This window comes from Protomyctophum bolini (assembly GCF_963924005.1).
Source record: "Protomyctophum bolini genome assembly, chromosome: 19".
Classification (NCBI taxonomy): Eukaryota; Metazoa; Chordata; class Actinopteri; order Myctophiformes; family Myctophidae; genus Protomyctophum; species Protomyctophum bolini.
The window spans coordinates 24,641,897-24,702,844 of NC_137880.1; the positions used below are offsets into that span (position 1 = coordinate 24,641,897).

General features: G+C 43.4%; 2 protein-coding genes across 3 annotated transcripts; both read left to right on the forward strand.

Annotated features, from left to right (window-relative positions):
• The first annotated feature begins 26,756 nt into the window (after window positions 1-26,756).
• fermt1 (FERM domain containing kindlin 1) lies at window positions 26,757-47,830 on the forward strand. Of its 2 annotated transcripts, XM_080790332.1 has the most exons (17): window positions 26,796-26,821; window positions 28,160-28,193; window positions 32,594-32,748; window positions 33,799-33,896; window positions 34,938-35,073; window positions 35,532-35,666; window positions 37,321-37,507; window positions 38,187-38,289; window positions 38,621-38,728; window positions 41,140-41,271; window positions 41,471-41,520; window positions 42,323-42,447; window positions 43,239-43,345; window positions 44,053-44,277; window positions 44,437-44,561; window positions 44,938-45,079; window positions 46,761-47,830. In XM_080790332.1, the coding sequence occupies exons 3-17, from the start codon at window positions 32,598-32,600 to the stop codon at window positions 46,932-46,934; spliced, it is 1,998 nt and encodes a 665-aa protein (XP_080646458.1). In that variant the 5' UTR covers window positions 26,796-26,821; window positions 28,160-28,193; window positions 32,594-32,597; the 3' UTR covers window positions 46,935-47,830. The 2 variants fall into 2 exon arrangements, with proteins under 2 accessions (XP_080646457.1, XP_080646458.1); XM_080790331.1 differs by lacking the exon at window positions 28,160-28,193 and having other exon boundaries at window positions 26,757-26,821.
• A 556-nt stretch (window positions 47,831-48,386) lies between these two features.
• trmt6 (tRNA methyltransferase 6 non-catalytic subunit) lies at window positions 48,387-58,060 on the forward strand. Its single transcript, XM_080790634.1, has 12 exons — window positions 48,387-48,678; window positions 49,762-49,889; window positions 50,570-50,679; window positions 51,118-51,209; window positions 51,557-51,640; window positions 51,869-51,993; window positions 52,890-53,060; window positions 53,343-53,491; window positions 54,777-54,862; window positions 56,438-56,540; window positions 57,182-57,268; window positions 57,467-58,060. Exons 1-12 carry the CDS (start codon window positions 48,575-48,577, stop codon window positions 57,617-57,619), a joined length of 1,392 nt encoding a protein of 463 aa, XP_080646760.1. The 5' UTR covers window positions 48,387-48,574; the 3' UTR covers window positions 57,620-58,060.
• The last annotated feature ends 2,888 nt before the right edge of the window (window positions 58,061-60,948 follow it).

Genomic DNA, 60,948 nt, shown 5'->3' on the forward strand with positions numbered 1-60,948 from the left:
CGAGAGAGAGGGGGGGTGGATAGAGAGAAAGAGAGAGATGGAGGTTCTGACTTCAGGAATCAGGTTAGTGTCAGACAATTCCTTAGGGACCACTCCTAAAACTCTCACTAAGAGCAAGGGGTCAAGGGTCAAAGCAATAAGGGCCTATTATCTCTGCCATTACTGACTGACTTCCAGGCTCATCACGTCAACATGGGTTAGTGGCTCAGAGTGTGGTCAGCCAGTGGCTGGGACTGAGAAGAATATTATGGCTATGTTCCAAAATACAGTTGTGTGCTGCTACTCGTGTGCTATTTTAGAGTACACAGAATATAAAGTGATCTATTCTATAGCATCCACTTTCAGATGTCAGGCTAAACATTTTGTCCTTTCTTGTGTGCGCGCACACTGTCTGTTTGTGTGTGACTTTTTGAGTTCTATGTTAGTGATTTAGTAATAAAAGCAGAACTGTGAGATATGCTTTCTTGGCAGGATGCTCTTCACCTGCTACACAGACCTCTGCAAAGTCGCTCTCCGCAAACTGATTTCCCCCCTCGTTCTCCCCCGAACATCTGGCAAATCAGTTAAAGGTGTGCTGTGCACTCTTTGTTTACGCGCAAACACACAACAGAGCGGCCGCACAAACTGATGAACATAACACTGGCATTAGCGTGGCAGGGCTCTTTTCGCTCTGCTCTGCGTACTGCGAAACCACACCAAACGGCTTGTGCAACTCCAAACAACCAAAATCATAAGGCCTATAAAATCAGATTTCCAGATTTCTGGCTGGCCGCAGATTTTGGAAAGTATGCGGCCGGCACGCCGTGCACCCCCTGATTTATACTTGGTTTGAGTGCCGTGTCGTGCACTTAAAATAGCAAATCTACAAGATCAGCTATTTTCAGGGCGCGACAGCGGCGCGCAACTAAGCATAAATCACCCTTGAGATGGAGCAAAGTGCTCCATCGCCATGGGAGATTCTGGGCCGGGCTCGTGCCAGGGCGGGACACCAAAACGACAGGACGAAGGGAGGGACGTGGGGAGGGGCGACAGGGACGGCGGCCACTTTGGAGTTCTTTTTTTCCCTTCTTCTTGTTACAGTTCTTCACCCCCCCCTTCATGAGCCGCACACACTAATTTTAGAGGTAGTGCACATGGGTGTTTTTTTTCTTCTTCTTCCTTCTTTCTGTTTTCCGAGAACAGCCAGCGAGATGACGTCCAGCATAGCTGAAGCTGTGGCATCTGTGCTGCAGCTCTGAACACATCAAACGCACCCCACGTCCACACAGATTCAGGAGCAGAGCAAATATGGAGATTACTTTTCCAGAATGACTGTAGTGATGATTGTACTTTCATATATACAGTCTCATTCCACTGTGTGTAGTGTATGCACAAACCCATTTTAGTGTGTGTGTGTGTGTGTGTGACTGTGTGTGTGTGTGTGTGTGTGTGTGTGCGCGCAACTGTGTCTCAATCTTGCTTATAGTGTTTCAGTACAAAATGCAGAGCGACAGTGCTTGTAGAGGAAATGACAGTTGCATTACTAAAAGCTAACACTAAGTTGTTCCTGAACTATGCTCTGCTACTGTCATTAGTGTTAGAGCTAATCATCCGTGCAATCACAGTGAGGCTGGCCTGGAGTGACATGCTGGAATTATTACCTCTGGCTGGGACTCGCTGGCAGAGAGAGGGAGGAGCCCACATAACAGCCTTAAGAGTCAAGGCAATATAGTGTAATAGCTGGGCTACGGTGTACTGTCAGCAGCTACCCCTCCAACTGATTTATACTTTGTCGTATTATGGTCGAGTGCTGACCATAGCTGATGCACGAGATCACAATGTGTTGCAGATGCGATGCGCCGTGAGCTTGTAGATCTTGTCATTTCCGGCCCGGTGACCCCGTCGTACGATGATGGATAAATCAGCCTTTATGGTCGTCTCGAGAACAAGGCAATGAAACCGTAGAGGATGGACGCCGGAGCCTGCGCCAGACAGACGATGGCCGGGCACATCGTTACACCGGAACGCTTCATCTCTCGTCCAGGGGACTGTGAATCACACACACCTATCCTGTCATCGACGGGGGGGTATGTGGGGGGTCATGTGTGACTCTTTCCTTCCCTCCTTGGTCCCATATTCCCTCTCTGTCTTTCTGGTAAAGAACTACGTGATTCTCAGATAGAGAAAGAGTCTGTGAGTGTGTGAGTGTGAGAGTGAGAGTGTGCGTGTGTGTGCGTGTGTGTGCGCGTGTGTGTGTGTGTGTGTGTGTGTGTGTGTGTGTGTGTGTGTGTGTGTGTGTGTGTGTGTGTGTGCGTGCGTGCGTGCATTGGAAGAGTGTTTTAGAATATGGTAAAACGGTTACTGACACAGGGAAGTAATTTATAAGCAAATGAAGAACCTTGTGGTGGGTGACACTACAGCTAGTTGTCTGATAAAGCCAATGTGATGTGAATTAAGGGCTTCGGAAAGGGGCTGTGTGCACCGTGCGCTTCCTTCCTCCTTTCACCTCAAGGTGAAAATAACCTGCATTTGCTAAATTATACACTATGGCTAGGCTATGGGTTTAAGGATGTGTACCTTTGCCGGTTTGTGGACCAGCACGTTTCCACACAGAAAAGGACACAGGAAGCCAAGTCCATATGGACCACATATGGGCTTCCATGAAACACAGGCTTGGGGAGGGAGGATGGATTCGCCTCCAGACAACTGTTCTGAGGTCAGCGCTGTGTTTTCTCCTGTGATGGTTACAGTTAAGAGTTCGCTGGGGGAAGGGTTATGAACTCATCTGATCCTGGAACCGCGCAAGCTGCAGCATCGGGGGAGGGAGGTGGGGGCGTGTCCCTTTGAAAGGAGGGTTAGCGTGTGGTTAACGGGGAGCGTCCTCCATCTTTGTAGCAGGAAGTGAAGAGATCAATCACGGGAGAAGTACATGACACTCGCCAGCATGCCTGGTAGATAAATGTCAATCTGAGACACAGTAAATCTCACCATTACCACATATAAACTTCAAATCGGGGGATGTACCAATAAAACACAAAGCGCTGGGCTCGGATCTTATCGTTTGGTCTGATGATGATAGCTGCTATAGTGGACAAAGCTTTTTACACGCCGCGGTTGGTATAATCTCAGTCTCCGCATAGAATCTTCGACTCCCTGACTATTTGTAATCACAAACTTTGTCCTAACACAAACATTAAATACCATTGATAATGAATGGCCAGTTTTACGTCATTGTCCCAACACAAACATGAAATGCCATTGACATTGAATGGCCAGTTTGGAGTGTTTGTGTACTAAACACAAACATTGAAGACAAAGGTGAAGACGCAAATTCTATTTGGCCAGAATGATCATACAAAGTACCCAAAAGAAAGTAAAAAAACAAACTAAACTAAACTAAAACTAAAACAATACAACAAAGCCCACAGAGCTCATTCCATGTGTGCCTGGACTGTGTGAGGAAGTGAAGACATTGTGATTTGATGAGCATGTGTGGCTTCTTTCATCTGTGTCCAACCAGTAGGTGGCAACAACCCATCTTCTATAGAGCGCCGCAGTCCCGCCCCCTCTCAGAAAACGAGTGGCCCAGGAAATGAAACCCCAATGCATTCTCCCATCGGCACTTCTAATATAATTTATTTAAAGACGGTTACGCCGCGGACAAAGCCAATTCGGATCGTGACAAATCATGACAATGAACACAATGTTTTGGGCCGATCAAATAATTTATAAGACGAAAAACAAAACAAATAGTGTTGTCTCCTGACTTTCTTTTCTTCTTTCTAATGATTTGATCGGCCCAAAACATTGTGTTCATTGTCATGATTTGTCACGATTTGTCTACTACTGTACAGTGACAACAACCCATCTCCTATACTGTCTACTACTGTACAGTGGCAACAACCCATCTCCTATACTGTCTTACTACTGTACAGTGACAACAACCCATCTCTTATACTGTCTACTACTGTACAGTGACAACAACCCATCTCCTATACTGTCTACTACTGTACAGTGGCAACAACCCATCTCCTATACTGTCTACTACTGTACGGTGGCAACAACCCATCTCCTATACTGTCTACTACTGTACAGTGACAACAACCCATCTCCTATACTGTCTTACTACTGTACAGTGACAACAACCCATCTCCTATACTGTCTACTACTGTATGGTGACAACAACCCATCTCCTATACTGTCTACTACTGTACAGTGACAACAACCCATCTCCTATACTGTCTACTACTGTACAGTGACAACAACCCATCTCCTATACTGTCTACTACTGTACAGTGACAACAACCCATCTCCTATACTGTCTTACTACTGTACAGTGACAACAACCCATCTCCTATACTGTCTACTACTGTACAGTGACAACAACCCATCTCCTATACTGTCTTACTACTGTACAGTGACAACAACCCATCTCCTATACTGTCTACTACTGTACAGTGACAACAACCCATCTCCTATACTGTCTACTACTGTACAGTGACAACAACCCATCTCCTATACTGTCTACTACTGTACAGTGACAACAACCCATCTCCTATACTGTCTACTACTGTACAGTGACAACAACCCATCTCCTATACTGTCTACTACTGTACAGTGACAACAACCCATCTCCTATACTGTCTTACTACTGTACAGTGACAACAACCCATCTCCTATACTGTCTTACTACTGTACAGTGACAACAACCCATCTCCTATACTGTCTACTACTGTACAGTGACAACAACCCATCTCCTATACTGTCTACTACTGTACAGTGACAACAACCCATCTCCTATACTGTCTACTACTGTACAGTGACAACAACCCATCTCCTATACTGTCTTACTACTGTACAGTGACAACAACCCATCTCCTATACTGTCTACTACTGTACAGTGGCAACAACCCATCTCCTATACTGTCTACTACTGTACAGTGACAACAACCCATCTCCTATACTGTCTACTACTGTACAGTGACAACAACCCATCTCCTATACTGTCTTACTACTGTACAGTGACAACAACCCATCTCCTATACTGTCTACTACTGTACAGTGGCAACAACCCATCTCCTATACTGTCTACTACTGTACAGTGACAACAACCCATCTCCTATACTGTCTACTACTGTACAGTGACAACAACCCATCTCCTATACTGTCTACTACTGTACAGTGACAACAACCCATCTCCTATACTGTCTACTACTGTATGGTGGCAACAACCCATCTCCTATACTGTCTACTACTGTACAGTGGCAACAACCCATCTCCTATACTGTCTACTACTGTACAGTGACAACAACCCATCTCCTATACTGTCTACTACTGTACAGTGGCAACAACCCATCTCCTATACTGTCTACTACTGTACAGTGACAACAACCCATCTCCTATACTGTCTACTACTGTACAGTGACAACAACCCATCTCCTATACTGTCTACTACTGTATGGTGGCAACAACCCATCTCCTATACTGTCTTACTACTGTACAGTGACAACAACCCATCTCCTATACTGTCTACTACTGTACAGTGACAACAACCCATCTCCTATACTGTCTACTACTGTACAGTGTCAACAACCCATCTCCTATACTGTCTACTACTGTACAGTGGCAACAACCCATCTCCTATACTGTCTTACTACTGTACAGTGACAACAACCCATCTCCTATACTGTCTACTACTGTATGGTGTCAACAACCCATCTCCTATACTGTCTACTACTGTACAGTGACAACAACCCATCTCCTATACTGTCTACTACTGTACAGTGACAACAACCCATCTCCTATAGTTGTCTACTACTGTACAGTGACAACAACCCATCTCCTATACTGTCTACTACTGTACGCTGGCGGGAAATGTACTCAAATGTTTTACCTAAGCAAAAGTATCAATACTGCAATATAGAAATACTCCGTTACAAGTAAATGTCCAGAATTCAAAGTGCACTTGAAAGTACAAAAGTATGTACTTAAAGCACCAAATGTACTTAAAGCACCAAAAGTAAAAATGTACTCATTGTGCAGAATATCCCATGTCCAGTTTTCAAATGTATTAAAAACATTTGGAAATCTACAGGCTCACAATTCGTCGCATTGGAAGCTTGTAGATCGGCTATTTTCAAATGGCCGAAATGTATATATGGCTGAAGTGGTTACTGCATGTTTTGTAATAATAATTTGTAATAACAATCAAAATCTACAAAGTAACTATAGTAACTAAAGTGTTCAAATAAATGTAGTGGAGTAAAAGTACAACATTTGCCTCTGAGATGTAGTGGAGTAGAAGTAAAAGTAGGCTACGGGAAATTGGAAATACGTAAGTAAAGTAAAAATACCTCAAAATTGTACTTAAGTACAGTACTTAAGTAAATGTACTTACTTTCCACCACTGCTTACTACTGTGCCACACATAGCCTCTAACTCACCCACCCACCCTCTCTCTCTCCCCCCCTCTCTCTCTCTCTCTCCTGACAAGTGTCAGCCACAGACAAGGCCAAGATAGTGAAGGATTCTCAAATTGATAGCTAGGTATCATGTATCATTTCTTTCAAGCTTGAAGGCGGCTCACTGTGCTGGAGGTATTTCTGTATGATCACATTCCAAAAGCTGCTCACCCCGGGACGACAGAGCGAACGGCAACTCAGATATCATTGTCATGGAGCTGTGAAGTGCCAGTTTAGGCACCTTGAGAGGCTGCAGGCCTGGAACGCCAGTCGACCAAAAGCATCAGTTGATCCCCGGCTATGAAAGGAGACCTGTTCTGCCGTTTTGGGAGCCTCGGTTGGTGGTCTATGAGAACAAGCTGCTGCTGAACCCTTTTGTGCTTATAGCAGATTACCAGGAGGCTCCTTCCAGATGCAGGGCGGTATAGAGGCGACCTGGGTTCTATTTCCACCGGGTGCATGGGACAGATCTGCTCCCCACACTTTTCTCATCAAGCGTAATAAGCCTCATATAAGCCACAGGGTCGCCGCGGTCAAGGATACGTGCACCTACCTACCCCAGCCGTCCATTTGTCTGTCCATGTTTCGATATATCCATTCGTCCGTTCGTTTAACTGTTCATTGGTGCATTTGTCCTTCCATTCATCCATCCGTCTGTCCATGTAACCATCCAGTCTGTGGGTATAGTTTCTCCTCCCGGCCTCCTCAATCTTTCATTACGATGGTGTTATTGTCGCACCCCTCAGTGCTGGAGGCAGGCCAGAGGATTCCGATGTTTAATGTGAACTTATTTCAGCTGCACACTCTCAACACTCTGTGACCGCTTGCAGGCTCAAGCCTGAATAGAAGGTCAGGAAAATGCTCTACGTATTTACTCTAACTGCAGCTGATTGCTATCTTGTTGGTCAGACGTTGCCTCACACACCTATACAGAACGTGTTACTGGATCTTACTGCTAGATGTGTGCATTATACAGATACAAAATCACACAATTCACAAAAGGTACCAACGAGTTAAATAGAAAGGAAAAAAAATATTAAGTGCTTTGCAAGTAAAAGCACTTGAGCAGAGGTACTCTGGGAAAATAAATCTCCAGTACCAGTCACCTCTCTTGAGGCCAGGCGTCATCGACCTGAGTGTGGAGGGAGATGAGTGGAGCCTGTTTATGTAAAGAGCAGGTCCCCAAAACCTGAGGCCCCTGGCCAGCTCAATTCTGAGGTGTAACTCACACTCCCTCACCCCACGCTCTCCCACAGCCTGTCAGTGGCATGGCAAAGACTGCCTCACTCCAGCTTCCTGTGACTCACTTCCTGTCCCGGCCCTGCACCTGCACTCCCCTGGGTGATGTCATGGCAGGTTTTCCTCTTGGAGTCGCGCTACCGAGCATACTCCCCGCTGTCTGGCATATTATGTGTGTGCGTGGTTGTGCGTGGTTGTGTGTGTGTGTGCGTGCGTGTGCATGTGCGTTTTCTGTGTGCATCCATCAGTGTGCCTGGCTCCGACATCAATCAGCAGACCCGGGGTGAATACGGCCCTTCATGGCTTCAGTGATGACCTCTTCCATGAGGCAAACAGAGGAGAGAAGCACATTAAAATGACAGCAGAGGAAGAGAGGAGCAGTACTAGACAGAACATGGAAGCAGTCCCAAAGCTGGATTATCGTGAACCCGCCTCTCTTTCTCTCCTTCCCTCCTACCCTCCCAAAGACACCAGTGTCTTCGTCCATTCCATTTTCATATCTGCGCAATCAATTACATCATTTTAGGAAGCGTGCTGCGAATTCAGACCGACCTTCACCTGTTGCAAACTTGACCTCTGCATGAAGGGGGAATCCGCAACGCAATGAGGACAGAGAGACAAGACAACCTCTAAATGCCCCCGATATCTGTAGGAATAATTATATTAGGCTATTCTACCAGCGGTGACCGCAGTGAAAATGATAGATTGCGGGGAACGCACCACTTGGACGGGCCTGTGAGCAAATGGAAATATCGTATGAGAACCGGTGCATACTTTTTTCCCTTATCCTGGACCGTACGAGGTAATGTTGTTTTTCTTCTGAACAGACCTTTTTTTTCTTCTTCTTTTTGCACATTTCTTTTTCAATCCTTCAAATTGGCCGAGTGGTTCGTGAGCTGGCAGGAAATGCCTCATGGCTCCCGTCAGCAGAGGAGAAACCCGTTTGGGGTCAAGGGTCATGGGAGGAAGGCAGCGGGCATGTATCAATATTCATTTCCTTTTCTGGTACGTTCGCAGACCTCTCGCTTCGTCGCACTGTTTCTCCCCACATCTCTTTCACCACGTTCCGCGTCATTACTTCTCGCTTTCGCCGCCTGTTGACAGCGTTACCGGCTCTAATGGTGTTCTGTGGGAAAAGTTAGCGCTGTCTCCTACCTACGTTTTGTGTCTGCCACAATATATTTGTGTGTTTTTGGGTCTACGAGTGAATGAGTATACTTGTGTTATATATTCATGTTTCTTTTTTTGAGTATGTGAGTGGTGACTGGTGAGTGAGTGAGTGAGTGGGTGAGGATCTGTGTGTTTGTGGGTTAGCTTCTGAGAGCTAGCATAGTCCAGATGCCAGTGGGAAGAGGAAGATTTCTAGCTGTATTTTCCCCGTCTTCCCCATCAACTGCACTCCTGGTAACTGTTCTAAGTATAACGTATCCCATCCCAGTATCCCAAAGGAGTCCACTGCAAGACAGTTTGATGCATGCACTATTGGGATCCATTGAGATAATCACTTTGGACCGGTGAAATAGGCGTTAAAGCGATCGCAGAAACCCCATTTCCCCCCATTAGAACAAGCTGCATTTAGAGGCCCCAGAGTTTACCAACATTCAGGGATTGACTTTGGACTGCATCTCGGCGCTGTCACTGTGCAAACAGCGGGCGTTTTGTTGACTGGGACATAAAATAGTGCTGTTGGGTTTTGGGTTTCCAGAGCGGGATCAGGGCTACAGTATATTGAGTCCATGTGGGGAGTGCGTTTTTAATCTGAGCCTTACCCACAGTCCTTCCTGTTTCTAATTTGGCGCTGCAGCGGTTTTGTCCCTAGGCCAAAAGCCTCTCTTCCACAGAGTGTCTATTTCCTCTGAAGTGAATAGTAGCAGGTGTGCTGGCCCAAGATCCCTTGGTGAAGTCTGCTTATGAATGGCCCACATCTCCCTCTCTCTCTCTTTTTCTTTCTCTCCCGTCTTTGTTTTCGTTTGTTTTTTTCCTCCCTTTCATTCTCCTCTTTCGTTCTCTCGTAAATTCTTTCAGTCTTTTCCACATACCTTTCTTTCTTTGTTTGCTGTTATGTCTTCACTGTTCTGCGGTCACTTCTGTTCTGCACACACCCACCCCCACCCCTCCCCATTTTCTTTCATTCCACCTTTTCGTTCTCGTTTGCCTCCTTTCGAGATCAAGATGGAGTTGTTTGATAAGTCGTAAATCAGTCGCTCACTCTGATGAAAACAATAAAAACCAATGGGGAGAACAAGGGCAGCACGGCCACACATCGACGCCCGCCAGACATCAGACGCGCTAAATCACTTTGACAGTAAAGATGTCAAAACATCCGAATTAGGTTCAGAATTAGGTTCACTGGAAATGCCTTTGTTGTGGCCGGATGTACTAAAACACCTTCCTGTGCACGGCCCCTCTTCAGCAGAAGATTATGCCTGATTTACGCTTGGATGTACATCGGGTTGAGCATAGCTTGTAGATGTTCTATTTTGATGTGCAACACCGACGCATGACGAAGTACAAATTAGGTCTTACAGCACTGAAATTAGTCAATAAACTACATCCATTAGAATAGTAATAGTAATAAGTAATAGAAAGAGCGATACAGAGCAAGATAGAGAAGTGAGAAATGTACAGTATATGAGCATACTGTATGTGTGTGAGTGTGTGCACAGCACACGCATCCAACAGCATTGAGGGAGAGGCTGTATTGGTTTGTCTGTGTGCATGTGTGTGTGTGTGTGTGTGTGTGTGTGTGTGTGTGTGTGTGTGTATGTGTGTGTGCGCACGCGCACGCATGCATGCATGAGTGCGTGCGTGTGTGAATCAATCTTCCACACTTTGTCATCTGGTCCCGCCTGATCACTGAGAACTCATCCACTCAGTGAGCGGAGGAGACATGTTGTCAGGCTCCTTCAAGGAGGCACCACGATTGGAATTAACCCCCGGTGACCTTCACTGCTCCTCCACCTCCTGCTTAAAACACGCTGCTTAATGAGTTGGGCTTGTAAGGGTGCAGGGCGCCTGGCAGAGGCAATAAATCCTATCAAGGCGCAGTCATATTTCCCCTTATCTCCGAGAGAAAACTAAAGGGAAAAGAAACCATTGCCGGGTGTGAATGATTTGTGAGTTAACACTGGATTGCGATACTGTTGGCAAGGCAATAAGGAAACTGGGTCCTGACCGAGGGGTTATTTAGCTGGAGCACTTACACACATGAACTTTTAACGATGTTTGTGTTTATTCAATTTTGCCTCTGCGCTGTTTGCCAAAGTAGGATTTGGTGTAAAGGTCACGATGAGTGAGTCGCACACTCGATCCCAGAGGTTCCCAGAAGTTTCAAGCCAAGCCAGACTTGCTGCATAACGCACACTTTGTAGCTGATGATGACTAATAATATGATTGAAAGCGATTAGCATTTTGCAGTCCATTCCTCCGCCATAAAGAAGTGCAGAAAAACAAAATATTCTCCCCTTTTGACCTTCCATGTTACCCCCCCCCAACACTTCAGCACACTTGTCTGTGGAATAGGAAATGCCCTTTGACCGCCCCTTGGCAACAATAGAAGCTCTCCAGCCTGTGTTCGGGCTCTGTACTCCCTTCTGGTTCCTTGCCAAAGACAACCGCGGGCATTTACGCGTCCAGCCGTGGTGTTTCCGGCATCTGCACACGCTCGATGTTTACACAGGATGTTCAAACTCGATGCAGATTAAACAAATCCAATTTGGATAGCTGAGTTCAATCGCCTCCTTTATTTCAACATTAGGAGCATGAAGCTGGGGCCCAGATCACCGCTCCCCTTTCCAAAAGGACTGGGTGAGGGGTTCAGGATGTGTGTATGGGGAGGGTGGTTGGGGGAAGGGGGGGGGTGCGGCGATCTGTGCACCAATAATTCCAGAAAGTATTTTGAGAGCGTTTATATGTGGATGGATGTCATCCGCTCGCTCCCACCGGCTTGCATGTGGTTAGATTTACTCAGTGTGGTGGTGGCGTGTTTTTTTTGTTCAAACATCTCTCCCAGCTCTCCCTGGCAGAGCATTGTGGGTCTTCGAAGGGCTCATGGGTAGTTTGGCATTAGCTCTGTTCCCACACTTATGGTGCAAACAGAGTCCTGGCTTTGTGCTCACATGCCCTGACCAGGCACACACGTAGCACGATTGAATCTAATGAACATATAATTTTGTGTGGGCCTTTTTTTTCCTTTTCTTTTTTTTTGCATCCCACATCAGATAATCACTGATTACTTAAACTCAGGAAATACAGTATAGGTCAGACGTCAAGCGTGCCAAGTTCACATTCTCATAAGGGAGAGTCGAAAGCTTCCACGTTAGAGATCTGCAAAATCGCTGGCCCAGGCCCTCATACGGTCCTCTGTATGAGGCGAGTTTCAGCTCTTGTGGTCTCAGACTTCGGGATGGGAAATGCCACAGAAGGCCGGACGGCCTCTGACATTTTCACAACTACAAAAGGACCTTCTTTGTGTTCAACAGGATTTTTAATTGCTGCTCACTCCAAATAAAGCTCAGAGCTTGGCCCGGCTGGCTGCGTCCTCACCTGGGCCCTCTCTTGTCTGCCATGGGAGGGGCACTGACCTTCCCTGGCATCTGTTTGGCCGGCGTCCGGCCGCCCATCTGCTCCTGGCAATGCACTCTTCCAACTTCTCGGAAGCGAGCAAACGAGCTCCATTGGCTAGCTGTCCACCTAATTGTATCACATTCTCAGGGCTTTGTCCTGGGGTTCCCTCACCAGCAAAAGGTTGCAAAAATCTCATCCGCCACATCAGAGGGGCCCTATTAACCCCTGACCCCTGGTTGGTGTGTGTGGACAGGGTCGCTCCTCACACCCAACGCTGGGCCCATTAACACGTCGCCCTGCGGCAAAAAAAACTATTTTGACGGGCTGTAATTGGCGCTAAGTGACGGCCGACAAAGGCCCCCTCTGTGCTGCCTGGCCGACCGGTTGGTACTCTCCGAGTTTCATACATGACATTTCCTCTCCGAGTCCGACGTGAGAGAAGAGGACCTGGGGAAGCCCCTGCCATCATCGCCACTTCCTTCATCCCTCTGTCTCCTAGCCCCTCCTCATCTTGCTGTTTGCCCGGTGCTCCTTTGAAAACATGAGATAATGAGGTTCGAGTAGGGAGAGCAGGCCAGAGCAGAATCGCACGGTTCAGGCTGATTAAGCCATCGGCAGACCGGTCCTTTCAGAGCCGGCCTAATTAGTTTATGTTAGCTGGAGAAGGTCAGAGGGCGTGTTAGGCTGAGGCCTTTCTCTGTAAGTGCCACAATGGTGTGATGATCTGCGGATGCAGGTGCTGGAATCGGCCCTTTAAAGTTGCAGATTCACGTCGGGTATTGGCTGTACGGTTGAGTTGCGAACAGGCACAGAGACAATGGTCTCTTTTAGTTTTGATTGAATGGCATTTTCAAAACAGTGCCCAGCCATTGAGTTGGCTCTCAAAGTTCATTAGTCATGAACTTAAATGCTATTACACTCTCAAAATAGACAGGGGAGGCCCTCAAAACTGTATGTGGAGGGGCTGTCATAATATGATCAGTCAGACAGAATATTCTGACAGCTAGAGACCATGGGGAGTTATGTTGGTCACCTTGGCCAGTGTTATAGTACTGGTAATCCACAGTCTGCCTAGTGAAGTTCAAACCTCTCAGGATGACTCAGTATGTTATATAGCCAGCACTCCTACCTTCAGCCTTATCACAACTTTATGTCCCTACTTTAACGTGTCTCTATTCACATTTATGGCAGATACAAATCCCTTTAATGATTGGCTGTAATCCCATGGTTCCCCTCACTGTTGTATACAGCTCGTCTCCTTAGCAACCCTGTGAGGGAACCCCGCCAGTCGTATATTTAAGACGGGTCGGACTCCCTTCCCCTCGGGCCATGCCATGCTCTCATCCCCCGTATTTAACAGCCTGACGTCAGACAGGAGCAGAGGAGGCAGCGGAGAGAGACTTTAATACTAAATCTCTCCCTCTGTCATTACCGGCCTGCACGACCGCCTATCAGAGGCCCATGAGTGATGTGGGAAACCCATGGCCCTGTCCTCCCAACCCCGACAGGCCGGGCCTGCCTGGTCTGTCCAAAACCAAACTGAAAACTACAGGACAGGCCCATGCAAGGGCTGACATCACGGAGGCGCCGGGCTCTTTATGCCCTTTCTGTGGTCATGAGGAGAGAGAGAGAGAGAGAGAGAGAGGACCCTGAATATTAATCTCTCTCTCACCCTCTCTCTCTCCGTCCTTTACTGGCTTGCTTTCCTTCCTCCTTCTCTCACCACGGAGGCCGTATTTCTTGGGCTCTCCTTCCCCATTAGGTCTAAATCAAACGAAGGCGCAGACTGTTTCTTTTGAATGGCGCAACATTGCAGGAAGCATGTTCTCACACACAGTCACATCACACAGTCACACAGACTCTATGGACAGGAGGTTGAAGGAAATGAGCGATCCGGTCCAAGGCCGGTTCTGGGTGATGTATAGTACCTGGAGTTCAAGCCGAGGTCTGGCATGTTTTCTATGTTAATCTCTGTCCATTAATAGCCTGCTTTCATTCAACCTGAATAAGTCAACCTCACCATATACTGGTGTTCTGTCAACACCACCAAAACAAACCACTTCCACAACTCAGTGATATGCAATATCATAAAATATAACCATTATTTTTGAGGGGCGCTACCCCCTCCTATATACAGGTTTAATGTTTGTCTTGAGTTCAATGTTTGTTTTGTAAACACCTTTGACAATGAAGGGAAAATGTATGTCATAATGTGCCTCATTAGGTGCCTCATATATGTATTTATATTTAACACTTAAAAGTCATATAATGCAAACTAAACTAATGATTACTTTTAATTGCATTAGTTAAATTCAAGGTGCAATGCAATCAATGCAATAACAGAAGAGCACCCCCACAACCCTATTGTCCGTAGCAGTAGTCAAGAAACAAAATCAGTTATAAACACCCCTACCCTCCCCATCCAAGTCAATCAGTCCAGGCCACCAGGCCAGCCCATGTGATGATGGTCTGTGTGGAAGGACACCTGCCGTCCTCACTCTGATGTGAAAGGCCTCTGAACTGGGCCGGGGGACAGAAGGGACAGCTAGAGGGCCAGACCCAGGTTTGGCCCCGTGGGTCTCGCTATCACTCCAGTCCACGGGCTGCCTTTGGCCTTGCTAACTGTTGCATGAAATGGGCCCCGGGAACAGTGCAAACCTCCCAGAAAACAGGCCGCTCACTGTTAGCCAACAGTGCTCCCTTTGTGTGAGAATTGTCAAAGCTGGCCCTTCTCTTTGCGCTGGTCCTCCCTTTCTTTTGAGCCTCAGCTGTGAGCAAACAAAGCTGGCTTGAAGTTTCGCACGGCGCGTTAGCTAGCTAGCTGGCTAGCAGCATTAGTAGTGTTTATGTCAATGAGAGCAATGGGGTTTGTGTTTCCTGGGTTCTGCAGGTGGGGCTTCAATGGGCTAATGAGAGAAGGCCCCGTCAATGCCCCACTGATAAGGGCTCATAAAACCAACAACCATTCCCCTCTAACCATTTACACACTTAGAGAGGGGGAAAGGAGCTAATTCAAGGATCCATACATCCTGTGTACTCCAAATCAAACAGGCTCCAGGCCTTAGTGGTTCTCATGATTATTATTAGTAGCATGTTCAAAGCTAGCGTGTGAGAGGGCCTCCACACAGAAAATATTTGCTCGTGGCATTGACCAATAGTTTTAGATTTCCAGTAATCCATGCACAGATGAAATGTGAAATGAAATAAAACTGTTTATTGCTGTACAATAACTTTAAGTACAGGGAAAGAAATGATTACTTTAGCAGACCTATAAATCATCTTCTATTGATTTCACAACAGAGGCGGAAACGCTCGCTGTTGGTCCGAAAGGATACTTATTGTTGAGAGACGGACCATGTTTGGAACATACAAAATAGCCGATTATTAAATTCTCTGGATTGTGTGGTTTCACTCTCGGTTCTAAGAGACCATCAATTCACCACAATTCGGAGCTCAGAGCTGTCTTAGGCCGCAATGTCCCAAAAGACACGGGCCACCGATAATAACCAATAAAATGAAAAGATAGTCCTTAGATGATACGTGATTGAATTTCTCAGGAGTGTGAAACATATCAGTAACCTATAATACACCACAGGAAGAAAAAAAAGATAGAACCCTAGCTGCCAAAACTATGGATAAATGCGCAAGCATATTTACTTGGGCAGATTGATTTTGCTACTGCAGAGTTCTTCCTTGTTTCCTTTTGGATGGAAAGGAAAAGCAGTAGCACTAGGTTTAACCGCCTTTCACTTTGCATAATTGTTCCCAAGGTTGCAGTTTTTTTTTATTTCCAGGGCTTTCTGCGCCAATATAATTCAATTTCTGCGGCCAAGCCAAATATTTGCAGCATGGCTTACACTTCTAAACTGAGCTGTAGTTTGGGCAGAAGAAGGTCCCTTTGCCAGCTCTTTTGCACAGACAAAGCCATAAACAGATTTGCTGCTCATCAACAACTTAAACTGTAATCATGCTGTCATTCTCATTACTTTCCCTGTGTTGTGTTTCTGTTTTGCGATGAATGAAGAGCTAAACATTCAGTCAGTCTGTGCAGTTTCACAGAGTGTTTGTTTTTCATCGCTCAAACCTACACCTAGAGTCACGCTGAGCTACGTGCTGGATGGTTTGATGGTAAACCAACTGTTTACTACAGCTTAGGAACAGATGACCCAAACTGAAGGGAGTCAGAGTCATTTACAGTTAGCCGACTTCCCCAGCGAGAGGCCCAGCTAAATGCTCCTTCCACACAGGCCTTTGCTGGGAAATATTTGCAATGGTTTCCATCCAGATCTGGGTCACTCGGTTCCACGTCCACTGCACAGGTGAGCTGGAGCAGGTCTGTTTGGCAGCGGTCGCTGGCTGTCCTTTCCTTTCCACAGGGCTGGGAAAGCAGCACTGCAAACAGCTCCCATCAACAAGAGATGCTTTTGTCCCCCGGCTTACTGTGGCGAAATGACACCACTAAGCCGCCTGCTGCCAATGTTGTCCAGGTCTCCCAGGACAGTCCCCAGGGGCTATGAGACCTGCTGTTGGCCTGCCCCGCAGAGGCCTCAGGAGGATAGGTAACTCTGTCAGCCAACCGTGCCGCTGCAACAGGCAGATGAAAACACCCTCTTTCACATGGAGTGTGTTTTGGCTCCCAGGTCTATAATCATGGAAGATTAGCCTAAGAACTCAATTCCGAGCCGAGCCTATTCCTTATTCCTGTCACACTGTCAGAAATTATATTTGCCTACCACTTTTGCTCAATGTCCCAAGGCATGAAGCAGGGACTTGATTGATCGATGCAAATCAGGCCAGCATTATGATGTTGATTTTAAACATTAAGAAAACGCCTCTCTTCGGAATGCATGACATCACACGGCGCCTTCGGATGATCTCAGGATGTGTTTAGACTTTGTCAAAGATGCTGGATTGAGAAGAGGTTTTCGTAAAGCCCTCTGAAGTAATGCAAATATGTCCATTTGTAACATTCTGATATTTTATAGACTGAAGAAAAATATTTGGACACAAAATTGAAACATATAATCACAATGCACGACTTCACACTACCTGATCACAAATTGAAAATAAATAAATTGACAGTAGTTCATCATACAGCTTACAGAACCATGAAAGCAGGTGAGTTATTGTCCAGCCTCAGATAGCATTCTGAGAATCAATTCTGCTCTCGGGACATTTTAATTATTCAATATGGAAGACATATCGTGGGCTGGCCCTCAAAACTGCATCATGCGTCAACTCGCGCTGAGAACTAATTAGTCTGGAACACGCGCAACAGCTCTTGCTGGCTTGGAACTGGTTAATGAATCAAGGCGGCCTGACAAGTTACGAGGATTGATGTCACCCATGGCGAGATCGTCACCCCACGACAGGTGCAGCCCTCTCTGCTCCCCCTCCCCTCCCCACCTCAACGCAGCTTGTTCTTTTTCTTCTGCATGTGGAAAACATCAGCATAGGTGGTCCCCTCCTCTCTCTCTCTTTCTTACTCTCCCTCCCTCCCTCTTTCTCAGTTTCTCTCTCTCCCGCCCTGTCTCCCTCTCTCTCCCTCTATCTCCCTCATTCTCTCTCCCTCTGTTTCTTGCACTCCCTCTCTCTCTCCCTCTCTCTCTCTCTCTCCCTCTCTCTCTCTCTCTCTCTCTCTCTCTCTACCTCTCCCTCTGCCGGAAAAGGGAAGTGCTGATTGTAAATATGGAGAGGCCTTCTGTGCCAGGAGAAACGGGATGCGTATTTCTGGATCCAAGCTCGAGAGGTTTACCGAAACGTATTTTTATCACGAAAAGCCAACATGGAATGGGCCGGCCTGTGCACAGCTGCTGGTCTAATTTGCTCTAAGCATGTACAAATAGGACGGCCCACATAGACCATAAAAAGTGAGTGGAGGTTTTGCTCAACGCGGCACTTTTGTCTGACCAGAGGGACAGGGATGCCGTCCAAAGAACAGACAGATCACAAAAGAAAAGGAAGGGAAGAAAATGCACACACACACACACACACTTGCATGTGCACGCGCACACTTGCATGTGCACGCGCACACACGCACACAGTAGACACACACACACACACGCACAGAAAGACAGTCTGTGAAACAGCAGAGTTAACCCAGAAGAGGATGGACTATGTGCTACCTCGGTGTATTCAAGAAGCGAATGGTGCTTTAAACACTGAGTAAAGCCGCTGACTCTTTTTCCATAAGCTACGACTATAATTATACCGCTGTACGCTCATTGTTCAACACCGGATGAGCACCTCCTAAACGGCAAACAGCATAAATATAAAAGTAAATGTGACTTTTCCACATATTTCAACCTCCCCACCGCCCCCTAATGCTGTTTTTTATTTACGGAGGGGAGGTCAGTGACTGTCAGAACTTATATTTCAAACCCGTATGCATATATGTTTTCAGTTTCCTACCTACAGAACCGCACCAATGTCTCCCCTGTTCTCCTGTTCTTTCCCCCATACATTTTTATTGCGCCATGGAAAGTTTTATTTGCTCTTGAGCAATTTGCTCTGGAAACCCCCCTGTAGATCCTGTAGAGTACTACTGTACACTCACATATAGACAGACACACATACACACACACACACACGCGCTTACATACGTCTGAACGGGGTTCCCCTTTAGCCACCGGATAAATAACTAACTTCAAACAGTAAACTAGGTGCTAATGAACTGGATCCTGACAGGGTTTGCTTTGCCGAAGCGGAGACCCACCCCCACAATGGATCCATTCACGGGCTCTCAGCCATGGAAAGTGTCGGTAAAGTAATCCCGCTAGAGTTTGTGCGACCTTTTCTAACTCTCAGTACGTCTTTTCTCCCCCCGGGCCTTTAAGGCCGAGCCAAAAACAACACTGGAACTGCATCAGCTGATACAGGCAGAGGCTGCCCCACATTTGCATGTTTCAAAATGGTGCCCATTCACAGGCTGGTTGGCAAATTGATGCAGGGGAGGAAAAGAACACAACGCCCCTGCTTCCTCTTACCTCTGTGCCTGTGGTGGGATCGGGTCACGGCAGACTGCAGGTTTCCAGGTGTCAAGGGTTAATCTCGTCATTCCGTATGGTGCAGGTCTCCGGAAGTACAATGGCAATGCTCTGCACATCTGGACAGATCCCCAAACAAAGCCTGCGAGAGAAGGTGAGGGCGGTTAGTCCTTTTCATCTTCGGGCAACATAACTTGAGCAGTGTTTTGGTACGCTTTGACAAACCCAATAACAGTCACACAGTCCATATAGGGCAATACAGCGCAGTTCCCTTAATACTACACTGATGGGTGGATATTCACAAGGCCAACAGAGCTGTCAGCCATTTCATGGCCAGACATACACCTGCTGAAGCCAACGATAAAGGTTATTGAGAGATGATAAAAGACAACGCCAACAATTAACCTGTCCAGCTGAACCTGTAAAAAATGTCCCCTTTCCAGTATATATGTCCTACTCTTTGTGTCTGCTAACAGGCAGAAACTGTACCCGGGGGTTCCAGGCAGATCCCTGGGGTGAGTGATCTCTGTCTGCCCATATGGCTCTGTTCATCCATATCTTTTATGCCTGCGGGGCTGCAGCAGCATGAATTACTGCCGGTGACAGGTAACGCGATGCCCAGTAATGGAAGTTGTTTTACAGTAGTCGCTTTTTCTTTGGAAAGACGTGCAATATTTAAACATGTGATATCCCGTTCCAAACCTCCAGTCTGGATATATTCTGGGTCGGCCGGGCCCTGCGACGCTGACAGCTTGTATTTATGGCCATCTGACCTGACACCATGAAACATTTTATTTCTATCATATGTTTCCATGCAAAGAGACGGCGAACAGAGTAAGGGATATCAGACTTGGCCATTTGGTACGGAAAATAAATGAGAGAAGATATTGAAAATGTATGAACCTCTCTGTCCACTTGTCCGTTACGAGGTTACTTCTCTTTTTTCCCCTCAATTTGATCAAGTGTGTGTTTGTTTTTTGTGTGTGTGCACGTGCACACTTGTGTGAGCGCTTGCACATGTGTATGTGTGCGTGCGCGCGTGCACATGTGTATGTGTGCGTTCTTAATATTTATATAACACAGGCCTCTGCGTGGTAACATTTTTATAAGCTATGATGGAAACATCCACAAGCAGACATGGGACGGCATTTTAACGAAGCACCCATGGTTCCACCCTTATAAATAAACAATTAATTTTAGAAATAGAGGAGTCTTTTTCTACTGTGCCTATGCGGCAGTACAGAGATTACACAATCTACCTGAAGAAAGGTCCGTCACACTGATGTAAACACAGGCACTTTTATCAACATAAAGGGGCATATATTTTAGTCAAACATTCTGCTTCAAGACACAAGTCCTCTCTTGACCGTCACACCTGGGTTTGCTTAACTCTCACCATCACTGTATTTTCACATACACCGTAAAATCCTGAGTGTTCATTTAACTTCGACAGCGTCAAAGAAATAGACCTGTAAGGGTCCGACATTCTCAGAGTTAAATTGACACTCGTGGTTTCGCAGTGCAATACTGACATTTGCTAAATAAATAAACCGCCTCTGCACATGTTGGCTTTCTGACTACAGTTTTTTTAATGTCAAGTTCAGCTGAAACGTCTTTAGAGCTCCATGATAAATGTAAAGGTCCTTCAGCACCGGTGGCTTTCAACTTACAGCAGCAAATCTCACATCAAGAAGAGAGAGAGAGAGAGAGAGAGAGAGAGAGAGAGAGAGAGAGAGAGAGAGAGAGAGAGAGAGAGAGAGAGCGTGAGGAAAAAGGCAACACCAAAGAGAAGTAAACATCCATGCAGCGGCCACTGAAAGGAGGGAACACACGAATGATTGGAAGCCTTTTGTAGACCAGAGGTCTCGGATGCTCCCCTGGGCACTTCAGCTGTCAGAAGAACCTCTCCTCCAGGGTTTTCTCTCAGGCTCCTCAACCAACCCCCTTCCCCAGCCTCCCCTCTGTCCCAGAGGAGGGCCAGAGGATAAGACCGGTGGTTGTGCCGGGGCGGTGGAGGTGGAGGTGGGAGCGTCGGAGGGGGATGTGGAGGCTGAGATGAGGGGGATGTGGGAGGCCGAGGTGAGCAGCGAGTGGTAACCCTTAAGAAAACACCGCCTTTGAACGGTGTTTACCTCCGAGCCCGTATTGAGTCATGAATCTGTGGCAGAGGCCTCCGCCGACACGTCAAATACGGTGAGGTAAGTTAAGTTTCTTGTTGCATTCATTACTCCGTTACTTCCCCCCCAGTGTCCCACGCTTACCAACCCCCTCATCCCCATCACCCCACCCCCCCACCATCCCCAAAGCGTGGAGCAGCTCGGCGGCATGAATGGGGCATTGTGATGCGTCTACCGTCACGGCGGTGAATGTTTTCACTTCCATTTGATCCGTCGGCGAGGCTGCTAATTGGGTAAGCGTGTTCCCAGGTCACCGGGAGGTTTCTCTTTCCATAAATACAGAAGTGAACCGGCGAGGGCTTCCACAGATGTTGCTGTGCTTCCCGCCCGCTTCCAAGTCGGTTCAGAGCGGCTTCAGGCAGTCGGTGTAATTTATTGTGTCTAAAGGACCACGGTCCAAGATTTTTCCCCTCTCACTCGGTTTCTCTCTCTTCTCTTCCCTCTGAAGACTGCATTTTATCTTTCTACTCGTATACTCTGTATTACTGCACTGAGGGGACCACTGTCCTCTTCGTGTTACTTAAACTGCAGCATGTAGACTCTGTCGCCCTTTCGAGACCGCAGGTGTCGCGATGACATGGATGGACAAGGACATGATGTTACTCTCGAGTGTACTCGCTCCAAACACAGTCCGGAGGCCTGACAGGTCCCAGTGATGTTATTTTCCATGTTAGTGTCTGCCGATGACAGAATTTATGAGGCCAAGGCCTTATTTGTTTGTTTTTTGTCATGGAATTTACATTTCCTCCCCTGCACAAGGCCTCAGGACGACCTTGTTTGCCAGCGTTAAATGCTCGGCCGGAGGAGGCAGTTGAGACAGGGCTCACATTCATGTTTACTACGCTTGAAATGTCATTTTGTAACTTTAAAAAATGTAAGATATAAAATATATAAGCTATAACGGTCACGCATGTACCTGGTTGGTAGTGAACCAGCACCATAGACCTGTATTTAGAAACTCAAATTCAGATAACCAGGGTCTAATTCAGAGAAGACATACATGCAATAATCGACAATGCATTGATCTTGCATGTTCGCATATAATGCTATGGTTCACATAGCATTATGTGTGTGTGTGTGTGTGTGTGTGTGTGAGTGAGACAAATGTTGGTCATGAAACCAGTTGATTGGGGTCGGCATGTCAAATTGAGGACAGTTTGACAAATGGGTGTCCTCAATTAGATTTTACTGAAGTTTCAGGGTTGGGGTGGGGGTTTGGGTATGGGTAAAGGAATATGGAATGAATCAATACAATGTCCCCCAAACTTTCCAAAGCAGTCATCTGTTTCTGTGTGCGTGTGAGCAGGTGTATTGGATTGATAATGTTGGTGTGTTCTACTACTGTCTTTTGCCCAGTGAAATCATCTGTGTTTTGACTGTAAAAAGGTACCCAAATGGACCCATAATATTTGGATCTGTTTTACTGTAACACTAAGGAATTTAGTGTGCACTAACTTCACTTAGTGACAAAGAAGAATAGCTAATAAGGACATGCCCAAAACAGGGATGCCAGGTACCGTTGTTTTGTTGTCCGTTTTAGTGCGGTTTCCTTTCCTCTACTCAGGTTAGCCCATGCATGAAACTCTGTCAAACCACCGTGTGGTGAGGCCGGTCCTCCAACAACCTCCAGTCCATCCAATCACCTCCAACCGCTGCCAACATAAAGCACTTGTGCACCTGCAATCAGCCCTTTTTCCTTTTGACTGCCCTCCAGCTTGCTTTTGTTCTTTGTTGCACAGACTGTTTAAGTCAGTTCGTCCCATCTCTTATGTGGTTTATTTTTGAGTGGAAAAGGATAGGTATAATACCCCTTTACATTTCACACATAGGAGTTTTATGTTAAGCACACTAAGTTTAGAGGTGAGTGCCACCCACTGTACTTTTGTTCGTTATAGTTAGTTCATTTAGTAGATTTTTGTTGTCTATTGCGTGTTTAGAGAAGTTGTTTTCTTTGTTCAGTTAGTGGGTTTTGTTAATTACTTTGATTTAGCACTCACCAATCCTTTCCCCTGTTTGCTTATGTTTGGCGCCAGACACGATCATGTTGTAAATAAAATCAGTTTCCTTTTCCACTTATTTTTCACTGGATATGCATTGCCGTCCCTTCCCCTCTAGACCACCAGGACGGGATGTAATGATTAAAGTGTTTAAGAGACCTGTGGGCACAGTGAGTCAAATGACATCGATCATTCAAAAATATAAATATTGTAAGATGACGGTGATTGTAAGTGATTAAAAAAAAGTTCCAATCCTGTTGGTGCATGTTTCCACTCCAGACACAAATGCAGTTGTGTAAGCTGAAAAAAGACCAGGTCCACTTCTTAGACCGAAGAAGTGAAATATTCTCCTCTCCTGGCAGCATCACCAAGAGCTGAACTGCTCCACAGACCCAGGATCTTTGCAAGAAAGCTTCTCAGCACCAACTCTTCCTGATGGTCTGATGGCGCCACCATGTGGCAGGGAGAGAGCTTTTATGTGCACTGAAATGTGTCCTCATCTTGCTTAGTATTACCCAATCTTTCAATATTATATGCATTTGTTCATTGAAGCGGATACCTATGCAGAGCTCCAAAGTTATTTTCATATCAAACATAAACTACATCAGGCATGCAAACTGTTAGGGGTGGGGAAAAGGTGAGAAATAACAAGAATGTACCAATCTGTGTACTATTGGTCCTTACAAATGCTCATAAGTTGTCACCATTTCTGACTACTCCGTCTCAGAGGAGGCCTGTCGATAGTTCATAAACCTGCCTACAAAATGGCATCATTGCAGAGGCGTAATTTCTGAAAGAATAGGGGGTGGCAAAAATAAGTTACTAACTATAATAACCCCATTTCTAAAATAGCAATAATAATGGATCTACAAGCTCTAAGTCTAAATGCTTCGCCATGTGATGCGTTGAGAGCTTGTAGATAAAAAATGTTTACTATTTATTCGGGGGTGAAAAGAGAAAATGTTTGAATATGTTCACCTATAATGGCATTCCCAAAAATAGGGTCAGGGATATTATATAACAAGTGGTTAATAAATGAATGGCATACAATAAAACACTTATCTAAACTACTTGTGTCACATGTAGATGGACAGGCATCGATTGCGATGAAATCAGATTCATCTGCAAAAACAATATTCAGAGTTGGGGGACAATATGCATATAATATAACTGAAATTAATATTAAATGTGAACACTAGAGTGCCCCAAATGACACCCCTGCATCATTGGTAGACAGTGGCACTAGGCAGGTTTCAGATTTCAATCTTCAGAAAAAAAACAGAACAACCAGGTGTTCACAGGGGATATAGAAAAAGGTGACAATAGCTAAAAGTGTCAATGGTGCTCACTGCTCACGGATCAAACCGGCTAAAATACAACAGACGATCTGGGCAAAAAGTAAGAACAGCCTTTATTTATTAAAAGGCAACTGCCAACATGTTTTGACCTCGGATGGTCTTCATCATGGCCAAATCTTTTTTTATTTAACTGCAGAAAGCATGCCTGTCTGTGGGTGTGTGTATGTTGTGTACTGTCCCGGGCATAACTCTGACACGTCTGACCAATTGACCTCAAACGGACGGTCGGACCAATGTTTTCGGAGAAGCTAGAATGCACAAATAATTCTATCCACTGTCCAGGGTTCTGTGGAGGATGGACTTAGCCTAGGACGCATACCATTTCCGCATTTGGTATGCGTCTGATCCGGTCGGGAGCGGATGGTAACTTGCGTCATGTTGTAGCCACTGGTTTGTATAGTCATCAGGCAAAAAACCACAAACCGGAATCAGAAGAACCCCAAATTCCCTGTGATCAAGGGCATCATAATTTTAGGGCCTACCCAATAAAACCCTTGATGCAGCGTATGAATCAGACACATTTCTTTGAGTACTTCTTGGTATAGTTTGTTTATGTATCCACACAGACCAGCCATTCCCCTGAGGTGGCAAGTCAGGTTAGGATGGACTGAATCTCTGATCCGGACAGGGTCATATAAGGGTGGGGCATGCATTCCCAACTTGCATCGTTTCCGAGTAGGGACTAGGGAGATGCCCGAGGTGGGGGTGACCGTGACAGGGCAGTATATATAGAGATTGGGTAGACAGACCAGGGCCTTATATACGTATATGACATGACTCTGATATTAACATTATTCTGGCATCCTATATTATCAACAGCACGAGTGCAGACAAATATATACTTGGCTTGCTGTTCATCATATCTAAATCTGTGTGATGAAAACGATATTACAGTAGTAGTACCCAGAGAGTACTTCAACACAGCTCAGATTCTTCCTCACCTGAAATCACATGCTCATCCAGGGCAGTGGCAGAAGCTGCATTCATCTCCAGAGTTTTTCTGGGCAACACTACAATGGTGGAACCAGGAAGAAGGTCTGGTTCCTGCAACAGAACACAAAAGACAGACAAGCTGGTGACTTTGTATGCACTCCATTCAATAAATACACACAGACATGGTTGAAAAGTGTTGCTTTAATCCTCACTTAATAACAGTCAGTGGATCAGTTTCCATCAACACAAGCTCGTTTTTACAATTAGCAACCACAGGGTGGCAGGCTGGGCATACAGTATACAAACAGTGACATGTATTTTATGAATAATGAAATGGCTGTACACACACACACACACACACACACACACACACACACACACACACACACACGTTCAAACAATATTCAGCTCCAAGTAAAATTACCAGGGTCTGCAGGCTTTCACAATCAGGGTTCCTCACTCCTCAGCTGTAGAGTTCCTGGCCTGTGTTGTTTGAAGAATGACATACATAATTAGAATTATTAAGTAGGCTATTTATTTGCTCTTGCATGAATGTCTCAGGGCTGTCCCGAGTTATTTTGTTGCAAAATAAGCCCTGGGTCTGACGTCTGACGCTATCTCATTCATTCAAGTGTTTTCAGTCTAAATGGAGCTGCGTTTCGTTTCATGTTTTGTTGTTTTGTTGTTTGTTGTTCCCACAGTAAAACAAGTAGGCCTATTATCGGCTACCGGTATATTAACGTGAAAAAAGACGATATTTCCCAAACAAACCTTACGTTCCTGACTTGCTTTGGTGACCAGAAGTGACTGGCAAGTTGGCAACATAAACGTAGACGGTAGAGGGTAGACCATAGGTGGGGTAGACCGTTCGTAGACCGTAGACAATTTCTTTCTCTTCCTGACTTCCTAGTTCCTCGCGCGCGAAGTATCGAAGACGTCCTCCCGGGCCATGGGATTAAAACAACGAGACGTCGTAACCATGGGGATGGATGTAACCAAGGTGAGCCCACTTCCTTTACCTATTTGAACGGGGCGGGGCCTAGTATTATTACCCAGGAGACTTTCATTATTCTAGCTTCATTCCGCTGGAAGAGAAATCTTAAAACGGGAAAACTTTTAATCAAGGTAAGACGAGTTCAAAATACTTTAATACCTTTCAGTGATCAGTATGAATCGTTGTCTTTGTCTTTTTCCAGGTAGCCTAATAATTGCAATGTGTTGTTTAGGCTACCCCTCCCTACCCCATCGAATGGTTACTTTACTTTCTAGTAAATCTGTGTTGTTAAGAATAATAGGCCTAGCTGTAGCCTTATTATTACAATGTTGAGTGAATATACCAGTTCCAGTCCATATATGGGCCTATTTTATACAAACATTACCATTATTAGGCTACTACTAAATTGAGGACCCTAAAACAATTAGATGCATTTTCTCCTGCTTTATGTTTTCATGGAGCCATGGAAATCTAGTACAGTAGTTTTCTTGCGATGCCTACTTCATCTTCATTTGAAGGGGATTGCCTTCCTTAAGTTGTCTTAATACAATGTTATACCATTTTACCATATGATACACTCCCATCCCTTCTACAATCTACATACATTTTATGCATATGTCTGCTATTTGATGTATTTTATTTGCACAAGAGACTGGGGAACTCTGTCTTATGTTACACAATGTATATGTACTCCTACTGTTGATCTTATTCAAAATGTAACTGCAATTCACGGTTACTGTTACTACTGTAGCTTGCGCTGAAGAATTTCACCCACTCTTTTAAGCTGAAGTTCCACTTTACAAATGCAAACAGCATTATCAGCATATTGGGTTCTTTTGTGTTGTGTTATGATGTTGTGTATTCAGGTGAGGGAATTGTCAACACATCATGATTATGCATGATATAACTTTTTGAAAAATATAGGCTACCTTGCAGCTGCATAATATGGAAGGTACAGCAGGCAATGGATAATTTGTTCATAAGCCTAGCCTGTAGCCTACTCAATCCATACCCCAACCTTTGCAGCCCTGGGAAGTAGAAATATTAAACAGGTAGCCTCAGGCCACGGAATACCAAGTGTAACTGTTAAAGCATGTGTGTGTGTGTGTGTGTGTGTGTGTGTGTGTGTGTGTGTGTGTGTGTGTGTGTGTGTGTGTGTGTGTGTGTGTGTGTGTGTGTGTGTGTGTGTGTGTTCTGCGAGAAAACTTGTTACTGTAATATTGCATGTATGCATGTGCCTGTGCATGCATGTTTTGTTTTTGCATTGCATAGTGCATACCTGCATGTTGTGTGTGTGTGTGTGTGTGTGTGTGTGTGTGTGTGTGTGTGTGTGTGTGTGTGTGTGTGTGTGTGTGTGTGTGTGTGTGTGTGTGTGTGTGTGTGTGTGTGTGTGTGTGTGTGTGTGTGTGTGTGCGTGCGTGCGCGTGTGCGTGTGCGTGTGTGTGTGTGTGTGTGTCATCATTGTTCAGCAGATATTCTTTGCAGGGGGTTCCCAGAGCTGAGGTGAATGGTGATGAGGACGTTGTGATGGCTGTTGTTGTGCTTGGTCTCTTCAGCTCCAAGTCATGTCCCTGCTCGTTACACATTCCACTACTCAACCCTAGCATTCCATCCTACCCTCTCACCTTCTCTTCTCTTCTCTTGCCTGTCTGTCTGCCTGTCTTGTGTCTATCTTGTAGCCTTTATCTATCCTGCTACCCTAATAGACAGGGGTACATGAGCACCTGGCCGTTCATTCGTGCTCTATCTCCGACCAAGCCACACTTCCACCACACATCTCTCTATGCAAAATAAAACCTGCACACTCCCACAAAAGACATAGACTACATTGCATTCGCCAAAAATGTCTTCTTTACTGTTTAAATATTACTTTTCTGAAACACGCTATTCTTGCTCAACCTCAACAGCCTACGTCAGAATCGTCATGTTGGCGTCTACTACGCCAACTACGTTCACTTAATGGGGCCAGTCCTTCACAGTGACACACGCGTTAGATGAACCACGCGACCGGGATGGTTTCTACCCCTCAATGTCGTGCCTACTCTACACTGCCATCCCAAGTCCCCTCCCCCTTTCACTGCTCCTGTGTGTGACCTGTGAACTACTCTCTGACTGCACTGTGGCTTGATTTATATGTGCGAGGTTGAAATGTAATGCACATAAATTAATTATAGGTCCAGCAAGCAAATCATGATTGTCTGTTTGTGCTCAATAGGTCACCATCACATTCCGATTTTAGGTGTTGTGTTTTCTATGACATTTATTTGGGCCAGTAGTTTCATATCTATCCTTTTTCCGACCAACACAGAACATGCTAACGGTGTTAGCGCGTTAGCATCCATCTTGCTTTTGATTTATATGTGCGAGGTGGAAATGTAATGCACATAAATTAATTATAGGTCCAGCAAGCAAATCATGATTGTCTGTTTGTGCTCAATAGGTCACCATCACATTCCGATTTTAGGTGTTGTGTTTTGTATGACACTTTGGCCAGTAGTTTCATATCTATCCTTTTTCCTTTGACCAACACAGACCATGCTAACGGTGTTAGCGCGTTAGCATCACACAGCTTACAGCGTCAGTGTTGCATGAATACTTTCAACCATGACAATGCCGACTACTTTTGCTACACACACTTCCCAAGGATTATGGAGATGTCTTTATTTATTTTTTAAGGTTGAGAAATGAAATAATTATGGTCGTTTCTAATCTCAGCATTTCACAAGAGAAAGACGTGGATGCCTTTCGCTGCGCTGTTGGCGTTGCCATGTCTCATAGAAACAAGTAAATAGGTCTTTAAAAAGAATCCCAAAACAAGCGCATATAACAGGGGTCTGTAACCTATTTTAAATGAAGTGCCATGTTTTTATTTTCTAGATAGTGAGTCAGCCACAAGCTCACATCACAACAATAATCCATGTAATAATCACAATAACAATACTAATAATAATAATCATAATAATCCTGCTACCCTAATAGACAGGGGTACATAAGCACATGGCCGTTTATCCAACAGCTTTCTCCGACCCAACCACACTTTCACCACACATCTCTATATGCAAAATAAATTCGGCACACTCCCAGAATACATATAGGCTACATTTCATTGAAAGAAATGTCTTAATTACTGAATAAATATTACTTTTGTCAACCACGCCATTGTTGCTCAACATCACCAGCCTACGTCAGAATCGTCATGTTGGCGTCTACTACGCCAACTACGTTCACTTATTGGGGCCAGTCCTTCACAGTGACACACGCGTTAGATGAACCACGCGACCGGGATGGTTTCTACCCCTCAATGTCGTGCATTTGCTGCGCCCTTCTAATGCTGCGCCACGCCTACTCTATACTGCTCCATGCGACTCGAACAGCGTCAGCAGCAGCAGCTCCGAGCCTCCGTCAGAAAGGCTGCCCACAGCACTGCACAGCCCCACACCCAAATGAATCGAATGAATGAATAAGGCGCTTATATCGCTATTGCTCAGTGGATGGGACATTTACATTAAAAGCAATCGGATGGACGCGTGGATAACGGCATGGTTGTGTGCAATCGGAGGGAAAGCTTCCATAATCCATATAGCTTCCATGCTAGCTGCTTCAGACACAGGGGAGGGGAGGGAGAAATAGTGCGAAATAGCGCTTATGCAACAATTACCCTAAAACACAAACACCTCAACTCGATGTCATTGTGAATAAGAATTTCGAGCGAAATAATAATTTTTGGAAGGACACTTTCACCCAGTATGAAGCTAAATGTGGAAGCCGTGTGTGTCACACCAAAACGGCTGACCTATAGAATCCTGTAACCAGCCTCTCGCACTGCCTGCGAGTTGGCTCCGTCTAAGGCTCCGTCTTATGAGCAAATTTAGAACTTCCGGTCTGACAGCTAGCAGATTTAAGACATCCGGTTGCTTTCAGAATAAAATAACATTATTTAATTCGTTAATTAAATAATTTTTACATTACATTATTAGTATTATTATTACATTACAGTTATTGTAAAGACACACATTATGTTTCTGTGTAAAAATAAGTAATTAAATAACATAAAAAAGTTATCTAAATGGATAAATGCTATTCACTGGAGTGCATGGACTTTATAAAGTGGACACTGGACAAAAGACGGCTCCGCCAGGCAACTATCTGGACATACCCACGCGTTTGGGAAGATGTCCTCTACCACCCCACAGTCTCCGCTAAGCGGGAGAGGTGTAAAATTCACAGCAGCAGAGCTTCTACTGGGGTCAATGCAAAAAAATGTACCGTTTCCGGACCCAGAATGGACACTGGACAAAGAGGCCTCCGCGAGGCAACTATCTGGACATACCCACGTGTCCGGGGAGATGTCCTCTACCACCCCACAGTCTCCGCTAAGCGGGAGAGGTGTAAAATTCAGAGCAGCAGACCTTCTATTGGGGTCAACACTCAAAAAAGTGCCGTTTCCAGACCCAGAATGGACACTGGACAAAGAGGCCTCCGCGAGGCAACTATCTGGACATACCCACGCGTCCGGGGAGATGTCCTCTACCACCCCACAGTCTCCGCTAAGCGAGAGAGGTGTAAAATTCAGAGCAGCAGAGCTTCTACTGGGGTCAATGCAAAATAAATTACCGTTTCCGGACCCAGACTGGACACTGGACAAAAGACGGCTCCGCGAGGCAACTATCTGGACATACCCACGCGTCCGGGGAGATGTCCTCTACCACCCCACAGTCTCCGCTAAGCGGGAGAGGTGTAAAATTCAGAGCAGCAGACCTTCTATTGGGGTCAACACTCAAAAAAGTGCCGTTTCCAGACCCAGAATGGACACTGGACAAAGAGGCCTCCGCGAGGCAACTATCTGGACATACCCACGCGTCCGGGGAGATGTCCTCTACCACCCCACAGTCTCCGCTAAGCGAGTAAATGGGTGCTTATATTTCTATGTGAAATGTGGTGATGCTGGCATCACAATAGATGCCAGCATCACGCTGCCTCCGTCTAATAAGCACATTTACAACTTCCTGTTTGGAAACCGAAACAGATGCTTCTGACATTTGCCTGTGCGTGCTTAATCGTTGTACTTCTGAACACATTTCCCAAATCTCAGTGATTTATCCACACATCGCTCTGTGTGTGTGTGTGTGTGTGTGTGTGTGTGTGTGTGTGTGTGTGTGTGTGTGTGTCGCGTCGCCCTCCAGCTGCAATTGCGAGTGTGCGCTGTGTGCAGGGCACACTACTGAGTTTAAAACCACAGCTGAAACATGAAGTGGAGTCTGTCAATTCCCGCAATTTCCTTCTTCCCATATTGCGCTGCAACGACACTAGGATTGAGCCCCCCGAAGGGGGGCGAAATTCTAGTCTATCTTATAGCCTTTACACAAGCCTTGTTCACAGGAAAAACAAAGACAAAGTATGGTGTGGATAACTCTGGAGCTGCTCCATTGGTGGTGTATTATGCTGGCTCATCACTTTTTCTCCTGCTGCCAGCCTGCCACTAGTCAGGGCACCTGACAAGTTCTTTGTGCTCTTCACTGCTATTTTATTTAACAGTCTATTGATTTTTGATGACTTAGGGCTACTGCATCAGTTCAACGAGAGTACAGTATAGAAGCAGTGACGTTTTGCCTTCTACTGTGGGGATATGCAGTTAGTTCATGAAGAAGCACTGCTTTAGTGCTTATTACTGGCCTGGTTCACTGTGAGAATATCTTTGCGCTGACTAAGATGTCCTATTTTCATTCTGGTTGTTTCCAAACAAAAGAAAGCAGTGGATTGAACCCACGATTCGTGTTATCAGTCCTGCTTTGGAACGTATTGTGATTTTGACGTAAAAGGTTTTTTGTAATTTTTTATAATAATGATATTGAATACGTAGGAGCATCTATTCTAACCCGTCCATTCCCCTCCTATGTGACTAGGGTCATGATCACACCGGCAGAATATGGCAACACATCATGGGAGCTGTCTGTGCAGGTGGACCAGAGGGAAGGAGACGAGTCCATGAGATTTAAAATGAGGGTGAAGGGTGACTTGCATATTGGAGGTCTCATGCTCAAGCTGGTGGAGAAAATCAGTAAGTGGCCATGCATGCAAGCATGCATCTGTCTGTCTGTGTAGTAGTCCCCCCACAGTTCCTTATAACTGCCCCATTGCTTACCTGGAAAGATATCACCCATATCCCAACCTCTTCCTGCTGTATCAAGGAGAGTTGGCAGGTGTGATAGGTATAGGTGTACCACACCCTTGTTTGCCCTACATTCCTCTGTACTGCAGTGCCATTGTTCTATAATAATACTCTGGCAGCATTGCCCCAGGGGCCAAAGTTCAGCCCTGATATTCTCTGATAAAGCCATTTACCTATTTATCTCTGGATGGGTCTCTCCGCTGGATTTCAACAGGGAACTGAGGGACGAGTTAACATGAAATTGGCCACCACACCACTGTTGCTGGCCAGATACTGTATGTTAGGGTGCTGTCATGGTGGAGCACGCAACAGGATAAATTATGACTAATCAGCCTGTCATCAAAATACAGGATTTGCCTTTGTCTGATATCAGCCCAGCGTCATAATATGATGTCACACAGACAGACTCATAAAACCACACCTTTTTAATGATCTTGTTTATGGTCCACTCCTGTCCGCATCCATTTGTTAACGGTAGTAATAGTAGTACGAGAGTAAGATTACAAATATGAAGGTGAGTCATTGTCATCTGATATGCAGACATGTCATCACAGGAGTGGCTGCATGAATTGTGAATATTGGGGCAATAGTAGTACTACGCCTAGTAGTATTGGTAATAATAATGATAATAATAGTAATAGTAGTAGTAGTAATACTGATACTACAGCAAAAATTACAAGGAACATACATTCTTTCCAGAAAGAAATATAATATTCATATATTATTAAAAATAAACTGTCCAAAAGATATAATTGTTTGTTGTCATAATATAGGTAACAAATAGTATAGCACGAGCGACCAAAATGTCAAAAATAAAGTTTGTGAAAGTAAATTTACAGGGTCCAAAATATATATGATCCATTTGGTTCCATTTGTACACTCTCAGAGTTAAACAACACCAGTATTAATAATAGCGTTGTGGTCATCTCCATCTATCAGAGGCTCCTCAGGACTGGTCGGACCACGCCTTGTGGTGGGAGCAGAGGAAATGCTGGCTGCTGAAAACTCACTGGACCCTGGACAAGTATGGGATTCAGGTACAACACTCGGTGTCATTTTCCTGGTACTGTAAACACTCCCCTAGTTCAGGTGTTTCCTGTCTCGAGTTGTTTATTCTGTCCAATAACATCCTAGTGTAGGAGCTGATGATTTCGCAACTACTGCTATATAACTGCTAGTGTCATGATGATTTTAAAAAAAAACAGGAGAGGGGAAAAAAAGTTATGAATTGACATAAGAAGCTTAAGGACAACTTAAACGAAACAACAAATCACAAAAAATATGAGAGTAAGGAAGAGAAGTGGTAATTAGATGGATATGTAATTTACACAAAGTTTAAGCTAATTTAACAACATATGGACACATGGTTACCTGTTGCTCAAGAGGTAGAGTGGTCGCTTCGGAATAGTTAGTTTACCCTTCCATCCCTGGCTCCTACTTGGATTTAATGACGAAATATCGAAAGTTTACTTGAACAGGACACACTACCCAATGATCATGTCGCTCATGGTGCCTTACTCCCTGACCATGAGTGTGTGAATGTGTATGTGTTGTGAATGGGTGAATGTAATGCACACTTTGAAGTAGGGCTGCACAATATATCGTTATCGTATCGATATCGAGGTATGAACATGCACAATATCAGTATCGCAAAAAGGCAACGGTATCGCGATATAGATATATCGTCGACATATCGATATATCGTCTATATCGACAATATATCGTCCACTTCTAAAGCCAGCCCTCTATTTTAGCCTGTGCCCCTTGGAAAATAAACCATCACTCGTTTGTCCCTCTGTCCTGTTGTAGCCTGGCTCCAGCCCTGCATCGCTAGCCACGCCCATTAAGAAAATATGTTCTGGCGATTCAGGTCTGGAGTCTCCCGACGACGGTGTCAGCTAGGGCTGCACGATATATCGTCATCGTATCGATATCGAGATATCTGCCATATATATCGTGATATGAATTTTTGTTCATATCGTGCAGCCCTACTTTGAAGCGCTTTGGGAGAAAGGCGCTATATGAATGCACCATTCTCAGCATTTACATGCACTAACTAAACTAATTGTGTTTCCCAGGCTGATGCTGACCTGCATTACACCCCCCAGCACAAACCCCTGTTACTGCAGCTTCCCAACATGAAGACCATCAAACTGACTGTCAGCTACTCCAGCGTGGTCTTCAAGACTGTGTCCGAGATCTGCAGAACGCTCAGTAGGTGACGAGGATGGGCAGCTCTCGTGCTTCATACAAGAATCCATGAGATATTGTTTTCCGGATTTACTGTTTTAGGATTTCCTGTTGTTGTTTGATGATTCCTGCATTTCAGGAGACAGCTGTACTTGTGGTGTAGCTCATAAGTGCGTTGCCCCCTAAATGGAAACAAGACCCCAAGGACCTTTTTGGTGCTATCCCAGTTTTGGTTGCATTTTTTTCTGGCCTTGACAGCCCATACATCCAAACAGAAAAGTCCTATCTGATTGCATTAATTGATTAAATGACGTTAAACTTACTTTGCCACTCGATTTACCACTCACTTCATGCATGCGCGCGCATACCCTCTGTTGTTGCAGGTCATCGCCGCTCTAAAAGGCCTTAAAGCATCAACGCATGATATTATATGACATTCTTGTTTGTCCCTCATATTTTACGTTCTTCTCGCACCACGTCAGACATCAGGAGACCAGAGGAACTGTCCTTGCTGAAGCCTCCAGACGATGGGTCTAAGAAAAAGAAGAAGAAAAAGGACTCCTCCCTGGAGGAGGTCTTGGACATGGAAGAACTCAGTGGAAGGTCAGGAGTACCAGGTACTGTAAAGCATACAACTGTTTCATAACTACACAGTAAAATCCTGAGCATCAATTTGGTGGTAAAAGAGTGGTAAAAATACACCCATATGGGTCCATTTTTACACCCTCAGAGTATAACACAAAAAACAGACTGGAAGCTGCTTGCGAGCTCAAAGTGAAACTTTCATACTAGAAAAGTGCATTAAACACATTAAACGACAAACGGAATCCTACATAATAACATGCAGGTGCGCAGTGTGGTTTAAGCTACTCTTCCTCAAGGAAGTACAGCTGATTAAGAGTGTTGAGTTTAACACTCAGGATGTTGCGGTGTATGTTATGAATATAGAAGCCTGATCCGAGCCATTGTCATTATACATTTAAATATTTCAACAACTATATGGTTTTACAGTGTGTGTTTTTCTTTGGCCTATTGGCAGTGTGCACAATAAACTTGGCGGTGATTGGTCCAGCGATTTGCGATATTAGCTCCGGGCTCAGAGACACTGACTGACACACCAACCTTCTTATAGAATAGATAGATAGATCTGCAGAGCCACGCTGTAAAAACCTACTTACTGAGTGTCCAGTGTTTACATGCAGAGCCTGCTACTCATTTCTAGCCTTGTAGAGTGCGAGAGTGCCAATCCGTAACATAATCCTTGACGTAATGACTCCAAATTTGGGCAAGGTTTCAGGCCAATCTGGGCCCCATTGACTTGCCCCATTGGTTTGCGAGACTAGATCTGGACACATAGCCCTAATGCGGAGCCAAAATGTAATTGTGAGGGCTTTAGGCAATCAAACGATGAACAGGATGAAGGCAACTGCAAGTGATGGAAAAAGTTATATTAATAATGGAAAGGTTTGTTTGAAACTAGGTGGTGTGGTTAAGGTCGTTACATCCCACTGTTATTTATTATTCATGTACAGTACTTTTATTGTTTGTTGCACTTTGTTATTGTCCTGGACAACCTTGTAGTTTTTGTTCATGGTGTTTTCAACTGACTCTGTGAAAACAAGGTTGTTCTGTACTGTACGTGTACATAATATACACGTTTCATGAGTCCAGTTTAATTCCTGACTCCACTGCATGGCTACATCTGAGAGATTAGATTTTCTTATGCTACAGTCTATACTGTATGCACTTTAGGTCTTCCATAGATGTGAAGGACTGCAGTTTTCATCACTGATATCTGGCAGAATTGTTCAGTATGGTGCAATATTCTCTGGGCTTTCATTAGTGTTTCTCCTGCTTTCATTAGGGAACAGATTCACACGCATTCCCACGCTCGCTCGCACGCACGCACACACACAAACATACAGTTCTTCAGCAAAGCTTTTTCCCTTTTTAATACAGACTAAGTCAATGAGCCTTTCTGTTTCCCCCTGAACTTACGGAAATGTCTATCCACTGCATTACTAACTAGAAAATAAAGTAATAACTTGGTATGGGAGTGAAAGTCTCTGAATGCATGCTTTGTTCATAGACCTAGATTTGTGCATCTGTGCATGTCCACCATCAATCATCAACACATTATTGACTGCGGCGCAACCAAAACTGACAGTGACAATTCCCTTATTAACAATCATCCTCATATCCAGTCTGAATGCCCTCGAGTCAATACACAGAATATTAGCTTGTATGTTTAAGACCCTTGTCTTCTTCTAGGAAGCCCCATGTACAGCAAGACAATGACGGCGACCTATGACCCAGACAATGGGATGCCAGTGTCCGCCACAAGCATGTGGTTTGGAGATAACCCTCTTACTGCCACCCAACCCAACGTACCCCCTACTGAGCTGGCCAAGATGTACCAGCCACTTTCAATGGTGGACAAATCTGTAATCAACGCAGGGTAAATGAAATGACATAACCTAAACAAAAATAATACATTTTAAAAATGCATAATGCACAAAGAGATCCAGGGCTTAAAACCACAGGGGTCAGTTATTTGTGCGTTTCAGTTGGGTTTTGACAGTGTAGAGATGCAAATCATGTGCGCAGAAATGTAACTTTGTGCAATTAGATGAGAGTGGACTCTGAAAATGAATAAATATGTAAAAATGAACATTTTATATCCCAGAGGGGACATTTGGTCAGTGCCAGTACCACAGCAAGAAAACAAAATGCTAATACTGAATACAATATTTATTTATATCATACTGGATATGAGATGGGGGGGAGGTGCCCCCCAAACGAGTCCTCACCACTGGCCAGAGGTGCATTATTAGCTATTCACATTTACAGGTCTACTGTTATGTACAGTAAATAACATGATATGCACTGTGTAATATACAAAATGCTGTTAAATCATTGTTATTTTGGAAGTGGCACAGACTGTAGGTACAGTTTAGACTAGAGGATATTTGTCCACTGGCCATAGACCACAGACTGTAGGTACAGTTTAGACTAGAGGATATTTGTCCACTGGCCATAGACCACAGACTGTAGGTACAGTTTAGACTAGAGGATATTTGTCCACTGGCCAGAGCTGAAATGGCTTTGGTTTGTTGTTTTGTGGCTGTGACTGACAGGTGGTTAGACTCATCACGTTCTCTAATGGAGCAGGACATTCAGGATGATGACAGATTACTGCTGCGCTTCAAGTATCACTTCTTCTTTGACCTCAATCCCAAGGTAGGAAGTCTAAGATTGAACTTGTCCTTGTCACCATGCCTGAATTTACAACACAGATCTGAGCCAACTTAAGACACTAAAATGTATAGTAACTATAATTTAGTAAGTGTGTGTGTGTGTGTGTGTGTGTGTGTGTGTGTGTGTGTGTGTGTGTGTGTGTGTGTGTGTGTGTGTGTGTGTGTGTGTGTGTGTGTGTGTGTGTGTGTGTGTGTGTGTGTGTGTGTGTGTGTGTGTGTGTGTGTGTGTGTGTGTGTGTGTGTGTGTGTGTGTGTGTGTGTGTGTGTGTGTGTGTGTGTGTGTGTGTGTGTGTGTGTGTGTGTGTGTGTTGCAGTATGATTCCGTCAGGATAAATCAGCTGTATGAGCAGGCTCGCTGGTCCATCCTGCTGGAGGAGATAGATTGCACCGATGAAGAGATGCTCATGTTTGCTTCACTACAGGTAAAAAGAAAACAAACAAAACAACAAACATTTTCATCAATTGTTTCAAGTTCAACATGACACTCCAGAGTCGGTTAAAAAAAATAGGTGAATGCATTTATTTAATAACATAAGAGCATATATGAGCCCGTTGGTCTGACCTTGCCCTCATCTTATCAACAGTAGTCGCAAGTGTGGTGATTTAACTAAATCTTGTGAATAGCTATCGTAACCCACTGTGCCATCCACGAAATTGCGAGATTTGATTAAAAATGATTTAAAAATATTAATTGACCTTTTTTTCAGCATCCGTTAGCTTCCGCCGCTAGCATCCATAGGCCTCTCATTGTAGAAACAGCCTACATAATAATCTGCGGTACACATGCACGTGCACAGGGTTATTAGTGTTATTTAAGATCAGAATGACATAAGATGCCATGTTTATAGCCTATCAATACATTAATCCGAGCAGCGCTGATCATCATCGCTGCTTTCGGCGCCTTGTCGAGTCCGTTCCCTATGCATACACAACATAAACAGGACTAATCAATTCTGGGCCGGGCGGAAGTGACCTGTCTTCTATGCTTAATATTTTGCGGATTTCTCTGGCACTAGCACAACGCTCTCGGCCTGGAGGCCTGAGAGTGTTGGTGTTGCTGGTAATATTGGCCCATCATATCTTCATGGCGAGCAAATTCATCCAGATGTTGGTGGAAAAAACATTTCATCTGCATTGAATTAGGTTTTCCTTTTATTGCACAATTTCCATGATCTGAGAGCAGTAGAAATATCAGTGTGACTGTCAACCGCAATCCTTTAACAGTTATGTCAATTATGTATAATTGACTTTAAAGCCATAGGCCTACTGTGTAACCTTTTTAGTTATTTTTGATATCATCTTTGGTATATTTTTTACAATGATCAAACCACATGTCCCACAGAAGTGTTTTACTTCTGTTTTAGTTCTCTAAACACTATTAACCCATTCTGAACGGGAACCCATTTTGGTGTTAGCATCATGTTATGCTTTAGCTATTGAAAAATAGCAGATCTACAAGCTCATAGCGCGCCACCGAGTGGCGCGCTACGAGCTTGTAGGTCTGCTATTTTTTTTTAAATCAAAGAACGACTGACATTTTTAGAATCTGATCTCAGGTCAGAATGGGTTAATCAGACCAGTGTGTGTCCCGTGGAAACCTCGTATGAATCTGATCTCAGGTCAGAATGGGTTAAACATTGTTTTTATTCACAAGTGTCAGTCCCGCCCCGGAATGTACTGGAAATGTATTTATTTTGGTTTATTACAGTTAATAAATAGGTTTTCAGGCGACGTGTGACTACTAAAATGTATGTTAAATGTATCATTAATTGGTATGAAAACTAGCTTTAAAAGTAGTTTTCATCCAGCGCCATTACACATTTCTCCATGAGTACTGGAGATGTACTGTAATAAATATGATGTAGCACAGTATGCGTTTCCTGGGGCTCAGATTATTATTCTCCTGGGAGAACCAGTTTGGTTAGTCTTAATCCATGGGGAGACATGACACAACATGAGGAGAACCCCATAGGGGGAAGGGAGACAGTTATAAAGAGAGGGGGGGGACAGAGTAGAGAATAGCGTACTGTTAAAGGTGATCAAAAGACAAATGTTTCTGCTAGGAACAAATTATTCTAATATATAATGAAATGTAACAAATGATTACGATAATGTTGATGACATTGCATCCGTGGGATTCTGGCTGTCTGGCTTTTGATCCCACTTCTAATTCACCATGCTGACATGTAGCAACGGTTAGTTCACAGCCATTTAGAAATGGCTGTGATTATGGTTGTGTTCACCTACATGCACGTCTGTGCCATGACTTGTACAGAGAGGTAGTCTAAAGCCTCTCTCTGACTCATCCCGGGTCTTGCATCACCTTTCGTTAGAGTCTGTTTTATGACTTGTAACCGAAGCTCAGCCTTTCTACCAAAGTAAGTTCCTCTGATGCTGCCAAATGTGGATTAAAGACAATGGGTGATGTTATGTTTTTTTCCTCAGGGCCCCAAAGATCCTACCCAAAGATATTTCAGAGCCTTGTTTAAAAACACAAAACGGAAAAATGGAGCCCTAAATAATCTTCGGCACAGAGACTAGGGCCTAGTCTCTGTGCCGAAAAGAACAGATCTACATGCTTACGTTGAGACATATTGTGAGATTAGTGTGGTGTGGTTAAGCCCTATTTCAAAAATAGCAAAAAGCTTGTCACATTGCAATGTGTTGTGAGGTTATAGATCATATTTTTTTAATGTTTTGAATTTGTTTGAAAAAAGATATGTTCACTTGCTCAAATTAGGGATGACAGGTTGGTGGTTTCGTCATTTGTGAATCTTATTTAGTTTGTAGGTACTCCACTACACTCTGACCGGCTGGTGTCATGTCATTTCAGTATCACATTTGCAAACTGACCATGTCAACCGAGAAACTGGACTACTCCGACGAACCAGAGATAGATGAAGTAGAGGCAGCTCTAGCCAACCTGGAGGTCACACTTGAAGGAGGAAATACAGACAGAATTCTGGTAAATGTAGTTATTTTTATATACCGATAATGACTGCACAGCGCAGAATACAAACAAATAATTTTGAGGGTTTTGGTGTTACAGTGGCATGGTGATAACAGCTGTTTTGATGTGTAGGCCTCTGCTGATTGCATGTCTCAACATGATGATGTCATAGGAAGACACAGGATAATTGACAGTTGTTTGTCCCCGCCCCTAGGAAGACATTACAGACATTCCAGAACTGGCGGACTCCCTAAAGTTGTTTAGGTAAACACAACACACGCATTACACTCCACGACCCTGTGTCTGTGCCCGAAATATTGAAGGCAGGCAAGAGTAAGACAGGCCAAGGTTATTTGTGTAGCACATTCAAAGTACTTCACATACATGAAAAGCGAAGAGTACAGAAAAATACATGTTTTTGTAATGTTTATGTTCTGGAAGTTTATTCCAGTTGCATATGTGTGTAGCATAGGAACGGAATGCAGCTGTTTTCTTTGTTTTAATCCTGTTAGCACACCGGTCCCTGGTGACCTAAGATGTCTAGAAGGTTCATAGTGTGGGAGCAAGTCAGAGATCTAATTATGAACACATCCTGCATCCTCTCTGCATGTGAATGTACTGTATATACTCTATATTCTCCCCTGTCTAGTAGCTCCATATCTATGGAGTCAGATCAGTCTGTGTATGTCGGGTGGATCTTAAATCAGACATATCAGACAAATCTACATAAAACTATTATAATAGATATAGGCATTGGCACCCCATCTTTATACTTTCATCTTCCTCAAAGATAAGCTTGTAGACCGCTGTTTGAAAACAGTCTACTCTTTACATTCTTTTAAGTTCGTCTTTCCAGTATTTTTATTCTTTATTTCTTAGAGAGGAGAGTGTCGAGAGGCAGGAAACCAAAAGCAGAGAGAGGAGTGACATTAGACAGATTAGACAGGAGCCTATCTTTTTTCTATTTTGACTTTACAAATCAGTCTCGCCGAAACAGACGCATCCTAGCTGATACTTTATGTTTACTTTCTTTGTCTGTTTTGTCAAATTTCATCTCACATCTCAGGCCCAAAAGATTGACACTGCGTCCGTACAAAGAGTACTGGTTTGTGTTCAAGGACACTACCATCTCTTACTACAAGAACAAAGAGGCCGCCAGCGGAGAACCGATAGAGCAGCTTCACCTCCGAGGTCTGTTGTCTGCAGAAGGCCTTATTGTTGTGTAATAGCACTCCATATTTATAATGAGTTCCTCTGCCCTATAGAACTGCTTTGAGCATGAGAGTATGAAACTGCACATCGATGTGACATTATATATTGAGGAGTGGGATTTATTACTGGGTTTGTGGAAACAGCAAATGTAAATGTAGACTTTACAGTCTTTCTTTACCGCAGCCTTTAATACAAATTTATTCAAATCTAAAATGATATTAATACATTTAAATTGTGCATCATAAAGAATAGCTGTACATAATGCATAAATGCAATTTCTCATGTTTATTTGAGTTTCAAATAAACATGAGAAATTCATCCGAGCCAGTCTTGCATCTATTATTTTGGAGTGCCGCTTTTTCCACTTAGTTGGTTTATGAGTTAAGTTATTTTCAAAGCTGAGCACCCACTGCCTTAAACAAGGGCAGTTTCCAGAGGAAGCGCACCTGTTTTTCTTTCTTTACCCGAATAGCTGTACAAAGGAATGATAATAATAAATGTTAATGTTTGTTTTTAAAGTAAATTAAGTAAAAACATTATTAAATGGAGGATTAGGACTATTGATCTAATACGAGCTCTAGTCTGATCCAGACATTGTTAGATTGAATTTGAAGAGAAAGTATCTGTATCGTATTGCAGTTATCGTTTTAATGTTGCTACCAGGGCACTTCTCCAACTGATGGCCTTCTACAACGTCAACACCGGTAGCCTCAACTTTCTCTAGCGCTTCTGCGCCCTAAATTCACTGTCTCTCCCTGTCACTGTTCCAGGCTGTGAAGTTGTCCCTGATGTCAATGTGACCGACAAGAAGTTTGGCATCAAGCTCCTGCTTCCAGTCGCTGACGGGATGAACGAGGTTTACATCCGATGTGACAATGTAAGGCCCCAAATAATGTCATATACAGATTAAAGACAAGAGAGGGCTATAGGGGACCCTGTTGGCTTAATGTGTCCCAGCTCAGGATCGATCTTGGTTGCATGTCTGACCTCATCCATATCATCACAGTTCTGTCATTCTTCAAATCTGAATGAAAGCAGACATGCCCGAATAAACAATATTTTTTTTTTGTTATCAAATGTTTTTTTTATTAAAGACAAAAAATCACAATAAGATACGTTAACGAATAAACAATATTGAAGATAGATTTAGATAGGTAGTTGTGTCTATGTCTATACCAAGGTTCCCAAACGTTTCATAGTTGAAGTGGGAACCCACCCTGACAAGCACTTGGCATTACATTTAGTTTGACTCGGTTCCACAGATAAATATTGTGAAAATAGTCGATCTACAAGCTCACAACGCCTCACAATGTTTGCCTCTTCAATTTGGCCAATTTGGTATTATAAAGGTCTTAAAAAGTTAAAAGTCACTAAATTGACACTTAAGACATGTGCAGCTAACCTGTATTCACTTACACTGTATGACGGTTTGTTTACTGTTGAGGGAGAAAACAACGTTGTGCACATTAAGCTAATCATCTGGGGACCCCCCAAAAGAAAGATGACCCAGTTTTGGATCCGCTATAGTAGCTGACAATTTTATAAACGTATAGCTGCTAATGTGTGGTTATGTTCCGGCCTTAGGAGACGCAGTATGCTAAATGGAAGGCAGCATGTATCCTGGCCTCCAAGGGCAAGACTATGGCTTACAGCTCCTACAGGTCAGAGGTGAAGAACATCCAGTCCTTCCTACAGATGAAGAGTCTGGCGCCACCTCCTGGGCAGGCAGCGCCCAACCTGGAAGCCATGGAGATGAACGCAGAATGTTTTGTCTCCCCGCGCTATGCCAAGAAGCACAAAGCCAAACAGGTATATGTTTAGTGTGTAACATTATTTCCCCTATTATTATTATTATTATTATACATTTGTATATTTGGGGCGTTTTGAAAGGTATAATTTTATGTCAAGGCTACACTGGTGCATTTTAAAAACAGAACCTGTTCTATTCCTGGTGCCGTTTCTCACCAGCTAACAGCGCGCATTCTGGAAGCCCACCAGAACATAGCCCGGCTGTCGCTCATGGAGGCTAAGATGCGTTTTATCCAGGCCTGGCAGTCACTGCCTGAATTTGGCATCAAGTACTACATCGTCAGGTACAAAAATGTAATTCCTTGTTACAGTGATATGTGGTGAACAGTTGCTATAAAGTCCAGTTAGATAAATAAATTAAAGTTCTTAAAATGAGTTTGCACTAATTCCTGAGAAAACCATAATCCAATGCAAGAAATGTATGTAATCTATTTACAAGTTAACTGCATGTTGATATATTTTACAATCATCAGTTCTGATTCAGTTTATCAGAACTGATGATGACGCAGGTTAAAATGTTACATTTATTCTGAAATGCATCCATTTTATTCAGCGTTTCAGACCTGAATTCATATAATAAATTATTATAATTAATTAATTATTAATTGATGAACAACGCATTCAGACTTCATCTTTAGTTTTTTACCTTCTATGCTGTAGATTCCGAGGCATTAAGAAGGATGAACTTTTGGGAATCTCCTACAACCGTCTGATCCGTATCGACATATCCACTGGCTTGCCGGTCACCACATGGAGGTTTGCCAACATGAAGCAGTGGAACGTCAACTGGGAGATCAGACAGGTAAGGGCTGGTACCTTGTGCTAATGTGCTATAGTCTGCGTATGCAGCCAGTGTATCTTTTCATGCCGATAGAAAGCAGTTATGAAACAGTACAAACATGATAAAGGAGAGGAAGAAATTACATCACAATGAGGACTGTTTTCATCAGCTGTAAGAAATGATCATAGAAATATTGTACTCATCATTTCAGGTTACAAGTAATGTACAAGACAGTCACAAAACCACTTCTGGTGGGCCCTGCGTCACACTCTTCACACAGTTACTCCCATTCACCCCTGTGAGCCACCCAGTACAACCACAGTGTCATGCTACGTTCACACTAGCGACAACAAAGCAACAGCCTATAAGTCATTTTCAATGAAAGCCAGCTCTCTGAAGCTATAATGCAAGGCCCAGGGCACTGCATGACGCACTAAAAATAAAAGTTTATCTGGACTTCTGTGCTCACATGACACGGTGAAACATCAAACAATCATATGTATTTGTTTCACCATTTCCACTGCCCGTCTACATCCCCACAATTCCTTCTCTGTTCCATAAATGGAAGAACAAATGTTTTCTTGTTAACCAGTTCCCTGTGCTATTTAAACAGAACCGAACCTTTTTGCGCAGTGTGGCTTGAGCAACACTTCCGCAGTGACTCTGTACTGTAGCAACTTAGCTGACCACGCTTGGCCACTTTTTGTAGCTTTGTCGCCACTAGCATGAACACAGCATCATACTGTTGGCCACTGAGGAGCTCCACGGGAACAGATGGGTTCAGTGCCTTGCCCAAGGGCACTTCACCGGTGGGTGTTGAGGTAGGGGTGAGCATTGGTCATTCACTGCCTCACTCAAATTTGTCCTGCCTGTGGATGGAACCAGGAAGGCCACCATTGCACATAATCCACATATACTATACATATTAACACTTCCAGTACTGCCCTCACACCATATAGCCTATTTTTCTTTATTTAAATTTTTTGTTTTATACTTCACTGCGTCAACTTTGCACCAAACGGGTCGTAGCACTGTGCACCACGAAGGGTGCACTGCGTCTTTCGGAATTTTAGCTTTGTTTTTCTGTCTGTTTTCCGAAAAACGCGTCCAGTGTGCAACCACCTTAAATTAAGTCTGAGGTTAAGAAATTGCACAGAAAAGGGAGTTAGAATCTCAAGAAGGATAAGTGTACCTACTACCAGCTTGCCTGATTGTATCATTATTATTAGGAAATGTGCCCATATAGTCATGTCATCATGTGTCTGCTCTATCAGTACTTATCAGTTAACCTGAGTTTAATGGAATGTTGGATAACAGAATGGAATAAGGGTAACCGTGGGATAGGAATAGATAAATTGTTCTCAAAAACAATAAAAATATATTTTGGCTCTGGACCACTCGTATATTTCAGTTAAATAATGCCCAGGCTTGATAACATTTGTTGTACGTAATATCGTGCAATGAATGAAATCAAGCCCTCAACAGTTCACTAGTAGTCCGTGGACCATCGTTTGAGAAACAGTGGATAGACATGGGATGCATGTGTTACAAAAGCACTAATCTTAGCCCATATTCCATCTCAACACATCAGTGGTCCCCAGGTTGATTCTTAGTCAGGGTGGTGGTCCCTGGTTCACAATCAGCTGAAAACCCCTGACCTAGTCAATAAAGAGATTTTAATACATTTTATGTTGTGTTTCAGGTCGCCATAGAGTTTGACCAGAATGTGACAATAGCCTTTTCGTGCATCAGCTGTGACTGCAAGGTGGTCCATGAATACATTGGCGGCTACATATTCCTCTCCACGCGATCCAAAGACCAGAATGAGACGCTAGATGAGGAACTGTTCCATAAACTCACTGGAGGACAAGAATGAAACTTTCATGTTGGATGTTCCAATGTGAAACTTCAACATTCGCCTACATTCTCTAAACCGTGAAGCACCACCACTGCTGGATAATATGTGATACTAGAAGAGCATACAGTACTTTATCCATTTTTTCCTCCAAAAAGCAAACAGGTGCAGGATCAGTGTTTTGAAGTAATGTTTTATCACTGCAATTCTTATTCCTAGCTTTTATTTAACCAGGAGTCAAGATTAAGAATCTCTTTTAACAGCAACATAATTAAAAGCACATTGTTACAGACATTGAAAAACATTGTTATGTTGTGGTTAAGAAATCGACCTCTAATTATTTCATGTTGAATTTAAAAGAAAAGCTAAATGGATATTCTGTAACATATTCCATGCAAGAGTGCAGAATACACAAAAGCCCCCTTTCTAATTTCCACACAGGCATTTGGGACATAAATTAATGAATTATTCTCAGACACTTTTTTCAGCATGATAAAGACACAGATAATAATAAGTGACCAGACCAATAATTGCCTTATAAGGTTTGCAGGACCTGACTGAGCCTAAGTTAATTGTGCACAACTACTGAAAAATACAGTATGCTTAGTGGGGACTGATATTGTTGTAAATAAATTGAGAGAAATGTTATTGTTGACTGATGTTTGACCAACTTAGTCAAATGAATGTCCAAAGTTGCTCATAAAGATACTGTAAACAAAGATATGAAAAACATTGTTTAATATACTTTTTTGCTGACACGAATACAGATCATTTCAATGACTTTCTCCACGCTACTGATGTGACACATTTTCTATGACTTAATTTCAATTACATTTTATGTAAAAAGATTGCTTGCTTTTAAACGTAAAATGACTGTGAGAAGAATTGTATAGGCCTATAGCTATTTTTGTATTTTCACACAGTGGTTTCACTTTTAAACTGATTATTCTAGTCACTGACCATCGTAGGACAATATCTCATAACTCATTTTCTGTATGTGAATGTAGTAGCAACTAGCAAGGTAACCAAGTGAATGTTTATGCTTTCATTAAAAACATTCTACAGCCTTTTTAAAAGAGCATTTCTTAGCAGCTGCACTGACACTCATTGGGGTGTGAGTGTGTGACTGTGTGTGTGTGTGTGTGTGTGTGTGTGTGTGTGTGTGTGTGTGTGTGTGTGTGTGTGTGTGTGTGTGTGTGTGTGTGTCTCTCAACTACCCAGAATCAGAAAATATGACCCCCCCAGTCAAAAAACACTTTGTTTGAAATAGACACTCATGCTTTCCAAGGTGTGATTTGTATATTGATTCTAAAACGACAGTTTAATGAATGACATCACATGTGGACTTATTTTTCCTTATAGTACAGTCAAAGCATTTTGAACAATATTCTTACTTGAAACTAGCCAATCACAGATAAGACCGTGACCGTCCCTGTGGGCAATGGGATGAATTGTACTATCTGCGATCAACTAGTCGTCCTGCAACGCTAAGGAAGCGCTGGGAAATATAAGCTAACACGTGTGAATTACTTTTCTATCCGTATCATTTCATTTTGTTGTATGCAGTGCCTCGTAGTCGTTAAAAGCAGCACTATACAGTGTGCTAGCTGACGGTAGCGTGTTGTTAACGTAACTGACAACTACAGTCCATAGATTTTATTATGGCGGACGATGAGAGCCAGTACAGAATGAAAGAGGGAGACTATGTTGTGTTGAAACGTGGAGACATCTTCAAAGCTGTCCAGATTCAGATTCAGCCAAAGAAGTGAGTTTTCATCAACCATCTTATAGATTATGTGTTTCAAAAAATGTCAAGTTATGGCTTTTTCTTTTTTAATATCTTCATAGTTGTACTATATAGTATGATATCCATGACACCCTGGACCTAGCCCCTCTCGGAACCCTCCGTAAAGCTTCAGTAGCATTGGGTTCTGCTTGTATAGGGATACCCTTACGCTGTAACTGTAAGCACTGGACCAGGGCTAATCCATCACCATCAGTGGTGTCATTTTTTTACTGGTACCACGGAATGACGGGACGTCACGTGCACGCGCGTGCATGTGCGCATCGCGGCATGCACACAGAACAGCTGCATAGCCCATAGTGTATGAGTTTCAGACACAAACAAAACATAAAAGTAGATTATAATGGTCAGACAAACATCTTTACTGCAAGTTTGCTTTTGACAGCAAAGTTTGGACAGCCGTTCCGTCCCTGTGCGTGCACGTCAAAAAAGTACTGGTACCACGTGGTACTGCGTTCTACGAGCATGACACCACTGATCACCATCATGAGATGATGTCATGTCTGTTCTACAATTAAGATTCGATACATCAACACCAGAGGGAGTTCAACAAACCATGTGCAACCCAGATTCGGCACAAACAATCAAGGGACTAAATTAATTTCGCTCCTATGCCACCAAAATGTGGAACGCCCTACCAACAGTCATTAAAACATGCTAATCCCTTGACTCCTTCAAAACGGCTCTCAAAGGGCACTTGTGACTTGCCACCTAGGGACGGTTTCAATTCAAAACTGCCCCCTGGAAAATCTGAATCCCCCAACCACCCCTTTTTTCCCCCTCACTGTATATGTTTCTTTTACCTTTTTACCTCCTATGATGATTTCCTGTTTTTGGCTATATAGTAGTGTATATTTGTACATCTCTAATTGTTATGATGAATTGAACATGGTGGACCCTATTGTAAACAAGTGTAATGCTTTATGGCGTCGTCTTGTATTGAGTTGTGCTTAAAATGTGGATAAAATAAATACTGTAATTCTCAAACTGTTAATACATTCTTCAATCAATCAGTCATATAGATTTTACCTTCTTGTTTTCCAGGAAAGTGAACTTTGAGAAGCAGTGGTTCTTCCTGGATAATGCCGTGGGAGAGTTCTACAGCACAACGTTTGAGATCGCTGGGGGCAATCTACAACCACAGAAACCCAAGGATACAGAGAGCTCCACGGGTATTGAATTAAATGTCATATCATATGATAACACTGCATGTACAAACTACAAGCCGTTTTAATATAATCCCCACATGTCAGTGCAGCATTACAGCTGTGCCTCACTACCGTGTGATTGACTGGGCATCATTCATTTACTTGATTACTGACTGAAGTAAAGACATTTTTCAATTGATCAAAGACTGTTCTTCACGATGGCAATGCCATGGAGAACAGTTTAATCATTTTGATAGTCTTTATAAGTGAGTAACGAAATTATAAGGCATATATAGTAGCCTGGAATGCAAGAGTCACTAAAGCCAGATTTACTTGGTTCCACACCAGTATCACCGGAAATAGCCAATCTACAAGGTCACAATGTGTTGTGAGCTTGTAGATTTGCTGTTTAGCTCAAAACACACCTCACTCACACTTTACATCAAAGTGTACATGTACAACAAGCAGCCCACAATATTCTATGGGCTGTCAAAAATTGTTCAAGAATAAATGTGCCGTGGAATACATGTTGGAAGTAATATATTTAATGAAACTGCATTCAGTTCACTACTCTTTTTTTCAGTCTTTGTTTTGACTGATATTACATTCTGTAAATATATACTGTGTATATATAATTTCAGTTACATTTTGTTGGCGCAAACATCAGTTTTGGACAAAACAAATTTGTATCTGTTTCTCTGTAGATGCAAAAGAGGCCGGCACGGACAATCGAAACATTGTGGATGATGGAAAGTCCCAGAAACTCACCCGGGATGACATTGAAACGCTCAAAGAGCAAGGTCTGAAGGGACAGGTACATGCCAACACTTGCATTGGAATATTGATTCACGCTTTGTAAGCTTAGATCGGTTATTTGAAAATATTAAAAACTAATTAAAAGTGTTAAATATAAATATAGTAATCATTGCTATAGTGTGATTGTTCAGTAACATGGTCTCCCTGTCCCGTCACCTCTTTGGTGACCCACCTGAAACATGTTCTGTTTAATTAATAAATAGCTGGAGAGACCCGGAGACCACTGTTAGTGAACAAACACTCTAGCAGTGATTACCATCAGCTTTTTAACCAAAAAAAACAAAACATGTTTTGTTTTTAACAGAAAATATCACATTGCAGCTCCTTTTTAAGCGTTCTAGCTAAGAGAGAAAATCCATATCATGAATTGTATGTAAGTTCACATGGTACAGTACCTTGAAGGTCCTACAATGTTATCTATGTATATTCTCTACAGGAAATCATCCAGCAGCTCATAGATAACAGCACAACGTTCAGAGACAAGACAGAGTTTGCACAGAACAAATACATTAACAAGAAAAAGAAGAAGTAAGTCATTGCTTTTGATGTGTGTTTAATTTATAGATTTTAATGTTGGTGGCCCTGACTTAACAAAATCTGTTCTGTGTTTCAATGGGGATAATTGCCTTAAGTTGGGAGTCGGGACATCACTTTTAGCCAAACAGTCACTTATGATTTTCAACTTAACTGGCAAAATGCACTTATTCATCACACAACTGGATTTGCAGTTGAAAGATTCTCCTTAGGGAGTTGTGTAAATCATCACTTTCTCTGGGAACAAATAAATGACATTCGGCATCTTGCAGTCGATGCATCAATTCACACAATCAATCTCACAGTGTGTTTATGCTTATTGCTGTCTTGTGTTCCTGAAGGTATGAGAATAACGTCACAATAGTAAAACCTTCCTGTCGTATCCTGGCCATGATGTACCATGGCAGAGAACCAGGGAAGATATGGTGAGTCAGCGCATGGATTTACAACATCAAAGTGTATGTAAACAACTAAACATTGTTCTGCTGAAAGGAAATGCCATAACTGTGTGTGTGTGTGTGTGTGTGTGTGTGTGTGTGTGTGTGTGTGTGTGTGTGTGTGTGTGTGTGTGTGTGTGTGTGTGTGTGTGTGTGTGTGTGTGTGTGTGTGTGTGTGTGTGTGTGTGTGTGTGTGTGTGTGTGTCTGTCCTTCAGTCACATGCGGTATGACACCTTAGCCCAGATGTTGACCCTAGGGAACATACACGCTGGCAGCAAAGTCCTGGTGTACGAGACATGCGCTGGTCTGGTGCTGGGAGCTGTTATGGAGAGAATGGGAGGTATGCTATTCTGTGGGAGAATGGGAGGTATGCTATACTGTTATGGAGAGAATGGGAGGTATGCTATTCGGCATAAATGATGCCTGCAGTCAATGGTACTCAATTGCTAATTATACTTGAATACATATTTGAGTTGTAAATTTGGACTATTTAAAGCACTGGACGGTTTTCAGTACCGGTACATCCTTTTTCTGCTTGCCTGCTATGCAATGGCAGAAACACAGGTTGAAATCCGCAACACATACTTAATTGTAATCTTATATGTTCCGAAACTTTGACCTCTATGGCCGGCCGCACGATTTACCAAAGCCCCGCAATATATACATCAAAACGTGCGGCTCGGCCGGGAATGGTGTGCTTGTGCTTTTCTTTCCGATTCGCGTTACCGTGCCCAGGTAATTCGCAATAGACGACGCGAAAAATCCCCATTCAAAGTCCATAGGGAAACGCGGGTAAAAACAGAAAACGACACGTTACTTTGGAGCCACATTGCTCTGGCATACTGTTACGTAGACACACGATTTAAACGTCAAACAGCACACGAGGCCATCGACTTTGTCATGGAGTGACACGCATCCTCCTATTTAAACTTTTGCTATTTAAAAATGGAACATCTAAAGCTCATGCAAGCTTGTATATCTGCTATATTCCAAAGATGTTTATACATTTTTGACATGCAGTATGGTAACTTTCTGATAACATTCTGCATAATGAGTACTTTTACTTTAGGTAGTTGTGCCAATACTTTTGTAAAAGTATATTTGGTAAACAGATGGACTTTTAACAATGAAGAAAGTTTAGAATTCCTCTTCTAAACTTCGATCAGCTGCTCAGTTGAGCAGCCACACTGCATCGAATATATTTCTAACTCCAGCTCTCGTCTCGTTCCCATCCAGGCTATGGTTCAGTGATCCAAATGCATCCAGGCGGAGGCCCGCTTCTAGCGGGTATGAAGAGTTTTGGCTTCCCTGCTCACTTCCACGACATGCTGCATGAGTTTCCCATCTGCCATGTCAATGCTCTGCTGGCAGGCACCTTGGACACTGCTGCCAAGGACACGAGTAATGGTAGGGCATTTTTCTTTTTATTAGCGGCCTCTTCCTAAAATGAGATGGAACAAAGGGGGAGATGAAACGTATTCAAGAAAAAGCTTGCCGCTTGTCCTGCTATGACACCTGAATTTCACCACGGAGATGAATAAAGTCCTATTTAACAAGATGGGGATGAGCATGAGGAAAAACACTTGTTTATCCCCGAGGCGTGATTGGTTTGTTACAGAAGCCGGTTGCATAATAAAACTGGTAGACCAGAAATGAAGAACTGCTATTCATTATGTCATTCCACTGCAGATGGCGGCCAGGCGATCAGAGAGGAACCGAACCAGCCTGTTCCAGAACCACAGGGCAGTCCAGTGGAGCAGAAAATGGAGACAAACTCTAGTGCTGACCCAGCACGGGACCAGGAGAGTGAGGAATGGGAAAAACGCAAGGAAATCAAAGTATGTCATGGCCATTTGTGTCCATCCAACGCACAACAACAAATCTTGAAAAATACGGGCCAATAAATTTGCTGTGCACCTTCATGCTTCTCAGAGGATGGTGCCTATTGATTTTGGTGATGCACTGGCCTTTCCGCTAGTGCCACCCTTTGGCAGTGCATCCTCTAGTCTAGGGGGTAACAACAGGGATTGATGTAAGCATAGATTTGTAGGCATAGATGTAGGTTTTACTTTAATTTGAGTTCAGTTGTGTTGCACCTCTTAATTTACCTCTTCATTTTGAGCATTGCTTTACAAATCGGTGATTTAAAATAACCGTTCATTCATTTAGATTCATACGTACACCATCATGGATTGGCCAGTGTTACTCTCTTGAGACTAATCATTAGCATTCTTTTTTTTCCCTTGTGACATAAAACTAGCAAAGACCTATTGCATGTTAAAAGCTTGTATATCTAAAGAATACATTCATTGCCGTCTCACGCGCATACGCACCCCAACACACCCCCTTTAAAAAGAGAGAGGCTACAGAATACTGGTGCACACACAACACTACACTTGATGAGTTAGCTTGGTTGTGCCAAACACATTAACACTTTCTATTTGCAAATGGAAGTAATCAGCCACAACCAGTAGGCTCCAGGCCTTTGACAGAAGCTCCCTGATAGGTTTACTGAACACTGGTTTCTTCAACCCTCTGTGTAGCTCCTCACTGGGGGGGGGGATTTGTACTCTGCATTTTCCTCTGCATTTTCCAATCCTGTAACTAACAGCCATTAGTAAGGTGCTCAGGGAGCAGTTATGGCTTAAGTGTCTTGCTCAGAAACACTTCGATGTATCCAGCTATTGGCTATTGCCACCCAAAGGTAATTCCTGAGGATTGAACAGACAAGAACACACACACACACACACACACACACACACACACACACACACACACACACACGGCTACAGCTTTAACATTTACATTGTGTTGCAAAAGGACTAATAGATAGACTTAAATTTAATCCAAGTTAAAGTCTTTATTTTTTCCAACAGACATTGATCCTGATGTGTAAACAGTTGTTGCATGAGTAACAATAACGCAGCATGTTTATGGTCTATTGTAAAACATTGAACATATGACCATGAATTGGAAATTCAATCAGTGTTTTCAAATTGCCTTATGTTACAGATCAAACATCACTCCTGCTGACCTAGGAAGACTGTAAACCTAGAGAGTGAAAATCAGAAAACACAATTTTTGACTGATGAAACCATGTTTTGTTCTGGTTTGAACTTGCAGGCCCAGGAAAAGAGGGTGAGGATGGAGGAGAGGAGGAAGAAGCTAGCATCTGTTGCTGCTCTGTTGGAGGGGAGGAACGCAGACGGGTCAGTTAACATTTCTGCCACATTTTCATAACGTTCTCTTGAATCTCTTCCCCATTCCCCTCTTTCACCAACAGTATATTTCTTCTGTTCCTTATCACCTCTACCTCCAGCCTTACTCTGCTTCTCTTTATCCTCTTGTATAATTAACTTTCAACTGGGCTGTGGATGCATCACGGCACTAGCTAAAATGGATGTGTCATGATTAAGGCAATTTCTCGGTTATCCTCTTTCAGCATGGTCACGATGAAACCTCTGCAACCATCCGAAATTCAGCGTGCTCATGATGAAGTCTCTGCTATCTTCCAAACTTTATAGGCACAATGATTAGAGCCTGCATGGCTGAAATGTCCTTGCAAGGTGAATTGTGCACTTCAATACAAAGTACAAAGTGATAAATAATAATAAAAACTATCCCAGAACTAAATCGTATGAAGTTGACAAATGGTACTGCCTGAAGGTTATGAGCACAATTTCACCCCTAACCTTTTTAGGATTGCCGCTTAGCAGTAGACTTTTTTTTTTAATGATTTTTTTTGTGGCTTTCGCCTTTATTTTATATTTTTTATGGAGGGACAGACAGTAGGCTGACAGAAAATGGGGGGAGAGAGATGGGGGGGGGGGGGGGGTAAGACATGCAGTAAAGGCCGTCGGCACACTGCCAGACTGGATTACCAGCCATGGTGCCTGGACCGCTGAGCCACGGCCCAGGCATTAGCAGTAGACATTTGCGCTCACGAGTCACGACCTAGCTGCGAAACCTGGGTAGGACACATGAATCGATTAAATTCAAAGGAGCTTTATTGGCATGATAAAACTGCAGTATTATGCAGTTGGAAGGGGTACAGCATTGTGTAAAAAGAGCTAGTATGTCACATTGCATCCTTAGTTGCTATGAGAGTGAGGTCTAGCCAACGCCAAGTCGGGATTCCTGGATTGCTCCCCTCCACAATTTCCCATGCAACATCAGGTTCTTGAGCTCTGCAGTGTTGTCGTGCCGCAGCAAGACTACATAGGTGGTACGCTTCTTTCCCCTCCTGGCTTTGCCCTGGCTTGGCTGCATTGCATCCTTATCCGCATGTTATACAGGGTATAAACTAAGCTTTTTTTTAAAATAGGATCAGCCTTTTGCAGTCACTTTGGGACAAGTAGCAGCATTATATCTCAAGACTATTTAAATAGTATTTATGTATAGGTATTTTAAGGTGTATTACGAATGTTGTATTTGCTGGTTCAAAATGTAACTTTGATGATGTTGTATTGAAGTGTAATTTTTATTTCTGCCTCTTGGCCAGTTCCCACTTGTAAAAGAGACGCAGTCTCAATGTGATTTTACTGGTTAAATAAAGGTTAAAAAAAATAAAAAAATAAAAGTATACTAAAATAAGCCTCTTATTTAAGATGTGTTTTAAAGGTAGCAGCTCTGTTTATATGTGCAGTAGGTCTAGCGGCCTACTTTAATCACTGGTAAGCTAACCTAAGTTATTGCTTAGTTGCCAATGCTTTTCTAACAAGGAATTGCTTTAGAATCAATTTTTGTTTTGTTTGACAGTTCATGTATCCCTCCTGTCCTTCTAGGTTGATCATCGCCAGTCGGTTCCACCCGAGTTCAGTTCTTCTGAAACTAATCAAGTTCCTCGCTCCCTCCAGGCCATTCGTGGTTTACTGCCAATACAAAGAGGTAAGATCATAAGTGAGACTTAATTTATCCCTATTGTCCGTTTCAGTAGCTTTAATTTATCCCTATTGTCCGTTTCATTAGCTTTAAGTACCACAATAGAAATGCTGCATATATCAGCACAAATAGACAATAACATTCCACATCTGTGTGTTTGTATTGTCTCATACTCTTCGTAGATAGTGTAATGTAGTAAAACTCCAGAAATACTGTGGACACCTGACACACAATGAAGCTTATTAGTTTTCTTCCAGATTAATCTCTTGTTGCTCGTTGCCATTACACAGTGTCGTCTCTGACTCTTCATTGCTGAGAATTCCACAGGGAAAGCTCCTTATTACTTTTTCTGCTTGTGTGGACTGTCCAGCACATGAGTTATAATGCCAATCACTACCACATACTTATTTCTTCTGTTGTGCCTGTGTTCCTGCCTAGGCTCACATACACTATAACCCCTTTCCCTTTGATCCTCCTCTCCCTGCATTTGTTTCCCTTTTTTGATTTCTAGTTTCATAGCTGTTATTTGTGTTTGTTTTTGATGACTTACTTTGTAATGTATTGCTTCTCTGCAGGTCAGTTGAAGCGACTAGATTTCTAGGAGGATTGTCTACCTCTTTTATATTGTGTGTGCTTTTCCCACGCAGCCTCTCATCGAGTGTTACACAAAACTCAAGGACCAAGGCGGCACTGCCGCTCTGAAGCTCACAGATTCCTGGCTGAGACATTACCAGGTGATTGTTTCTGTTCTTTAAACTTACTCTGGTCTGCTCATGTTCCCTCTCTTGTTCTTTAAACTGTACTCATGTTCCCTCTCTTGTTCTTTAAACTGTACTCCGATCCACTCATGTTCCCTCTTGTCCGTTTTCACTCAAAGTGTTCCACATTCTGTCCTAACCGACCTGATGGTTGTATTTCTGGCGTCTCCCCAGGTGTTGGAGAACAGAACTCATCCCGTGTTGCAGATGAGCGGTGGAGGAGGCTACGTTCTCTCGGGCACAACCGTCGCCACAGAGCCCGAGGGCCCACAGAAGGCAGAGGAACCGGCGCCAAAGAGACTCAAATTGACAGAGACCGAGGGATAAACAAAAACGCAACTCCCAGATATGAGTGACATAAGGGAGCGTTTCCAGTAGCCCAGAGCGAACGGCGCCCTGCAGGATAGAGCCTCGCCTTTCAGCTGAACTGATTTGACATTTCTGGAACGGTGGCTGGGGGTGGACTATGTGTCCAGTTAGCGTTCATCAGAATTGCCCTGCCGTCCCTGTCTTGTATTCTCAGATCAGTGCAGATGAAGGCCTGGGGGGGTGAAACGCACTGTATGCCTGTGTGAATTATCAGAGGACTCTTGTTTGTGTTGCGTAAAGAGCCGTTAAAACGGGTTGCGACCTTCTGTTGGTTGCTTTAAGTTGTAAACAAAAGGTTTAGTTTGGGGGGGTTGAATCAACCAATCTTTTAGGTTTTAGGTTTATTTTTTATTTTTAAGCAGATAAGTGCCATGTGGAATAAATTAGTCTGAAAATTAACTGATGCATCTTTACGTCTTTTACAGAATGCACAGAATAAAATGCACACTCTGTGTAATGAGCTCCGTTATGAGAGGCAGTGAAAAGAAGAAAAAAAAATACACTGTATTCGTTTGGTCCCAGAATATAATTTCTCTTTATTTGAACGCAGATTGAACAAACGTTTAGAAACACAATTAAACTGCAATTTGGGCTTAGCACAATTTGAATATATATTTTATTCTCTGAACAAATTAGCAAAGCTCATTTCATAGCATTTCTTAATTACAGATAATGTATAAACATAAACCATTCCCATGCTGATTTCAGGACATCAAAACACAAGATGAATAAGTTAATAGAATCATTTTGGCAAGGCTTTTGACTTTGTTTTTAACACATGACAAGCACATAGTTGGTAGCCTTGGGGTTGAAGTGTTGCCAGGCCCCAGCTTATTCACTTCCTTTTTTCATGCAGCTTGGCAACAATCTTCTGCAGCTCCTTGTCCATCGCTGTCAGATTCTCCAGCTGTTTTTCCTGGAAAAACAGTCATATTGTCACAAACTATATTTCCTCAATTTGGCCCAGGGTCTTAATTTGTCTACATTTTCAGACCAACCATGTGCTAGAAGTCAGCATTGTGTGATGATGGATTGCCCCTCTATTTGCTAAATCTCCTTAATTGACTACTGGGTGTTTAGTGTTACTATTGTTTTTGGAATCCCAGGAGTGGAATGTTTGTCGGGCTCTACAACCCATAAGTCATCAACCCCGGGCCCCACTCTCTGTATTTGACTTATCCAATGAACATCACTGACAATGTTCCCTAATGTTTTTTTTATAACACAGTTGGAGAGATGGAGTATATAATTGGGACATTCTGTTTCAATTAAGTGAAGAAATGAAAGACTGAGGAAATGAAAAGAGACATTCAAGATGAGGAAACGAGAGATGCCATCTAGAATTGCAAACAGTAACTGCCATTTATCCTTTATTACTTGTATTTTTCTCGACTAAACTGTCCACAAGTTCAACAGTGTTAATAAATCAGTACCGGCGGTAATAGTTCTTTATCCCTTTGAAGACTGCCAGAGTGCTATCCGTTGCAGAGGAATACACGACAGCCTATCTAGGACACGCTCTGTCACAGAGGTGGTTCTGAAAGCTCGAACTGAGACCTAGCCCAGACATTTCCATAATAAGCATGACTCCTTGCCCAAGAGAAACTGTCCTGTGACTTTATTGGGTCAGTTAAATATACAGGAGACCAGTTTATCAAAACCCCTGGAACAGAATGTGATGTCTGAACATTCTTGACCATAGCTGATTTAAACTATTCAACATGCATTATCTGTGCTGTAATGTAATGTAATGTAGTGCTGAGGTTTTGCCAAGTAGGTATTGGTAAACGTCAAAACTCTAAAATGCTGTGTTTTGTTTCCACGCCACAATGCTGTAAAGTTTAAATGAGTGGAATACACTGACCACAATTATATAGCTTCTCCTCTATATACTATACAGGCTGATCTAGTGAGTTGTGTAGGGGGTTATTCTGTTAGACGCAGTGCAGTAGAGAGAGGGGGGGGGGGAGATTAAATACAGAGTAGATGGGATGCGACAGTGTCACAGTGCAGATTCAAACCTGTGACGTCAAGATAGCCTGCGCAGTATGCACTAGTACTAACTGGTTGAACCAGCAGAATGCACTGGGATGTTTCCAAAGTGAACTTGCATGGCAGCACATCCATGCTCAACATCACTCCTTATTAAGCCCTACTGTATGCCTACATACTTAGCCTTACAACGAATAGTAACCAATCTACACGCTCTCAACATGACGTGTTTGTCTTGTGAGCTTGTAGATCTGCTATTTAAGCTATTTCTGAACATTTTGACATTTCTTGAAAGGTTTTTAGTGAATGTTTTTAATGAATGACATGTTGATTTTTCAGCTTGTTGTGAATGTCAGTGAGATTGGTACCTCCTGGGTGGAAAGCGGTCTCCGGGGTGTGATTCTCTGCTCTTCATGGTTGGCTAGACTGTTCATCTTTTGGCTCAACAGTTTGGCCACTTCTTCCATCTGCACACAGAGAGACAATACAGTCTTTGTTTATGACTCTGACCTGCAGAATTGAGGGCCAACATGATGGAACAAGGACAAAGATGCTGATCTCTACAGTGCCTGTCTTAAAGTGGAAAAACTACCTCTGAAAAACTGAACAATGCTGAGTTGCAAGGTTGCAGACAGTGCAAGGTAGGTGGAACAAAACATAATATGTGGTGGTAAATCATACATTAAGATTTTGGAAAAGCTTCCAAAATGGTATTTTTAGATCAGATCAACTTTATTATCCTCCCACACAGGGAAATTAATTTAGTTGATAAATGAATCCCACTTCCTTCATCACCCTGGCCAGTATAATTGTCATAATAGGCAGAGGAGATTATATGAGGCAGTTATTTTTTACTCGTATCTGATATGCCTTTTTAGTATGTGCTATTGTGAGTGACATTAAATACAGTACACCCTTTTGCGGTCCTTTTTCTCCTCACTATATAATAGCCTACTGCTTACTATTACTACTGGATAGGCTACTTCACACTAAGCAAAGCCAGAACTTCATTAATCTACACAGCATTTACCTGGTGCGATGTCCCCTCATGTCCCTCAGCAGTCCGTTTCCAGGCAGGGTGGTAGAAGCCACGGTAGATCCAGGGATTTCGTTTCTCAAGTTCCTCCCCCTCTCCCAACATCTTGCTTCTCTTGTCCGCCAGATACCTGATGAACAGCTTCCGTTAGATAGTCATCTATTCACACCGTATCTCCCTTACGTGTGCATGTTATTTAGATGACAACAAATGCTAAAACGTGTTTTTTTTAGACAGATGCTAGGTTTGATGTATAACT

Coding starts and splice junctions, on each gene's coding strand:
- fermt1 (XM_080790331.1), top strand. CDS start 32,598: ATGATCACACCGGCAGAATATGGCAACACATCATGGGAGCTGTCTGTG. Junction 33,897..34,937: donor TGGACAAGTATGGGATTCAG/GTACAACACTCG, acceptor TGTGTTTCCCAG/GCTGATGCTGACCTGCATTA. Junction 38,729..41,139: donor TCATGTTTGCTTCACTACAG/GTAAAAAGAAAA, acceptor ATGTCATTTCAG/TATCACATTTGCAAACTGAC.
- trmt6 (XM_080790634.1), top strand. CDS start 48,575: ATGGCGGACGATGAGAGCCAGTACAGAATGAAAGAGGGAGACTATGTT. Junction 48,679..49,761: donor ATTCAGATTCAGCCAAAGAA/GTGAGTTTTCAT, acceptor CTTGTTTTCCAG/GAAAGTGAACTTTGAGAAGC. Junction 57,269..57,466: donor CCTGGCTGAGACATTACCAG/GTGATTGTTTCT, acceptor GCGTCTCCCCAG/GTGTTGGAGAACAGAACTCA.